This window comes from Rhamphochromis longiceps, linkage group LG11 (assembly GCF_057381845.1).
Source record: "Rhamphochromis longiceps isolate RC_006_pf linkage group LG11, R_longiceps_female_GT1.1, whole genome shotgun sequence".
NCBI lineage: Eukaryota > Metazoa > Chordata > Actinopteri > Cichliformes > Cichlidae > Rhamphochromis > Rhamphochromis longiceps.
Window position 1 is genome coordinate 21,363,182 of NC_140567.1, and position 60,948 is coordinate 21,424,129.

The following is a 60,948-nucleotide window of genomic DNA, read 5'->3' on the forward strand; positions in this document are numbered from 1 at the left end:
GATATGAACCATTAAATCATAGAGCATTAGATGGATTAATGGTTGTAAAAATGTAGGTGGAAAATTGAATGTAGTTTTGTGACTGTCTATGTGACATAGAGGAAATTCTTTTAAAGCACTGATATTCTGCCTTTCCTCGGGTTTTGTCCTAATTTGATCCTAATGTGAGCTGTGCAGTTTTACAGTGAATAAATCAACATGACTTCACGAGCACACTCGTGCAGGAGTCCAAGTATTCCTCCTATCCTGCCTTCAAGGGCTACAATCATAAAGATAATATAAAGCAGAATTTACTCACATTTAGATGAATGTGTAGAGATGAGCTCCACAAGGAGAGCCAAGAGCTGACTCAGTCTTCATAAACATGGATGATAACACATAAAGGGGAACTGAATTATGTTCAGAGGTCAAAAAGTCCAGGGAACCCTTGCTTTATACTACAGTGTTATAAATGGTTTGTCAGTATAGTCATAAAGGACACTGGACACAAGACTGCAGTTCAAAATGATTGTTTTTAATGAACTATGAAGAAGAACATTAGAGAAATAAAATGACACATGATCACACATCGTAATGCTTCGCTGCACCAAGACAATCTGGCAGAAAACACAGGGAAGAGTATTTATACTGAGGAAACTATTTATTATTATTGATGACAGGAGCTGGTGTAAAAGAGAAACCCCAAACTATTATACACATACAAAGCAATTAATTAACATGTTTTTCTTTAAATTGATTATTCTGATTAAGCATGAGATTGTTTTTTTCATAGAAATGAAACTGATTAATGACATTACCCTACCCAAAGACCAGCTGCAGATGTTTTCAAGCTTCTTCTGAATGACTTGATTTATTTATAGTGTAACTTTATTCACAAGTCAGCTTATTTTCTACTAGCACTCTGCCTGTGGCCTCGAACTCTAGCGCCCTCCAGTTTATCACATTCCCAGGAGTGAAGTTCAGATCTTCTAAGCTGGATCTCACAAGGGGAAAGGTCATAGTTCCACATGCGGACATCAGACATCATCCCAACAAAACACTGATTGATGTCAAATCCCCCGCCATGGGAATCCTGCTCCTGTATAAATTGCAGAGAGTTAGGATGAGTTCTCACAGAAATATATTCATACAATAAATAAATTCTCCAGAATACCCAGAAAGTATGAATTTACCTATCCTATGATAACAACTGGATCAGTGATGACCAATCCCCCAATGAATTTCTTTATTGAGGGCTTTCCGTTAAGCCACAGCTGCACCAGTTCAGATTCGGAATCCCAAGTGGTGCAAATAGTTCGTCTTGTAATCGGAAGGTTGCCGATTTGAGCCCCGACTCGGACAGTCTCGGTTGTTGTGTCCTTGCGCAAGACACTTCACCTACTGCCTACTGGTGTTGGCCAGAGGGGCCGATGGTGCGATATGGCACCCTCGCTTCTGTCAGTCTGCCCCAGGGCAGCTGTGGCTACAACTGTAGCTTGCCTCCACCAGTGTGTGAATGTGAGAGTGAATGAATTGTGGAATTGTAAAGCGCTTTGAGGGTCCCGAAAAGCGCTATATAAATGCAATCCATTATTATTATTTTCATGGCCCCATTAGCCATTCAGTATATAAATATAAATTGAACTATTATTTAATACAAGATTTAATGATGTACAGCATGTGCAAAACTCTTGATCCACCCTTTTATTTTTTGCTAGGAAAACATGTCCAGCAATTTGCTGAAGCATGCGAGGGCAAAAACACAGTTTATACAACCAGATGATCATACCAAACTACACTTAATATGACCACACAGCCTGAACTCCCTGAGACAAGCTTTCTTTTCCAAGTAGCTTTAGTAGTAGTTGCTCTTCTTATTTCCTTCGTACTTATTCTGGGTGGGTCTTTTTAAAAGTCAACCATGTTATTAAATAACCTAATTATTAAAGTGTGTCTGTGAAGGTTCTCAGTCATCCAGGTCATCGTAGTCTTAGGACCTTGGAAAGAAAAGCGTCTGGACTTCTTTGAGTTGCTTGAAGACATTTCAACTTTTTTTCGGGAAGCTTCTTCAGTTCTAAGGTCAAATGGTGGAGAGTCCCAGATTTAAACCCAGTGGGAGTTTCCCCCCAAAGAGGGACAAAGGACCCCCTGATGATCCTCTACCTAATCACATGAGCCAAAGTGTGAAAGTGGGTGTGGGTCACAATCAGCCAGGGTTTTGGGTGAGCTCATTGTGAAACCTGGCCCCACCCTATCATGTGATTTCCTGAGGTCAGATGGCCCAGGATGTGAGTGGGTGTTAAGGTGTCTGGGAAGGGATCTCAAAACTGGATTATAGATGGCAGAGAGTTGGTGTCTTAAGCCACCGACTCTGTTCAAAGATGGTCGTTCACAGGGGACATAGATAGCTTCTTTCACTCCTCTTTCAAACCATCTGTCCTCTCTGTCCAAAATGTGAACATTGGCATCCTTGAAAGAGTGACCTTTGTCCTTTAGATGCAGATGGACAGCTGAGGCTTGTTCCGTGGAGGTGGCTCTTCTATGTTGTGCCATGCGCTTGTGAAGTGGCTGTTTGGTCTCTCCGATGTGGAGGTCTGGGCATTCCTCGCTGCACTGTACAGCATATACCATGTTGTTAAGTTTGTGTTTAGGGTTTTTTTGTCTTTCGGGTGAACCAGTTTCTGTCTGAGTGTGTTGCTGGGTCTGAAGTACACTGGGATGTCATGCTTGGAGAGAACCCTCCTGAGTTTTTCTGATACACCAGCTACATAGGGGATGACAATGTTGTTGCGTCTGACTTTCTTATCCTCCCTCGCTGGTGTCTGATCTTCTTTTCTGTGCATCTTTGCTGACTTTATAAACGCCCAATTAGGATAACCGCATGTTTTAAGTGCTTCCTTTACATGTGTGTTCCTTCTTTTTCCCTTCAGGCTTAGAGGGAACATGTTATACATATATATTTATATATGTATAAGGGGTATAAGGGGTATAAGGGGTGCAACAATGCACAAAATTCACGGTTCGGTTCGATACTTTGGTGTCACGGTTCAATATTTTTTCGATACAAAAAATGTTCATGCCTTTTTAATTTGTCATTTATTAAAATTATAATATCAGTATCTGTATCACTAGCTTGTAAATAAATCTAAAGATGGACTAGAAAGGACCCTGAGTTGTTGCTACATTTTAAACTAAACTAAATAGTTTATATGTTCATGTGAGAGCGTCCTGTTTTGTTGAAAATGTAATAGAGAAGAAAAAGAGAAAAAAGAAAAGAAAAAAAAATTATAAATATATATTTTAACTCAAAAGTACAGTTTTTAAATTTAATGTTGCTGAAACAACAAAATAATAAAACATAAATAAATCTATCTGATTGAGGAATCACTCATCTTTGGAAAAGAGAGTTTATTACAGAGAAATGGCTCTTTCCAAAATAAAAGCTATACTATACGCTTCTTCTGGGCTATATTCTCAGCAGCATATTGAACATATCAGGTCCCCATAAGGAGAATCATGTGCTAACGGCTGTCTAAATGACTCGGGTAAAATTTGTAGCATCCGTGCTTGTTGTTTTTGTCTGCTTCCACTTGTCTTTGCACTAGGATGATGTCGGCATAAATGTGCAGTCATATTCGTTATGTTCCCACTAGTGCTGTCAGCGTTAATCTCGTTAAAATGACATTAATGCCATAACGCGGCAAATCTCCATTAACGAGTTACCGCGGATCGCCCCGTGTGTGGGGCTGGACACGGCGTCAACACGTTAACGAGCTAACTGCGCTAACGCACTAGTTCCCACCAATGTAATTGAGATTGCGTAGCACATCCAACATACTGTTTTACTTTTGTCCATGACGTGCTTACCATCAGGGTCATGCTTCACATGAAAACCAAGATAGCTCCAAACGCCAGATCTGAATGAGGGTGGTGGAGGTTCAATTTCGGGTAGCGTTGAGGCAGTTGCCATGTTGCAACGAGCTTAGCATCTGTCTTGCTAGCTTGCGCTGCGCTCAGTGGATCTGCACTCGACAGTGCAGCCTAGGCAGAGTAGTCGAACACAGATTCACTGAGTGCTCAACACAGACAGCATCGTCAGAAGAAAAGTTGATAAAAATAAATAAGAAAATGTGTATTGTTCGATACATATGCGTACCGAACCGAAAGCACTGTATCGAACGGTTCAATATCGATACGAGTATCGTTGCACCCCTAATATATAAAAAAACACCCAGCACGCCCCTGCGGGCGGTTTATCCTTCAAGCTTGGGTCCTCTACCAGAGGCCTGGGAGCTTGAGGGTCCTGCGCAGTATCTTAGCTGTTCCCAGGACTGCGCTCTTCTGGACAGAGATCTCTGATGTCGTTCCCGGGATCTGCTGGAGCCACTCGCCTAGCTTGGGAGTCACCGCACCTAGTGCTCCGATTACCACGGGGACCACCATTACCTTCACCCTCCACATCCTCTCGAGCTCTTCTCTGAGCCCTTGGTATTTCTCCAGCTTCTCGTGTTCCTTCTTCCTGATATTGCTGTCATTCGGAACCGCTACATCGATCACTACGGCCGTCTGCTTCTGTTTGTCTACCACCACTATGTCCGGTTGGTTAGCCACCACCATTTTGTCCGTCTGTATCTGGAAGTCCCACAGGATCTTAGCTCGGTCATTCTCCACCACCCTTGGGGGCATCTCCCATTTTGACCTCGGGACTTCCAGGTTATACTCGACACAGATGTTCCTGTACACTATGCCGGCCACTTGGTTATGGCGTTCCATGTATGCCTTGCCTGCTAGCATCTTGCACCCTGCTGTTATGTGCTGGATTGTCTCTGGGGCATCTTTACACAGCCTGCACCTGGGGTCTTGCCTGGTGTGATAGACCCCAGCCTCTATGGATCTTGTGCTCAGAGCTTGTTCTTGTGCTGCCATGATTAGTGCCTCTGTGCTGTCTTTCAGTCTAGCTTTGTCCAGCCACTGGTAGGATTTCTGGATATCAGCCACCTCCTCTATCTGCCGGTGGTACATACCGTGCAGGGGCCTGTCCTTCCATGATGGTTCCTCGTCTCCCTCCTCTTTCTTGGGTTTCTGCTGCCTGAGGTATTCACTGAGCACTCGGTCAGTTGGGGCCATCTTCCCAATGTATTCTTGGATGTTCGTTGTCTCATCCTGGACTGTGGTGCTGACACTCACCAGTCCCCGGCCCCCTTCCTTCCGCTTAGCGTACAGCCTCAGGGTGCTGGACTTGGGGTGAAACCCTCCATGCATGGTGAGGAGCTTTCTTGTCTTTATGTCAGTGGCTTCTATCTCCTCCTTTGGCCAGCCTATTACCCCAGCAGGGTACCTGATCACGGGCAGGGCGTACGTGTTGATGGCCCAGATCTTGTTCTTACCATTCAGCTGACTCCTCAGGACTTGCCTGACCCTCTGCAGGTACTTGGTGGTTGCAGTTTTTCTAGCGGCCTCTTCATGGTTCCCATTCGCCTGCGGGATCCCCAGGTACTTGTAACTGTCCTCTATGTCTGCAATGTTGCCTTCTGGTAGTTCAATCCCCTCAGTTCTGACGACCTTCCCCTCTCTTTGTTACCATCCGACTACACTTCTCCAGTCCGAACGACATTCCAATGTCATTGCTGTATAGCCTGGTAGTGTGGATCAGTGAATCGATGTCTCGTTCACTCTTGGCATACAGCTTGATGTCATCCATGTACAGGAGGTGGCTGACAACTGCTCCGTTCCGTAGTCGGTATCCGTAGCCAGTCTTGTTAATGATCTCACTGAGGGGGTTCAGGCCTATGCAGAACAGCAGTGGGGACAGAGCATCTCCTTGGTAGATCCCGCACTTGATGGTGACTTGTGCTATGGGCTTGGAGATGGCCTCTAGTGTTGTGCGCCACATCCCCATTGAGTTCCTGATGAAGGCTCTTAGGGTCCCATTGATCTTGTACAATTCTAGGCATTCCAGTATCCAGCTGTGGGGCATTGAGTCATAGGCCTTCTTGTAATCAATCCAGGCAGTGCACAGGTTGGTCAGTCTGGTCTTGCAGTCTCGGCTGACTGTTCTGTCTACCAGTAGCTGGTGTTTTGCGCCTCTGGTATTCTTGCCAATTCCTTTCTGTGTCCCGCTCATGTATTGACCCATGTGCCTGTTCATCTTAGCCGATATGATGCCTGACAGGAGCTTCCATGTAGTACTGAGGCAGGTTATTGGTCGGTAGTTGGAGGGGACCGGTCCCTTCTTGGGGTCCTTGGGGATCAGGACCGTCCAACCATTAGCCATTCCGGGTGTCTCTCGTTAACTAGCAGCTGGTTCATTTGTGCTGCCAGACGCTCGTGGAGTGCAGTCAGCTTCTTTAGCCAGTAGGCGTGAACCATGTCGGGCCCTGGTGCTGTCCAACTCTTCATACTGGAGACCCTTTCTTGGATATCTGCCACTGTGATGGTTACTGGACCCTGTTCAGGGAGGTCGCTGTGGTCTGCCCTCAGATCCACTAGCCACTGAGCATTGCCGTTATGGGTTGCGTCCTTCTCCCATATGCTCTTCCAGTATTGCTCCGTCTCCAGCCTTGGTGGTGCTGTTCTCTTATTGTTCCCTTGCCACTACGAGTACACCTTTGCTGGTTCTGTGGAGAACAGCTGGTTTATTCTCCTGCCTTCTATCTCTCTGGTGTACCTCCTCAAGCGGCTGGCCAAGGCTATGAGTCTTTGCTTGGCAGTTTCCAAGGCCTCAGGTATGGACAGCTTGCTGTATTTCTTAGGCACCTTCTTTGCCACACCTTTCTGCAACTCCGTTAGTTGGCTAACCTCCCTCCGTGCCACTTTGATCTTGCCCTCTAGCCTCCTTCTCCATGGAGGGTACTGCCCCTTGTCGCTGTTCAACTTGTAGCCAAGCATCTCACTGATCACTGCTGCCGTATTGTAGATCAGCTTGTTAGTGTCGGTAATCGTGGTTGTAGGTATTGCCCGTAGTGCTGCATTAACATCATCTAGCAGACCTTCTGAGGGTACTTCACGTAATCTTGGTAACCGGCTACGGGGGATCCAGGTTTCAAGCTTGGCCATGATCCTATTTTTCAGGTCAGTTTCTCTCGCACTCAACGATCCTTCTCCTATCGCACTTGGGGCTATGTACCCAATCTTGGGTGGGGGCGATGATATCTCCCCCCTGACCTGGCGTCCTGACTCCTCCTTGCCGTAGCATTTGTGTTGTACCTCGTCAATCTCTAGGTGTGAGAGCAGTCCCTTCTTTCGAATGTTGGAACACTGAGCTACTAGTTGTTTTGCCGTCATTGTGGATGTTGGGTATCGAAGAATCCATAGGTCCCTCATCCTATTCATGTAGCCCCTTCCACCGGGGTTACTTGCGTAGTAGCATTCCAACAACACCCTGTTTTCGTCTCTTGCCCACCGATGCCTTCTTGTTCCAGTAGCCCACTTTTCGTCAGGGTGCCCTGGTTCCTCAACACCTGACGCGGATCCGGGCGACGTCCGAGCCGGCATGCCTTCATATTTATCTGTCTCGCTCATGTCTGCGGTAGGCTTGCTTAGCATAGGGGGTCTAGCCTTAGGACCCTTACTAGATACAGACGCCCCAGGCAGGAATCGACGAACTTGCGATCCTCTATATATATATATATATATATATATATATATATATATATATATATAAAAAAAACACCCAGCACGCCCCTGCGGGCGGTTTATCCTTCAAGCTCGGGTCCTCTACCAGAGGCCTGGGAGCTTGAGGGTCCTGCGCAGTATCTTAGCTGTTCCCAGGACTGCGCTCTTCTGGACAGAGATCTCCAATGTTATTCCCGGGATCTGCTGGAGCCACTCGCCTAGCTTGGGAGTCACCGCACCTAGTGCTCCGATTACCACGGGGACCACCATTACCTTCACCCTCCACATCCTCTCGAGCTCTTCTCTGAGCCCTTGGTATTTCTCCAGCTTCTCGTGTTCCTTCTTCCTGATATTGCTGTCATTCGGAACCGCTACATCGATCACTAACTATATATATATATATATATATATATATATATATATATATATATATATATATATATATATATATATATGTGTGTATGTGTGTGTGTATATATACACACACACACACACCGCGGATATACACTCAACAAAAATATAAACGCAACACCTTTGTTACTGCTCCCATTCCCCATGGGATGGACGTAGAGACCTAAAATTCATTCCAGATACACAATATAACCATCCCTCCCAAACAGTGGTCACAAATCAGTCCAAATGTGTGGTAGTGGGCACATCTGCTATATTGAGATAATCCATCCCACCTCACAGGTGTGCCACATCAGGATGCTGATCTGACAGCATGAGTAGTGCACAGGTGTACCTCAGACTGCCCACAACAAAAGGCCACCCTGGAATGTGCAGTTTTTTGCGCTATTGGGGGTCTGGGGACCCAGAACCGGTCAGTATCTGGTGTGACCACCATTTGCCTCATGCAGTGCAACACATCGTCGCATGGAGTCTATCAGATTGTCAATTGTGGCCTGTGGAATGTTGGTCCACTCCACTTCAATGGCTGTGCGAGGTTGTTGGATATTCGTGGGAACTGGTACACGCTGTCGTATACGCCGGTCAAGCACATCCCGAACATGCTCAATGGGTGACATGTCCGGTGAGTATGCTGGCCATGCAAGAACTGGGACATTCTCAGCTGCCATCTGCCCTGAACAATGTGAACCATGATTCATCCGTGAAGCGCACACCTCTCCAACGTGCCAGACGCCATCGAATGTGAGCATTTGCCCACACAAGTCTGTTACGGCGACGAGCTGGAGTCAGGTCAAGACCCCGATGAGGACGATGAGCATGCAGTTGAGCGTCCCTGAGACGGTTTCTGACAGTTTGTGCAGAAATTGTTTGGTTGTGCAAACCAATTGTTCCAGCAGCTGTCTGGGTGGCTGGTCTCAGACGATCTTGGAGGTGAACCTGCTGGATGTGGAGGTCCTGGGCTGGTGTGGTTACACGAGGTCTGCGGTTGTGAGGCCGGTTGGATGTGCTGCCATGTTCTCTGAAACGCCTGTGGAGACGGCTTATGGTTGAGAAATGAACATTCAATGCACGGGCGACAGATCTGGTTGACATTCCTGCTGTCAGCATGCCAATTGCACGCTCCCTCATTGCTTGTGACATCTGTGGCATTTTGCTGTAGACAAAACTGCACATTCCAGGGTGGCCTTTTGTTGTGGGCAGTCTGAGGTACACCTGTGCACTACTCATGATGTCAGATCAGCATCCTGATGTGGCACACCTGTGAGGTGGGATGGATTATCTCAATATAGCAGATGTGCCCACTACCACACATTTGGACTGATTTGTGACCACTGTTTGGGAGGGATGGTTATATTGTGTATCTGGAATGAATTTTAGGTCTCTACGTCCATCCCATGGGGAATGGGAGCAGTAACAAAGGTGTTGCGTTTATATTTTTGCTGAGTGTATATATATTAGGGGTGCAACGATACTCGTATCGATATTGAACCGTTCGATACAGTGCTTTCGGTTCGGTACGCATATGTATCGAACAATACAAAATTTTTAATTTATTTTATCAACTTTCCTTCTGACGATGCTGTCTGTGTTTAGCGCTCAGTGGATCTGCACTCGACAGTGCAGCCTAGGCGGAGTAGTCGAGTGCAGATTCACTGAGCGCAGGGCAAGCTAGCGAGACAGAAGTTAAGCTCTCCTTGCAACATGGCAAATTGAACCTCCCCCACCCTCATTCATATCTGGCGTTTGGAACTATTTTGGTTTTCATGTGACGTATGACCCTGAAGGTAAGCGCGTCATGGACTAGCTAGTGTGTTAGCGCAGTTAGCTCGTTAACGTGTTGACGCCGTGTCCAGCCCCACGCACGGGGCGATCCGTGGTAGCTCGTTAACGGGGATTTGCCGTGTTGTGGCGTTAACGTCATTTCAACGAGATTTACGCTGACAGCACTAGTGGGAACACAACGAATATGACTGCACATTTACTCCGACATCATCCTGGTGCACAGACAAGTGGAAGCCGACCAAAACAACAAGCACGCATGCTACAAACTTTACCCGAGTCATTTAGACAGCCGTTAGCACATGATTCTCCTTATGGGGACCTGATATGTTCAATATGCTGCTGAGAATATAGCCCAGAAGAAGCGTATAGTATAGCTTTTATTTTGGAAAGAGCCATTTCTCTGTAATAAACTCTCTTTTCCAAAGATGAGGGATTCCTCAATCAGATACAGGGCTCGCAAAATTTTTCCAGTCGGGCTACCAAAATCTCTCTCTGCCCTGCCCGTCGGGCTATCGCAGGAAGGAAAATTATATGTCAATGCTTTTGCATTCTTTCAGAAATGTAGCTGGGTAATTATGTCATTGGCATCGGTGAGCCACTGTCAATATGTGACTAAAACCAGCTGAATTTGCGCTTGTTTTTTGCTTTCACTTTCCAATCGCGCGAACTGTGTATAGAGAGCGACAGTACTGATTGATGAGTGACGATCATTTGCGCACCAATTCCTCTGACATCGTCTTATCAATCGTTAGCTTACTATGCAAACATGACAAGTGAAATCTCCGGCAGCTTAAACATGTGAGAGGTTGATCGCACAGAGGATCGCTGAGCATTATGTGAGTGCGTGTGTAAAAGCAGCAGGATATATATTTTAGTTCTGCTGAGCCAAATAAGACAGGTCAGGGTGAAGAAGTGACAGCCAAAGAAAAGCTTACCACAAAAAGGAAAAGTTATGACAAATCAGACTATAAGGCAAAAAGAAAGTGCAGCTTTATGGTTTCATGGACAAAAGAATTTCTGTGGCTGCAATATGACGAGCTAAATAACCAGGGCTGCACATAAGTGGTCCACAGGTGCGCATTCGCTGTCAAAATAAAAAATGTGCACAAGATAAGAAGTTGCAACGCGTGTTTGCGTACATAAGATTTTCAGGAGGAGGACAGACATTTGTTTAGAACTCTTAAAGATGTCGAAGAAGCTCCTTTAAGCAATTACTTTGGTGTTCCTCCACCTCCAAAGAAATGTCAGAAGGAGTCCGAACCACAAAAGAAGCACGTATTCTCAGAAAAGTAGTTGCAGGATGTGAGCTGGCTTCAAACAAATGATGAACGCACAGAGATGTGGTGCGGAATGTGCCGTGAAAATTTAATAAATGACAAATTAAAAAGGCATGAACATTTTTTTTTGTATCGAAAAAATATCGAACCGTGACACCAAAGTATCGAACCGAACCGTGAATTTTGTGTATCGTTGCACCAACTAATATATATATATATATATATATATATATATATATATATATATACACAATTCAGAAGGAAAACAAAGTACAGCCACCTTAACACTCTGGCTCTTTTCCATTAGACAAAAAGCCTTTGTCAAGATCAACAATGAACTGTAATTTTGAGTTCATGCCTTCACAGCTTCCCCATTCTAGCTGGAATCGATGTGCAATTCAGTTGGAGCATTCATGATTACACCATGTCCTGGTAAATAACAGTGTGCAACATGTTTTTCACTGGTTTACTGTAAATGTGACCATTTTAAGAAGAATGAACTTTAAAGGTCAGGACTGTGCTGGTGTTAAAAATATTGTCTCTTTATTTTAGAAAATGTTTAAATGGAGTTGCTGAGAGTGGATGAGAGGAATTAGGTTGATCAGTAATTCTAAATTGCCCATAGGTGTAAATAGTTGCCTGTTTCTCTGTGTTAGCCCTGCAACAGACTGGCGATCTGATCAGGGTGTACCCTGCCTCTCACCCAGTGGTAGCTGGGATTGGCTCCAGCCCCTCCTGGTGACCCTGATGAGGATAAGGAGAAGAAAATGGATGAATGGACAGTGTGAGAGAAAGTTAAAATAAAAATTCAAATGATAAAAATTCAATAATGTGGGTGATAAAACTCATAATAATAAAACAAGGAAATAAATCAGCGTATATGCAATTTAAAAAAGATAAACACACCCTTGCATCATTAAATTGAGGCAATAAGGACTACAAGCAGACCCACTAAAAGGTAATTTGGCTGAAGTCCTAGTCATATGGGACGTCAAAATAAAACAGACTACAGCAGCTTACAAAGTGTTTCTTTTTAAAATCCATGTGCAAACCAAGACACTGGGAAAGCTACATGTAACTGTCAGTGGTGTTAGATGCCTCAATCTGCTAAAGGATGCAATATATTAGAGATGGAAGAGATAGAGAAGAAATAGGGGAGGCATGATTAGATAACTATCACCAGCTGCGCCGGCCAGCCTCCCCTGGCATTACTCATGAACCCACTGCACCTCTCCCGCAGCTGATCCACAGACCACACCCCACCATCATAATATGGTACTTTAATTTAATGCCACCTTTTCAACAAATGCAACCAAAGTTTAGGATCGTGCTCCAGTCCTCTGGTTTTTCATGCTGCAGTTATCTGATCTTTTCGTTAGTCAGAAGTCCAGAATTTCTTTATTTAACTAGCATTGATGAGAGTGAGAAGCTCTTTTGTGAGCATCCTTTTTTGTAAACGTGTGCATTTTGATATGCGAGACAGTATTTCCTGATTTCTTTCTTTTTTCCTTTACGGTCTTTTTACTTACCCTTTTCCCGTTAGACTTAAATTAAATAAGGGTTGATTACTTGTGATAAGCAGCTGTCGGTGGTCTGATAAAATCATTGCTCTTGATTAGCTGAAATGGCTTGTCTAAGCACAACATCAAGGGCCTATTTGTACTGTCACATCCAAATATTACACCATGTCTTCAGAGGACATCTGTGATGTGTCTGTCATGGAGAACAGAATCATGAACTGGAGGGATGAACCCTGGAGAGGGATCAGACTGAAATGACAAGGCAGAGCACACTGAACTCAGCAGGGAAAGACTCCCCAAGTTTCACCTCCAGACAGGATGAGACGTAGTTGGCAGGCAAGAAATGGAGCAAAACTTTTGAATCAGTTTGAGGAACATTTTGACGTTTTTTACGCTCAGGTATGAAGCTGGTTTTAGATATAATCGTGAATATAAAATGCTGTACTATTTTAATATTGTGTTACTACTGAAAGGAAATGAGTACTATTGTTCTTTGTTTCCCTTCTTAACAAGAGAGTGCAGAACAACAGGTGTAACTGGTCCTCAGGTATTCATACATTGAAGCATCTTTGTATATATCTGTGCCCAAGACATTGCTACTGTTTAGAATATGCAATATATCAAACTACTACAATACTACTCTTTCATAATTTATAACTTCATAAAAAAGTTCCATATTTTTCTAAAGCAATTGTAGTCTACAACAAATTTTAATGGCTTCATCTATTGCTCATGCTCTACCTCCATCAAGTTTCAGGAAATTTAGCTAAGCATTTTTCCCCCAATCTTATCTTGCTGAAAGACAAAGAGAAAGATCAACATACAAAAACAGAAGAAAATGACTTTTCTGTGACGGTTCTGGGAATCGACTCTGTATTTGTAAAACATTTGTTATTAACAAGATTTAAATGCAAAATGGGTGTTCTTATCAGTTTCTCAACACAAGAGGGAATGTTTCATTCTCATAAATGTTATCACAAAGTAAAAAAAGACTCTAATACTACAGAGGTAGCAGTAGGAGGTGTGGTATTTTATCAACAAGAACCATACTATCATAATGAAAATAACAGATAAATAATAATAACTAGCTAAGCCAAAGGCTGCATTTTGAATTAGGCCTCAGTGAGGCCTGGCATCTGTGAGAGAGGATGACAAATAAAGAATGAGGAAGGGAAGAGCAAGAACGAACATATATGCCAGCATTTACATGCCTATGATGGGAAGAGGAGTGTTTCAAGTGTGAACCTGCTTTTCAACTTCATATGAAACAATGTGAATAAACAACTGTCAACAATATAGTGTGACATAACAGACATAAAGAGGAAATGGCACGAGATGTAAGTTATTCTCTGAGAAGTTTGTTAAAACAGCATTTGTATGGTGCAGCAGAGGACAACACTAAGCAGTGACCTGCATAAAGAGCCTTAGGCAACTGTCAGAGTGTCAGACTTTACCTTGTAACCACTGAGCTGCTGTGCAGAAATTTGGCAATGAAAAACATAAAATGTAACAGCCTGTCAGTAAAACCACAAGCCATGATGGTGATGAAACGGTGAACAAAATATTAATTATACCTATTATCTTGATGGTAATATTCCTTCATATAAGGGAATCATGATTTCACTACACACAATAGTTTTATTTTCCCTCTGTGCGTGCAGAAGTCTGGTGAATTACATTTATGTCTAGGAAACATTTTTAAGTAAAACTGGGGAATGACAAAAATCCTAAAAACCTTTTTGTGCCATGTAAAATAAATCCGTTTGCATGACTGGTTCATCTTGTATGTGGGATGTTTTACAGGGTGAAAAAAGTTAAAACTACTACTACTGAAATGAAGACCACAAGCGCACATACACATGCACAGGGCTACATCAGGGTTTTTAAAAACAGTAATGTCCTTGACACAGAGCTGAATACAGCCACTATTAAGTAAAAAAAAAAATTAAATGATTAGAATAGTAATAATTAAAGGTAAGAAAAAATAATGAGTCTGTAGTATAAAAATGTTGCCATTTCCAAAAACATAAGGATATGTGTATGCTGAGCAAGTGAGGGATGAAATCACCATCTGACCAGTCAGTTCTTTGGATATAGTGCCACAATTCCTGCATTATCCCTCAGACCTCTTAACGTCCCTCTTAGACCTCTATATGCAGAAATCTATTTACCAGATTAGTGCAAATGCAAATGCTAGGGATGCAAGTGGTGCACTGGTACTTACACCCTCACTCAACATGAAATAAGCACACTAAAGTGAATTAAGGGTGCCCTGGTTGTATTAAGTGCACTGTTAGCCTTTGCAGTAATTTCCAGAGCTTAGTACTGCAAAATCAACAGTAAAAAACTCTAAAGGATGTTAGCAGTTTAGTACTGTAATTTGCATGTAATTGTGGGAAAATTCCATGAGATTACATTATTTTTACGGTAACTCATCGTACTCATGGAAACAGCTGTAAAATACAGCAAATGTAACAATTGGTGATGTTACTGAGATTATACTATTACACCATCCGGATTTCTGTTGTTTTCTACTGTAGATCTAAGAGTAATTACTTAAATTCTTATTCAGAGTGTATTACTATAAAATGTGATTCACTGTGAAAGTAGTATAACATATAAACTACAATATACAGCATAATTTTTAACTTAAGGAGTAAGTTGCAGCCACACTAAAATTTAATTCCTTGAACTGAATGGAACCTCATATATTAATAAATGTATTTGTTTATTCAAACAATGTGAAACATTATTAATACTATTAATTAATAGTATACTTGTAAGGTTAGCATTGTCATAGAGTCATAGAGACATTATGACATTATGCTAGTACAATTATGGTGAACAAAAAGTACATCTAAAAGTTAATTTCAAGAATACTGTTATGTACTAAAACGGGGGCCAATATAGTCCCAAGAAGCATTATTAGTATACGTACTAGGTAAGGTATACTTGGGAAATATAACTGAAGTATACTTATTTTTTGTATGGCCAGCAACAAAAACTAATGGCTACATTTAGAGTAATGTTTAAAAATGACTTCATTTAGCAGGGTGTTCCTTTTTTTCTCTTCTTATTCTTTCTTATACTGGACCTTCATTTGTTTTGTATAAGGTGGTACTTTTTAAGACACCTCTGCCTAACTACAGTGAACTAACCTAATAATATGCTCTGGTCGTCATTTTACACAAGTTAAGGTGTCACATCCATGAAACCTACACCACTAACCAGCATCAGTACTACAACTTCACTCTCAAAATTAATAAATTCTGGGACAAGCAGAAACTGTATTTTTAGCGGTGCATTTTGTTGCAGGCCAGACTGCTATTAGATGCACTGTCCTAAAGAAATAATTCCTTTGTAGCACCACTTCGTCTTGGTTCAGAAGAGATGTCCTGGATATACATGATAATGTAACACATTACCACAGTTTAGCGCGTTGGGTTGTGTTTTTAAAGCGATTGTTACGTTTTTAAAGCTTTTTAATGTGACAGGTGCGATAGCCGACACCACATCTTCACCTGACGTACAACGTGACGTATGACGCACACGTCAACAATGGGGATAGAAAATAGAAAATATTGCTCGAGGTGGTTAATGCTCCTTTCGCTGGTTGCCAACCACCATTAAATAACAACAAGAAGAAAATATTGATCTGCTTCTCTTAGTTTTGCACGTTTAAGCCGCAATTCTCAAATAAAGCTGCAAAGCAGGAGAACAACATGGCCATCAACTATTCTGTGCCACAGATCCAGTTCGCTGCAGCACAGAGTGATGATGAAACCGTTAACATGTGCAACTTAGAAGTAGTCAGAGGCAGAGATGGGCACTGTAATCTGATTACTTTTTTCAAGTAACGAGTACAGTAAGGGATTACTATTGCAAAAACGGTAATTGGATTACCGTTACTTTCCCGTAGGAACGCTGCGTTACTGTGTTACTGCGTTACTAAAACGAGAATGTCTCACGACAGTGACATAAGCGAGTGCGCCGTTAGTGACAACAGCTGTGTGCAGATCAACATATCGATTGTGGGAGAGAGTATGAGCGTGCAGCGTTTAAAGCGTGGAAGTACTGACCTTACTTTGAGTTTGATTCCATAAAAAGTGACAAAAACATTAGCGTCCGTTGTGCGTGGGAAGAAAACTTCTTTTTACAGCGAAAAAAACCCCTAAACTTCCAAGCAAGCACCGAGTGCACAACGAGGTAATGGGAAACTCACAGAGAAACTCGCGGATTCTTCAACTGACCGCGGCACACCTGCACCAGGGTAAACCTCCGCCTACCCTAGTCCTGCTTTACAGGTGAAAATAGAGCAACAGCACCGCAGAGTCTTTGACTTTATTTATTTTCTGCTGTGTTTTACTTGCATCTATTTGAAAGAGTGAGTGTAAACACAAAAAATATTTTATTTTATGTGCTGGAATGTGCAGAAAATAGGTTTCAATGTTAAACTAATTTATTCAAGTCAGAATGTTGCATATAATTAAATTTTTGCTTGATGCATAAAGTTAAAAGATTAAAACTGATAAAACAAGTTAAAAAAAGAGACTTTTCCATTTGATTACATTTTGTATGATGGAGTATGTAGAAAAAGTAGAATTAGGCTGAAAGATCTATCACTCTATCACCTATTCAGGTTGTAAATCGGGTTTTTAAAAAGTAACTAAGTAACTAAGTAATTAATTACTTTTGAAAATAAGTAATCAGTAAAGTAATGGGATTACTTTTTTGGGGAAGTAATCAGTAATTAGTTACTGATTACTTTTTTCAAGTAACTTGACCAACACTGGTCAGAGGTAACTGGATGTTCAATCGGGTTAAATGCAAGGTTGATTGGATTATATCTGAAGATCATATGCTATTCGTGATAACTCTGCTAGACTCCAAATTGCTCATCCATGCGGGAGTATCTCAAAATTAAATGAAACCACTTCACACTTTTTCCCTAAAACGGACTGATTAAAGTTTGATCGGAACCAAGTGTTTTTTTCACTTATTCGAGAGAAGTCCGAAATGCGTTCCTAATACTGTTTGTTTTGACTTTTAAGCTACCCTACCCGGATATTTTCATTCAAATGCTAAGACAAAATGTCAATAGCTATGAATGTGGAGAGTCAAAAGACTAGTTTGGTAATAGTTGCCGATGGATTTATGAGAATTGATAGAAACTTGGACGTTTCCAACAGGTGAACTACCGAGGTTGCGCCCAAATGCTTAAAGCTGTTAGCTGGTCAGTGTTTTCAGGTGTGCTTGTACTACCTGTACGGTGCGGAGTGCTGACTAAGTCATGTTAAACCCATTAAAGCATCGAGCTCAAATATCTTTTCATTTTTCTGCACTGTTCTCTTGTCGGCACACATTTTCTGTTTACTGAAGCCTTTTGTGAATAATTTTGATCATGTAAAAACTGGGAATTGGTCCCTATTGACAATACTCTTATTTTTTGCCATTTAGGAAAGGTAATTGGTCACTGAACTTTTACAACTATGTGTATTTCTAAATTTTGTGGCTTCAGTGCACGCAAATTTATATTGTTCAGTTTGCATGTTAAAAGCCTGCCAAGCACCCCAAGGCTGATTATGCTTGGTAAGAAGTCATTCATGAAATAGAGCTGATTAGACCATATTAAAATTTCTGTTTGGCACAGGAGCTTTTCGTGGACACAGGTATCCAGTCTCTGTTTTGTTAGCTCAAATTTCTGTAATTTCCTTTATAAACCAAGGTTGTTGGACATGTGTCTCAGTGAATCCAGCAAAGTAACAATATCAAATTTCACATTTCATATTACTGATCAACATAGTAGTCTAGCTAGACCAACAGCAGAAATACTGAACTCAATACTGTAAAGTTTAACAGCAGCACAAACTATAAACTCCTAAATAACCATACAGTTGATTCATCTCCGGTAATCTAACTGGGCTGACTCTTTGTTAGGTGTGTTTAATGTGCAGAATAATTCCCAATTATGTACAATTATAATATGTTAAAACGGACTTATGTACATAAGGCCATTAATAATTAACTGCACATAGCTATTTGCTTTATGACTATCAAGACAGTGTGAAGAAGTGAAGTACTGAAATTATTTTATGTTGCATAATGACAACATGTTGCCCCTATACATTTAAGGACAAAGTTCAATGACCGCCACCTGCTGGATGGTGAGTGCAGAGGGGCGTGTAATTGTTGAGCTGGACAAAGAGAACATCTTTGCTGATGCAATGTCAGTCTTCTTTGGTTCATTTTATGTATTGAACCTGGAATACCAGGAGTCAGCATGTGCAAGGTTTTTTGTAAGGATAAACCCTGATGAAGCGCCTTGAGGCGACTTTTGTTGTGATTTGGCGCTATATAAATAAAATAGAATTGAATTGAATTGAATTGAAGAGGGAACAAAATGTACCTCCAAGGTTGGGACAAGCAGAAGGACTGAAGCGAAAGGTTGTTCACATTAACCCTCATGTCACAACTTTCCTCCAGCGGCTTACTGAATTTGAGTGGAGAACTTCAAATTAGGTAAGTGTTTTGGCCATTTTTAGTGAATTTCTTGTATAATTTAAGTATCCAATGTGTTGTTACCTGTGTCTCCACAGATGATCCATGGCCCATGCTTTCTGGACATTTACACAAGACGAACAACAATGAAGACAAGCTCTCTTGCCATCTTGCAAGACGCTGTCTCTGTCCAATAGGTTTTTTGAGTGCAACAGTTTTGATTTTTTTCCCTTCTTTTACCCGTTTGTTAAAAATTATTTCAGCTACTTACACTTTAATTGTCACATGTATTGGCTCACCCTACAAATCAATGAACTCATTCCACAAAGCAAGATCAGGGTTCAGTGCAGGTCAGTCAAGTTCCTTCACACCACACACGCTCATCCATGTCCTTGTGGACCCTGTTTTGTGCATTGATTTGGTAGTGTGAGCCAGTATTTTGGACAAAGTGTATATAAAGGCAGAAGTGTGGGGCTTGATATTATATTCATTACAATTCAGTTTATTTGTATGGTGCCAACAAAATGAATGCCAAGGCACTTTACATTGTAGGTTTAAGACCCTACAAAATATAACTAAGAAAACCCAACACTTGAGCATATGTTGTCTGCCATGATATGGATATGACATAATATCGTTATTGTTTGTACAACCATCTGAGAAAATAATGGATTACATGGTTTAGTAAAAACAAATGCTTCCTCAATGAAAATATGTTTTCAGTTCTTTTCAGTTTTTGATTTTGGAAATGTGTATTTCAGCAGGGAAAAATCAGAATTGAAATAAAGTGGTGTAAAGCACATGAATTATATTTTGTTTGTGAGTGTCTATGTATCTATCCATCCATCCATCCATCCAATTTTTTTGGAACCCTCCAGTCTCTTACAGTATGTTACTGTTAACTGAAATTACGGTAAATTGCGACCTGTTAAACAGCAAACGACCGCCTGTTGGGACACGGTATCCTCTAGCAGAGATGAATATTTTTGGTACTGATGATGCGTGATAACGGTAAGTTACTGGTTAATATATTGCAGTTTATTACCTTGCAGCGGGCTTACAGTGACATACCGTGAATAAACGGTAGTATACCAATTTCTTAATCACAGTATGATGTTACTTTGTTGACGTAATTTACGACATAACGACATAACGGTATCTCACTGGCGTCACTGTCGCCAGTGAGATACCGTAAAAAAAGGCTACAGGTGCGTTACCATAATTTGTCCAAGAGTATTATACCACACCAGCAAAAAACGGTATCATCCTGCAGAACGGTAAGCTACCGTAACACGGCGTCATGGTATGACGCTGGCAACAGTGACGCCAGTATGTTACCGTAAAGTGGCGATGAAAAGCCTAACAGTGTGTCATATTTTAGTTCTATATCAAATTAAAAAAATAAAGAAAAACATATAGATGTGGATATTTAGTGCAAATGCACATAAAGTATGTGTGCAAAATGATCAAAAAAGTTTGTAATTCAATCCATAAAATGCACAATACCTTTTTTAAATTTGGCTGATTTCTGTTTCAAGTTAATCTCTCTGTGGACCTCTACAGCACTACCACCACACCTGCTTTATTCGGATCCCTGGAAACATTTTCTTTCTTTTTTTTATGACTAGTTTCACAAACACTTTTGCAATTTCAGCCATCATGTTAAGGATCATCACTGATGTCGAGAGCTTGGTCACCATGTGTGGGCCAGAGGGCAAATAACAGTCTTCTGTGGAAGAGCCCAAAGGCAACATCAGGTAAGCAGGATTCATGTTATTTTCTGTAACATTCACAGGGCTATACAACATGTGTGTGTGTGAGAGGAAACTTAGCGCAAACAACCTGAATTGTGACATGAGACCTCATGTCTTTGTAGCTCACCACGCACTGAAAAGACAGGAGGTTTTTTGCTATTTTTTTCTGTAAAACACAAGGAGAACCTCATATGCACAAAGACCAAAATCTGCATGCAAATGATTGAGTGCAGAGAAGATGAGAGAGAGAGGAGTCTGGTGTTACACGACAATACATGCAGCACCTTTTTTGCCCAAAGCTCAACATTTAGCCACTGAGATCGCATTATCTAGCATCTAACAATGTTACCTGCACACACAATTTACAATCCCTTTGCACCAACTTGGATTGAATTATTCTTCTATTATTCATTTCAGCCTATTTCCTGGGTGCACTATTGTGTTTGTGGCTGTTTTCAGGCAAACATAAAAACAAACATCTTAGAAAATCGAAGTTTTTTCTTTTCAAAGTTCTTAAAAATGAGGCAGACCTGAGTTTTTATTTCCCTATTGTTGTTAGGATGCCTGGGTTGTTGACCCAGGGTTTTTGAGTTTATTATATTATTTATAATTTCTAGTCTTTGGGTTTTTGTTAGAGTCATGTCTTATGGTTTGTTTTAATGTGTAATCCTTAGTTGCTGTCTCCCCTGTCCACTATATCCCCGTTTCCAGTCAGTGTCTGTGTCTGCCCTGGTCCCACGTCTCTGTTCCCTCTGTTGTAGTGCCTGCATGTGAGTCTGTGTCTTTGTTCAGTCTGTGTTATGTGTTTCCTGTTTTACTTTGAAGGTCTCTGTCTTATCTCAGTGTGTTCAGTTTACGCTTCCTTGTCTCGTCAGTTCTGATATGCCCCAGCTGTGTTTCCCTCCTGTTGTCCATTCCCTGATTGCTCCCTCTATGTATTTAAGCCCTGTGTTTCAGTTTGTCATTGTCGCGATCTACCCTTATTTTGCTGTGTGTTCTGTCTGTGTAAAGTTTACCTTGGAGTCTCAGTTTTGTTACTTTTTGGAGTTCAGCATTAAAGCTGTATTTAAGTTCACCTTTGATTTCTGTGAGTCTGCATTTTGGGTCCTTCATATCACCACCCCTGCGTGCACACAGCCTTCACATAACAATTGTAGATATATAAATTTATATTACATTATGACCTCAGCCTTTATGGCCCTAAACTTCAATAAGTAGTAAAGGCAGAATGATTTGCAGCATTTTAGCTTTCACTTCTAGTTGCAGGATCTCTAACATTAGAATCATAAACTGTGCCTCATATAGGTTTTATTTTGGTACTTTACACGTCACACAGTTTCAAACATTGCTTATATGGCAAAGTTCCTCTTTTCTGTGTCTTATCTATTAATATGCCTGTGCACTAAAACTTCCTGTTTTTCAGTCTGGCTGAGCACTTTGTGAGTCAAAAGTGGCCTTGCTCTACAAGCCTTCATTATTAAAGTACATAAAACAATATAATAGGAAAATAAGGATACTAAGGATATTGATTTCATGACACTCTTCAACAATGAGACCTCTGGCCACGGTCCACTAATATGGTATTTATAACACCACCCAGTTCTCCTGCTTTTTTTGCGATTGTCCAGTAAAAGTGTTGAATTATCATACTATTACAAAAGACATACATATGAAATTAATGCATATTGAATAGAATTTAAATGTTATTATAAAAAGCAAAACTTCTTGCTTTGATCATGCCTCCAGTACACAATTAGTAAAAAAAACATACATAGATAATTGAAATGGAAAACAGTAACACAATTTGTTATATGTATAAAAAGATAACATATTTGTCAAAAATTATTTCAACACTGAGCATTTTCAAAAATATGCTGTAAAATTTTACGTCAGTAATGCAGCACTCACTATACAACAAAAAGATCAAAGAAACAGTGCAGTTACGCCAAAAAATTATCAGACAAATATAAAAAACAAAGAAATAGTGTCGAAAAGTAAAAATTCTTAAAAAAAAGACTTGATTTTAGATATATACATTTACATTGCAACACATAGACAGTAAAGTTTTTGTACTTTTTCAGAAAATTAAAATTTAAACCTTTGACTTAAACATAAAATCCAACTTCAGATATTGATTTTTAAAATCTTATAAGAATTCAGAATTCTTGCCTATTGACACAACTCTTGTTTGTTTTCTATCAGCACTCTTCCAACTGTCTGAAACTCAAACGCATACCAGTTCAGCACATTGCCTGCTGTGAAGCTCAGATTATTCGAGTAGTTCTGGATCTCACAGGAGGAAAGGGTGTGGTCCCACATGTGGACATCGGATATCATGCCAACAAAGGACTGATTGATGTCAAATCCCCCACCATGGGTATCCTGTTCCTGAGAAATGGCAAAGACTTTAATTAGAAGATGTATTGTTATATTTTGATATACCTAACTGTATGGTCTCAAGCAAAATCATCTACAGTTAGACATCAGTCAAGCTGTAATCACTGGCTAAAAACAGTTTGGTGATATCACTGACACATCTTTAAATTGTATGATCTAATAAACTTTGAGTATTTCATTTATGTGTTTTAGTATTCAAATGTATAATTTCTTCTAGCCCCAGAGTATATTATACATATATTGGATGTAACATGTAGCCCACAAAACATACTCTAAATATAAACGCTCTTATGCCGCAATGAACCACATGTCCATGAACATGAACAAATGGATCAAATTTTGAATTTGTATTATATTTGTCAGTGTCTGTTTGTTTGAAGATAAAGTAAAAGCTTTCTATGTGTGGTGCTTTGTAAAGGTACCTGTCCTAAGACAATGATAATGGGTCCATTGATGTTGGATCCAGAGCTGGTGAATTTTCTACTTGAGGGGACTCCATCGACCCACAGCTGCACGAGTCCAGAGGTAGCGTTCCAAGTGGAACAAATAGAATGCCATGTGTTCAACTTGTAGGCAATCCCTTCAACTGTATTCAACTTGCCCCTGGCCCACAGTTCAAATAAGCCATTTGCAGCTTTCTTGAATATCAGGAAGTTATTGTCAGCAGAGGGTGTAGCCAGAGAGAACAAGGAATGGTCTCTATTGAGGTCAGTAAAGGACCTAAAAGCAGTGAAAAATGGATTTAATAGTCTGATATGCGGTAGTTACATGTTTCTTTATTTAATTCAGTTTGTTTAATTAAAAATACCTGAAACACACGGTTACAGCCTTCAGATCTTGTCTTGATGTAGTCACCCTCACATGAGCTGTATTGGTTTGTTGTGGGAAGGTGAATATTTTATTTGCCAGATCTTTAAAAAAATAGAGAAACATATGAATAATGCAAATAGAAAAGGAAGTAATAAGCAGCATACTATAATAAAAATGAATTAATAAAAGAATATTTGAGAAAATCTAAAATCAAAACAGAAGAATGATTTTTGTTGAAGCTGTTTGTCTTTACGGCAAAGTTTGCCCTCCACAGAGCAACAGCACTAGTGCAGCTAATGCTTCACAATACAACAACACTTCACATTCACATTAAATATTAACTATAGGAATTCTGTTCCTGAGAAATGGCCGAGAGATGAATTAGCAGGTGTATTTCACTCTTATGTTTTTATGACAGATGACAAAAAGTCTAATAGAAGAATAATGAGCTTTTTTTGGAAAACATATTGCAGACATTCAATGATTTATGCAATATGATTTTTCATTTATGCAATATTTTATCATTACCAATGTGCATTCAAATGAAACTATACAAATTTAATTGGTAGTGAAAATGTTAAATGCAACCTTTAAAAGCTCGAATTTTCCCTCCATAATACCTGCCCATATCTGTGTGCCCTGAAACATTCTAGCTGGAAACTCAGATCACTGCATATTAATATTTGCCATTGTTTGATTATTTCTGACATATTTGGAATTAATCCCTGCCTCTAACACTAAGTATCAAATGAATTTTAAATTTTTTTTTACAATAATAGGTATAGAATTTGAAAGGAAAGAAAATTGGTTTAGCCATAAGTTTTGCCAAGTGAACGTAAGGTGTGGTGTTTAAACATATTCTGTCTCTTGTCATCGTAAGCTGTGTAGCAGGCAGTCTATGGACCCAAATGCAGGACTGAGATGCAGTATTAAACCCGAAGGCGGCAGTTTTTATTCACTGGCAGAAAAGGAACTGAGAAACACAATACTTGAGCACTAGAAAATAAAACCAAAACTCAAACTAGGAAGGATGATCTAAACTGGGAGTTCATGACGAGACCAAGGGAAGCGAAACTAGAAACTCTAACATGAAATAGGACTTTCAAAGTAAAACAGGAAGCACACGACAGGCACAGACTTGACACTGAGCTAAACCTACACTGAACACGAGGACACAGGAACAAAAATTTACAGAACATAGAAGAACTTGAGTGCTAGAAATACAAAACTAGAAGTCATAAGCCACCATGATGAAATCCAAGACCAAAAATAATAATACAAAAAACTGAAACACCAGGTCACCGACCCAGCACCGTGACATCTATTCCTGCTTTCCTTTTGAATAAGGATGAAGGAGTATATATCTAAAATGGTAAACATGGACACCTCTAATGTTAGTATTTATCAACACAGTAGGCTACACACTCTAAGTCTAATACACCTTCATTGTTATTAATTTTGGTTGCATATGTTAAATACTTAATAATTAAGATAAAAAAAAAAAATAGAAGGTACTTTGAGGGATTGCAGTGCACGATGTCAGCATCACCAGTAGAAGCACCAGCAGCATCTACAAAGACATGCAAACATACCAATTCACATTGTTTATTGGTACTGGTGATACAAACAAATCTGATGTCACTTTCATCATCCGCACCACAATACACGTAAAAGGGTTTCTGCACATGCAATACATTTTGTTTCAATATGAAAATCATATCTTACCTTGGATACAGTGTCAGGATAGAGCCTTCTATACTCTGGGTCCTTTTGTGAATGGTTTGTTTTTTAACAGTGCAGAATGGTTCCTTTTATACCATGGCTGCTGCTGTAAATGGTTAATTTTTTATGGCAGTCATTGTTTCTGTAAATTTCCATGTTCCTACTTCCCGCACGTGTGTTTACAACTTATGGGATTAGATCCGAGGAATCTGAAAACTTCCCCTTCACGCCTATAGCGAAGTTTGAATCAACAGTCACTAACATTCATGTCTTTGGGTTATAGAAATAAGTTAGAGTATGCGGAGTAGAGTCTGTTTTGACAATCTTGTCAATTATAAGTGACACAAAAGTGTGCATTTCATTCTTACAAATGAAACAGAGAAGAAAAAGGGGTACGTATCAATACATTACACACAAAGCCCAGCTTTGAAAACTCCAAACTATGTAATAAAAAATGCAATATACGCTTTAAAACCATTTTTATTGTGTAACATATTAATAGTATAGATTGGAAAAATTCTTTACATTGGGCATAAAATTGGTATTAACAGTATTAACAGTAACGGTATTGCTTGTCTTCTATCAACACTCTTCCTGTTATCTGAAAATCCAGAGCATTCCAGTTCAGCACATTCCCCAGAGTGAAGCTCAGCTCATCTGAGTAGTTTTGGATCTCACAGGAAGACATGGTGTAGTCCCACATGTGGACATCAGATATCATGCCAATAAAAGACTGATTAATATCAAATTCTCCACCATAGGAATCCTGTTCCTGAGAAATGGCAAAGAGTTGAATTAACAGTTATATTGCACTGTTTCTGACTGACACAATGTCACAAATAAGGAGAATGAGAATATTTGGAAAACATAAATAAATAAATGCTGTGAAATTTCGAAACATTTTAATTATATAACATAATAATAGTATTGTTTGTCCAACGTACAGTGGTTTGGCTTGTAAACTTTTCCACATTTTGTCACATTGTCACTCTATTTAGTCATTAGCACTCATCAGGCAATGTCTATGGGCAACTGACTGCACTCAGACCAAAGGGGGCTGAATAATTACGTGACAAACACGTGTGAGCTGTGTTTGTCGTTTGGAATCATGTATGATTTTCGTTCCACTTCTCACATGTACACCATTTTGTGTTGGTCTTTCACGTGGAATTCCAATAAAATTGATTCATGTTTGTGGCTGTAATGTGACAACATGTGGGAAAGTTCAAGGGGGCCGAATACTTTTGCAAGCCACTGTAAGTAGTCTGAGTCACCTTAGCATAGTACCTACATAAAATGGAAATGGGGAAATCTAAAGCAATGCTGATCCCAAAAATACTAAAACCAAACCAGGAAAAATGCTTCACTGGAAGTTTGGAGCTGCACTCCTTATGGATATCAGCACAGGTTCCAGACAAGTATTGTCAGGTCTTATACTCTTTTTGTTAAATATAAAATTGTGGTTTTCACTTTAATTCTTGTCTTTAATATAAAGTGAACTTGAAGCACTAGTATGTTGGTTACAGATCCAGAGCTTCAGCCTGTTCTGTTTCCCCATCGCTCTGTGCTAAGCTAACATAATTAACCTCTCAGACCAAATCACTGTACTTTATCTAATATAGCAACTGTACACCAGTCACAGTGAGTTTGAACTGTACCTGTCCTAAAACAATAGACATGGGTTCACTGATGTTGAATCCAGAGCTGACGAATTTCCTGCTGGAAGGCTTTCCATTTACCCACAGCTGAATTATTCCAGAGGTAGCATCCCAAGTGGAACAAATCGCATTCCACGTGTTCAACTTGTAGTCTTGCAATGCAAATTCAGCATTTTTGTCCCTGACCCACAGATCAAACAAATCACTTGCATCTAGTTTGAATATCAGAAAGTCATTGGAAGCAAGCGATGTTGCCAAAGAGAAAATAGGGTGGCCTCTTCTGAGGTCTGTAAAGGATCTGTAAGCAATGACAAGACACTGACATACATGATGATGCTTATGATTATGATGATGATTATTATTATTATTATTACTATTTGATTTTGCATATTCAACATTACCTGAGACAGACAGTTACAGCACTTAAATCTTGTTTTGTTGTTAACAGCTTCGTGTGAGCTGTGTTTGTCGCTTCTGGGAAGGTCAACATTTTACTTTCCAGGTCTTAAAGGAATTAGAGAAATAAATTAATAAAATGATCAGTAACTTTCCGTGATGCTGATAACCAGACCAGATTTCTCACACCTACAGGGAGTGCAGAATTATTAGGCAAGTTGTATTTTTGAGGAATAATTTTATTATTGAACAACAACCATGTTCTCAATGAACCCAAAAAACTCATTAATATCAAAGCTGAATGTTCTTGGAAGTAGTTTTTAGTTTGTTTTTAGTTTTAGCTATTTTAGGGGGATATCTGTGTGTGCAGGTGACTATTACTGTGCATAATTATTAGGCAACTTAACAAAAAACAAATATATACCCATTTCAATTATTTTTACCAGTGAAACCAATATAACATCTCCACATTCACAAATATACATTTCTGACATTCAAAAACAAAACAAAAACAAATCAGCGACCAATATAGCCACCTTTCTTTGCAAGGACACTCAAAAGCCCGCCATCCATGGATTCTGTCAGTGTTTTGATCTGTTCACCATCAACATTGCGTGCAGCAGCAACCACAGCCTCCCAGACACTGTTCAGAGAGGTGTACTGTTTTCCCTCCTTGTAAATCTCACATTTGATGATGGACCACAGGTTCTCAATGGGGTTCAGATCAGGTGAACAAGGAGGCCATGTCATTAGTTTTTCTTCTTTTATACCCTTTCTTGCCAGCCACGCTGTGGAGTACTTGGACGCGTGTGATGGAGCATTGTCCTGCATGAAAATCATGTTTTTCTTGAAGGATGCAGACTTCTTCCTGTACCACTGCTTGAAGAAGGTGTCTTCCAGAAACTGTCAGTAGGACTGGGAGTTGAGCTTGACTCCATCCTCAACCTGAAAAGGCCCCACAAGCTCATCTTTGATGATACCAGCCCAAACCAGTACTCCACCTCCACCTTGCTGGCGTCTGAGTCGGACTGGAGCTCTCTGCCCTTTACCAATCCAGCCACGGGCCCATCCATCTGGCCCATCAAGACTCACTCTCGTTTCATCAGTCCATAAACCTTAGAAAAACCAGTCTTGAGATATTTCTTGGCCCAGTCTTGACGTTTCAGCTTGTGTGTCTTGTTCAGTGGTGGTCGTCTTTCAGCCTTTCTTACCTTGGCCATGTCTCTGAGTATTGCACACCTTGTGCTTTTGGGCACTCCAGTGATGTTGCAGCTCTGAAATATGGCCAAACTGGTGGCAAGTGGCATGTTGGCAGCTGCACGCTTGACTTTTCTCAGTTCATGGGCAGTTATTTTGCGCCTTGGTTTTTCCACACACTTCTTGCGACCCTGTTGACTATTTTGAATGAAACGCTTGATTGTTCGATGATCACGCTTCAGAAGCTTTGCAATATTGAGACTGCTGCATCCCTCTGCAAGATATCTCACTATTTTGGACTTTTCTGTGCCTGTCAAGTCCTTCTGTTGACCCATTTTGCCAAAGGAAAGGACATTGCCTAATATTTATGCACACCTGATATAGGGTGTTGATGTCATTAGACCACACCCCTTCTCATTACAGAGATGCACATCACCTAATATGCTTAATTGGTAGTAGGCTTTCGAGCCTATACAGCTTGGAGTAAGACAACATGCATGAAGAGGATGATGTGGACAAAATACTCATTTGCCTAATAATTCTGCACTCCCTGTAGTGTTTAATGACTTAATACATAAATTTACTTTGAGGAGTGGCAGCACATGTTGTCAGCGTCACCAGTAAAAGCAGCAGTGCCATCTGATACAAAGAAAATACAATAATTCAAAACAAACATTGCTCAAATGTTCACCTTTCAACTTTAGTATGGAAATAAGGTGTCTGTCACTTAAGGCAACCTGCTATAATATATAATGCAGGCAGAAAAATTTTAAAACTTTTGTGTGGAAAGCATTAATTTAATTTGCCCTGTGTATCATGTCTTACCTTGAATTCAGTCTCAGGAGGTTGTGTTGCATGAGGCCAGCGAGGGAGTGAGTTTTATAGTGGCAGTGTTTGTTGGTGAAAATAGGTCTCCTTCATTGAGGTCATTGACTCTGGGTTTGTCCTACCCTTAGATCAAGAACACAGCACATTTTGTAATATTACCTCTGTAAACAACCTCTGGATTTTAAATCAAACAATCAACATGACTGGAGTACAGATTTTGATACAAGGGTTTTTTCCAAAGTGTTGCATTAACTTTGTAGGAATTTTAACCATTCTGATTAATTGACCCCCAATTTCACCTACTTTATAATTGCTTCCTTTAAGGCCTCAAACTCTTACAGTGAATTACAAAAAGAGAACGCGTCTCAGAAAGAGCTTTAGCACACTTAAGCAAACGTATAATTAATTCTAGTCAATTCTCTAAAATCCTATCAAACACTGGTTAAAAAAAGAATTAAGTATTGTACTTGTACTTGTTTTGTTACTACTGGGGAGGCCTGGGCAGGAGATCCCCGGACCAGCAGCCAAAACCAGTAATTTAATGTTCTCATTAGGCTGAAAGTCTCAAAATTTCTCAACCAATTTTAAATGGAAGAACAACTTGCTACCACAGAACAGTAGACCCGTAACACTTAATAGACATTTTGATATACCATGTCATTTACTCATTGAATACTATATAGTTGCATTTTTGTGAAGGAAAAAAAAGGTGTTAAATGTAAAATCCATCAGTTTACTGCACTCGGTGACCTATTGCGCTCGACTGCACTAGGATTTATGAAAGCAATAGTAAAAATAATGTATTACGATGTCATTCTAACATCTGAAACATGTGGGTCACATTTTCAAGTCTCTGAAAGGATGCTTCACATGACATTGTGTATTTACTGCTCTAATTATAATGGCTGAGAAGAGGTCTCTTCTCCAATGAAAAGTGAATTCCATAGTCCTCTTTCTATGCTACCATAAAGCTTGGGAGTCTGAGTTAGTCAGATTAAATTGATATTTTCGAAAGTTCTTTTCCCTCCTTTGTATGACCATAGACAGTGAGTCCAGTAACACAGAGGCATTTTGTACAAAAGTGCACCATTGAAAGATCCTGTTATTTTGTCTAACTGAGATCTCTTTATGGCCACTATGGGCAAGAGGAAGCAGTTGTAGTAGCAATATTACTTTAAAACAATATTACTTTAAAACAATATTACTTTAGAGCATTGAAATGAGCATTATCTACCCTGTGAAACAAAAGTAGTTCAGTGTACTTTTGCTTTAGTGAGGACTTGGCCGTCATTTTTTTCCCTCCTTTCTAGACACACAAATGAGTTGTGTTGTTGTCATATCTCAGTCTAAAACAGTCTATAGAAGTATATGATAGAATATAATAGTTAGATGCACGTCTTCTCTGAAACATTAAACATTTTAAAAGCTGCTCTACCAAAAATATGAACTTCGTCCTTGTGAGCTGCCAAAATTCCCGCTAATCCACTCTGAAATTTATGTTTTCCAAAGCTTCATTATCTCTGACATGCCTTTGGACATTGGACTTGTTTACTTAGCCTGGTGAACTCCTTGTTAGTGCACAACAAGTCAGTGAATTTATGGAGCAGCCAAAAGTCAAAATACAGTCTATAAGACAATAGATATACAATTATGGACAACCTGTATAATTTATCTATTGCTGTTGCTGTAGGAGGCATGGGTTTAAGATCTAGTAATGTTAGTTTCATCCTTAAATCAAACCACTAAGCGATAACAAGCATTAAAACTTAACACATCTAAATCCTGCACACAATTTTCATCAGCATGAATTTTCTTTGAGTTTCATTTTAATATTTATCTTCTGTACTTTTAGGACTGGCAGCAATGATGCCAGCATCAACAATAGAAGCCACAGTGCCATCTAATACAAAGACACTACTCATATTACAAATCAAACATTGCTTAGATTTTTAATATTTGACTTAGAAATAAGTTTTCTGTAGCTCAGGGCATCCTGCGACAATGTATAATACAATATTATATATTATATAAAATTGTATTATCTATATGAGTAGTTTCATGGCCAAATCAGATCTGTTTATTCAATATTTCATGTCAGATTTAACAGATAAAAGATCTGGAGATAATTCAAAGTGTTAAACTTGTAATTTGGTAGCTTTTTCTTGCATCTTATGACCATCATCAGGGTGAAAAATAAAATAAACCTGCTGCACACTAAATGCCTAAAGGCCTGGAAGACCATTGTTAAGAAACTACAATCTCAATGAAGCAGATATATTATTTTTAAAGTCTGCAATCAAGCTAAACCTTCCTGAGCGTAAATGTAGAGAGTTTACAAAGTGCTAACAACTGGTTACACTTGGAACAAAAATGGCTGAGTAGACTTTGCCAGAAAATATGTAAAAGAGCATGCACAGGAAACAAATCTTTGGACAGATTAAACCAAATTTAACTTGACTTAATTAGTTTTTCAGTTTCCAAAGACAAAACTGACGGCTGAAAAACCCACAAACAAGCAGCAAGTGAATGTGGCTGCTATAAAGGCCTTGGAGAGCATCTAAAGCCAGGAAACACACATGTTCATGGGTTCTGGATTCCAGACAGTAAAGAATTTTCATCCTATTGTCATATTAAAACAATCCTTATATTAGTTTGATAAACTTCCTTTGAGCCTCTGAAAGTGGGAGAGTGTAAATAAAGCTGTAAGTCCTACTTTGGTCACCAGTTGCATTACAGTTTGGTCCAAACTAAAATATCTTACGCACTTTATAGCATTATTGTGTCCTATTTAATTCCAGCCAGTGCTAAGTTACATGTAAGAAATGCAAATTTACTGTTGAATTTATTTATTTATTTATTTTTTAGTGGAAATGCAGAAGGTCACTAACACTAAGAATCGGGCCTTCAAGAGGTTCTCTTTAGTTCCCAACAAAAATATCAAAAATAGAGGTGATTGGTGAGTTGTTTTTCTACCAGAGCTGATATTCTGCAGTCATTTACAGATCAAGTCTCTGTACTTTCACTTTGATTTTGGACGCATGAAAGGCAGAAGTAGTTTTATTGACTTTTATTGACAGTTAGTATTTGTTTGGCTGAAGAACGACCTGCACGGCAATCAAAAGTCCACGTGAGTGCACGTTTCCCCCCATTTTATTAGCAAAGCACTTGTTTGCTCCTGCATGTGCTCCTTGGACTTGTTTACTTACACTCATTGATCGTTTGAACATTTGAACTGAACATAGCAACACAATTTTCATGGCAATGCCATTTCTGTATTGTAAATACATGAAGATTTAATAGATGTGTGCGTTAAACAGCTCTATGGTAATCTAAAAACACTTTTATGTGTTTTGTCATGTTTGATCTAAACAAATAAAACAAACACAGCTTTCAGTGTTCTTACACAGTGTGTGTTCATCTGTGCGTTTCACAGATTGCACCACTGTGGGGCATCTGTCAAAAAGGAACTACTCACATAAACAATAAAAATCCCAGAGTCTTCTGTGTATATGGTATAGGTCCATTTAATCATAAAATTACACAAATAGTACTCGAACGATCTGATTATTTTTTAAAAAGCCAAAACAAGGAAAAAAACTGCATTTATCAGTTTGGGCCAGTAGAGGGCGACATCTAAAACACCACCTTTTAGATTAAGTTGAAATACTTAAGTAGAGATGCAGAGTTTTCAGATTTAATGGAGAAGTTTGGACTTCTCTGTCGATTGCACTTTGTGACACAGTGCTGATGGTGATATTTTGGCAAAAAAAAGCTTCTTCTTCTTTTCTTTTTTTTTTTTTATACATTTTATTGTCATGCACTGACTAGAAAAACATTTATAGCACAAGTTGATGAATTGTTCACTTTACAATAAATTTACAATTAGAAATTCGTAAAATTATTTTTTATTTTTTATATTTATGCTCACCAGTTTTTGTTCTCAATGTTGTTCATGAATTAACCAACATGTAACGTAATCACAGCGACCAGTGTAACGCTTTCATATGATTATCGTAAAAGGGTTTAAAAAAAATCATCAAATATTCTTTATGATGGACATAAAAACAAAGTAGTTTTTTTGACCAGATTTTTGACTTTGTAATTTTCTGATTAGTGACACGTCATGAGTTTATTTTCTATCAGTACTCTATCTATGATCTCAAATTCCAGTGCGCTCCAGTTCAACACATTCCCTGGCGTGAAGTTTAGTTCATCCACATAGTTTTGAATTTCACAGGAGGAAAGGATGTGATCCCACAAGTGGACGTCAGACATCATGCCAACGAAAGACTGCTTAATGTCAAATCCGCCACCGTGGGAATCTTGCTCCTGTAAAGAATGCAGTGTTTGAGATACAATAGATTAAAACTACATTGTATATTATAGTACATATAGTACATTATTAGTATATACAGCGTCTGACTGAATCTAAATAAGTATTTATAATTTATCAATAAAACATGTACCTGTCCTAAAATTATTATAACAGGTCCTATGATGTTTGTTCCAGTGTTGACAAATTTCCTAATCGAAGGTAGCCCATTAAACCAAATCTGCACCAGTCCAGACTCAGAGTCCCACGTGGTGCAGATAGAGTGCCACATGTTTGGCTTGTAGTCTCGTCCTCCAAATTCAGCTTTCCTGTCCTTGATATGGGGCTCAATCTCTTTATTTGTACCATCCCAGAAGATCAGGAAGTTATTGGAATGAACAGGTGTAGCCAGAGAGAACAAAACGTGGTCTCTTTTAAGGTCTGTAAATGATCTGTAGGCATGGCAAAGGATGACTTATTTCACAATCAGAGATACAGTTGCTTCTTATAGGAAATGCATACATATTCATTGCTACCTGTGACAGAGTGTTAAAGAACTGAAATCCAATCTCGACGCATTCAGCCTCACATGAGCTCTGTTGGATTCCAGTGGGAAAGTGAACATTTTACCAGACAAATCTGAGAAGAGAGAAAGAGGAAGACACTTTTCAAGTGGTTTTGCTTTTTTTACGAAAAAGGAAAATGCAGGAAATTATGAACACAGAGAAGCATGTGCGCGGGGTCCCGCCAACACTCAGATTTAATAAGAAATTAATAAGATTAATAAGAAAACTTAAAAGAAGGAAATACAATTTTTTTTCAATGAGTCAAATTCACATGAAGCCAGAAAGAAACAACATTAAAAATACAAATTTTAAATGTATGTAAATCCTTTTTGTTTCTCAGTCTTGTTACAAAGATTGGCTAGAAATTTTAATAACGTCATTAAAAAACAAAGTATCATTAAAAGTGAATAACAAAATACATGAACATCATAGAAATCTGCTGTTGTATTCACTTTGTTCAGAAAAAACCAAAATACCTTGAGGTCTTGCAGCACATGCTGTCAGCATCACCAGTACAGGGAACAGCTTCATCTAATACAAGCACAAATTATACTTAATTATATAAATGGAGTTTTTTCGAATTATTCTCAAGACTAGTGACACCAGTTTACTGCTTGCTTTGGATTCCTACAATAAACAATAGAGGCGTAAATTATATACTTCACCTGTATTGCTCGTTGTAAAAACAAAATGAAGTTTTGTATATAACAGAATGAAGGTTACGTTCTTACACATGCCAGTTTTGAATGTCTCAACTTACCTTGAAATCTGTGTCTGGTACTGTCTGTGCAGCAGTTGTGAATGCTGTGAAAGTTTGAGTTTTATATACTTCTTCCCCATTTCTGGCGGTTTGTCTGTGTCAGTGTGTTCACTTCCTTCATCCACTTCTTCTTTTTTCCTACTTTTTTCTTTTTTGCTGTAATCTGCAGTATGATGATAATTCTACAGTGGTGAAGGTCAGTTCAGTTGAAACTTCCTTGGTTTGTACTACTACTCAACTAAACCATGAACTGATAAACGGGAGACTAATGAGCTCAAAACGTTTGACTAAGGGAAATAAAACAGTGAGATATGAAATTATTATGGAAAATTCTCAAAGTGATGCCTAAGAGTTGTAGCTGATGCTACATTGTATAGCTAACAACACAATAAAGGCCAAATTTTGGTGGCATATATATTAAAAAATCGAATGGTATCCAGGACCACAGCTATTACTTGCTTATATAAGCTACTTGTTCTTTCATCTTCCTCACTGTTTGATGGCGTGATCGTGGACAGAAGAGGGACGCCTGCTGTCGATCTCTGTCTTGCTGTTTTATAACATGTCCTTTGTTCGCATAGAGCTGTCATCGGTAAATTCAAAGTTAACGTTGTACATGATAATTAATGGTTATTCTGTATTACACTAAGGCATTCATAATGATAATAATAATGTAATGAACAATGGTACTGATAATAGTTCAGTTTTGAACATTCCAAAATATTAGACTAATGATCACGTAATTATTTCTGCTGTCATACAAAGAGTGAAAGTGACTTCTCTTGTGCATTTTAAAGTACCTTGCATTTGATAAGCTAATTTTGCGGTATAATTGCTAATGTTTAACTGCCTAAATTGATGTGTTTTAGAGGTTTTTAATTACATAGCAATAACAAATGTGGATGAGGCCAGTGCAGACACTAATGTTACCTGTCTGTAATCAGTAAAAGCAGGTCTGAGATGTGACGCTGCTCCTCAGAGCTCTTCAATGGCACGAGCAACTGATTGTGACAACAAGGAAAGGCGATGCAGGGGCCAGGGGGTGTACGGCATTGCAGAATTATAAAAACACAATTGTTGGGCATTACATGCTTTCAATTAGGAATTGATGCCATGGGACTACTTTGAAATTAAAATGTAAAATTATAAAATAGACACATGTGGGAGAAAAAACTTTCCTGCCCAAAGGGTCAGGTGCTTGAGCACCACCTGGGGTCTATCTGTGCATGTGCCTGTTCAGCACTCTTTCTAAAGTCTGTAACTCCAGTGCCCTCCAGCTGATGGTATTCCCAGGTGTGTAGCTATTTTCTTGTGGATGTCACAATAAAACAAACAAAAACACACAATCCCTCACATGGACATCACACATCAGTGCCAACAAGCACTTGCTTTATTTCTAGCATCTTGCAAAACAGAAGGTAATTGGTGTTTTGAGTATTTGCTTGGAAAGCATCATGGTCATGGTCCTGAATTTTTGACCCAGCATTTTGATTTTTATTGTGCATTTTTACCTTAAGAAGATGATTTACGTTTGAGCTTTGTGCGGTTTACTCTTGAGTCTCTAGTCTTGTTTGACATTGTTAGGTTGCTTTTGATGTTTTTTGTTTTGTCCTCATTGACTTCTGTGAAAGTCGGCCTCGTCTCCATGTTTACCTATGTTTCCCCATGTGTCCCTCTCTCCTTCTCTGTTCCTCAGCCCGGTCATATCCCACTGTCTAGTTCACATGTCTTAGTCTGGGTCTTACTGTGTGTTACTTCCTGTCTTATTTTGATAGTCTCTTGTCCTGCGTGTGTTATGTTTTGTTTTGCCTCCCCCGTGTATTTAAGTCCTCAGTTTCCTTCTGTTTCTTGTCATGTCGTCAGTCTTCATGTCAGTCTTGCCGCTGAGTTTTCTCTGCGCTGTGTGCCCTGTTTCATTTCTTGTGTCTAGCTTGAAGTTCTGTGTATGTGGTTCATGTCTTGCCACGTCAAGACGTTGTATTTTGTATTTTCATTTGTAACTCCCAGCAATAAAACTGCCTCTTAGTTTATATTTTGTCTCTGGAGTCCTTTTATTGCTTTATTAAGTGTTATCATTACCAGGAGATAGCATTCCTTGGACTGTCCTTATTAGATGGCGTTATAAGGGCACTCCTTCATATCCTAACTGGCTCAAGTTAGTTGTTATCACTTCACCCGTTTATGGATAGGGCAAAAAGTTCAACTTTGACTGACACCACCAGCAGTGGTATAGATCTTTAACTGATAAGGCCCATTTAAAAGGCAACTTTATGAGACCGGAAGGTTTTTATCTCAGTGTGATGGCTGCACTTACAGCCACACAGTGGTAATACCCACCATGTTAGTGTAGAGGCTTATAAGTAACATTGCATTCACATTTGTCTTTCTTTACATATGGGAATTAATTTACAGGACAATAAATAACTGGTTTTGGTTTAGAATTAATTCACATATCCACATAACACTGCATTCTAAAATAAGTGCGCACATTTTAGTTTACACTGTTATGTATGATTAATCTTTTGTTTTCTGAGTTACCTTAGTTGCAGCTGTTCCAGTCCCTTGATTAAGGAGCCAAGAGGTGGAAAAGGGGCGGAGCGAGCTTTAAAGGAAGACTACAAATTGGTTCATGCCATAACTCGGGACCATGGGGGGGAATTGGAGTTCATTATGCTAGGTTTAGTTAGGTTTTGTGTGTTTTATCCCTTCTCGTGTTTTTTGTGGGCTGGTCAGCCACTATTTAAGTTTCCCCTTTGTCTCGTTAAGTTAGGTCAGTTTGTTTGAGTTATCAGTAGTGCTGTCAACTTTGAGAAGAGTTCTGTTATTTTGACCTCTTTTATGGGCCCAAGATTTTGATTCTTTTTGCACGAGTTAACCAATTATGTTTTTTGGGTTAAATAAAAAATCTTTTTTTTGGACTTTAACCTGTGCCTAAGTTTCCTTCACTGCGCGTCCATCACACTCAGCAGGAGTCACAGGAATGATGTATCCTTTACTTTGAATACATTCTTTCACATCTACGCCTGTACTTGTCATGATTAGATTTCATTTACAGCTACTAATAAAATGACGTTTACGTGTTTACGTGTTACTCACTTCAGGAAATGACTTGATGCAGCGCAACATCACGGGGCTATCTGAACTGTGACAACTGTTATGGTTCGTTCGATTTAGGGAAGAGAAGAAAGCAAGCCCAGGCCGAAGTAGGTGTCAAAAAATAGTGACCTTTATTACACACTTTGCGCAGTCAGTGTGGGAAAGACAATTTGCAATCCAATCCTTCGTCAACTGGACCATCCCGTCTCCTTATATTGCCATTATGACATCACAGTTGGATCTTTACTGGAAATGATCACAAATGATAACAATTCCCCGCCTATCAAAGAGTTTTCCCTTATATAGACATCAACTGCTACTCTTAAGAGAAAAACAAGTGTGTATTACATTGTGCATTTTGTGAAAGTGTATCTATCAGAGAAACTGTCCTCAGACGACCCTCCTATTATTACTAAGTGTGTAGGTGAACGTGCGTGTGTTACATAAGTGCGTGGATGTGGTTACAGGCCGGTGTACGTGCAGAACTAAACGCAGGCGGACCTGGGCCCAACAGGACTGGTGGGTCTGAACGGTGTGACTGCACTAAAGTGCAACAACTTAAGCAGATAACAAGAATGATACAGAACCTCCATAAACAGTCAGTGTACATTAATATTTGCTCAGAGTAACACAGATGTAATTAAGAGATTAATCTGTCGACAGATTCAACAATGGTAAATGATTAATCAATGATAACTGATTATGAGAATACAAAATAAAATATCTCCTGATCACACAACCCAACAATAGATTCTTTCAACAGACGACGGGGATGGAGGAGTCTTAAATTCCTCTTTCCTAGTGATGAGATCCAGCGGTGACTGGGGAGAAGGCTGGTTTTCAGGCCAAATGTTTCTGAGAGAACGCTATCTGATCAGCCAGAGGGATGAACCCTGGAGAGGGATCAGATCGAGACGACTAAACGAGACACAGCCAACTCAGCAGGGAAATCTCCCAAAGTTTGAGCTTCTGGATAGAAAGAGATATAGAAAGAGAGACAAGACAAGACAATCTTGGTCTGTTACACTGCTGTTTATTTTAAAGAGTATTTACAGTGGTTACAATTAACATAATGGGTGTTTAACAATAAAGAACAAAGGAAAAGCAGTGAGAACCAAATACGTAACTATAAATGCAATAAACATAACCCACTACACACTGCAAGTTCAGATTGATAGTTTTTTTCTTTTTTCTTTATTTTTTATAAGGATGTCATAGAGGACACAACACAGAATCTCAGATTACATTGTGTAACACTTCTGGATGTGGAAATTATTGAGCTTCAATGGAGGCGAACACAAAGGCAAAGGAAAGCTGCTTTTACATGTACCACGTTTACAACACTGAACAGTTTTCTTGTAAACATATAATCCTGGCTCTATGACATCTATGCCTTTGCGTCTGTGTTTATAATTCATTTGTACCTGCAGTGCCATTGCCTTATGTTAGGAGTAATTTTTTGCGTTCTTGCTCGGGATCAGTTCTCTCCCAGCCCTGTCGAATCCGGGTGAGAGTGCTGTCCACGCAAGGCAGGAGGAGAAGCAGCTTGAGCACTAACACCACGGAAGGCACCACCAGACTAAGCATGTAGCCAGGGAGCATAAACCATTTGTAGGATGAAGGCTGAAGAAACTCATCCCAGCCGTACAGGTAGGTGTGAAATGTACAGAAGAACAGTGTCAGGTAGCCCAGCTTAGACTGAAAGACAGTAAAACAATGAAACAGGTTCATCATGTTACATTTCATTCACCCATTTATTTTCAGAAAGCACTGATGTTATGATGTGCAGTCAGTTTTCTTTCTGGCAGACTTGTTTGCATCTATGCATAAGGAACATGTCGTCTGTGTGTGAATGCCTCAGCTACTCAGAGGAGAGAGGTGCTGAAGGATAAATGTGAATAAAATAAAAAAAAAGAATAAAGATAAAAGACAATTTCTTTTCTTTTATATGAAGTCAAAAACTGCAGTGACAAGCTGACCTTAATAGAGACATAGCTCCATATGTGCAACGCATGCACTCTTTGACTTTGTGTACTCATATACATAAAGGTACACATACATACTTATGCACATTTAAATACATTATATACACATGAACAAAGCCTTAGGACTGAGGCCCAGGATAATATATGCCCCCAAATTACATCTGATGCATAACTTAACATTTAAATCTCTGCTCTAATTTGGGCTGGAGTAAAGGGAGGGGTGGAATAAGAATATGAGCTTGACATGACCCAGATACATTTATGAATGAGTTTGTTCCCTGTAGTGTGTCCCATTTCATTTTTGATTGGTCAGAGTGGGAACAAAGGTAAACATTATTTGTGTCTGTTTAAGTAAAGACAGAGTTAGAAAGAGAAGGAGGGAAATATAACTAACAGATTTCTGACAGTTTGTTTCCAGTGGGAACTTTAACACAGCTGCCTGGCCCATGTGTGTGTTTTCCTATCCACATTTGTACTTGCCAGTCACAGTTTGTACCTTTGCAAATTAGACACAATGTGAACAATTTACCAAACAATTTTTCTGCCAGAATCGTTCCTTGAAGGCGCAGTAGCCTCTCTGTCAATTTTCACACTAACTGCTCCTCAGCAGCCTCGAGTATAAATAGGGGCAATAGTGGAGTAGCAGTACGTGGAAAATTTCAGGGTGCACTTGAAAGCATCTCCAGCAGACATATTAGAAGTGAGTGCCAACGAGGGATATTTCATAAAAAGCATCCGTGTGTTAACTGAATCATCAATCTGGTTGTCATTTGCAGCTTTTCCTGGCCAAGTGAAGAGATGATCAGTTGAAACAAATTAAATTTACCAATGAGCTTTATTGTATTCATTTTATGAGAAATTGACAGATTAAATATCACAGAAATGCTCTTTCCTACCACTGTGTTTATTTGTTCTTTGTTTAAAAAAAAAAGTGTTTTGAAACTTCTGTTATTTTTGTTTTTATTTTTAAGCGTGATTGAGTAAACCAGAGACTAGCAAAAATACTCATTTACTGTAGATCCGGGATGTCAAACACATTTTATCTTTGTGACATCTTTAAATTATAGAAATCTATAACTTAATTAGTTTGGCTTTGTATGGATAGCCACGGGGAATCTCTTTATCATCAGGAAAATCTGTAAAACTTTTGAAAATACAGATGTAAATGTCCAAATGTTCTGTTTTCCAAAATCATCCAGTTGGTTGGTTTGGAGTCTTCACCGGGTTGATTCTGGCCCCCAGGCTTTATGTTTGACACCCCTGCTCTAGATGGAGAGCATGTTTTCCATTTTCTATCTGATATTAATTGATTCCAGTAATAAGCAAAGATGCCAACTTCTGTACAAGCACAAATCTGTTGGATGGATTGCTCGGAACATCAGTGGGCCAGCTCCAGGGAAAAATCCCACACTCTCATTCCTCCACTTGTGACTTGAAGTTTTTCTTCTTATAAACAGGATTCACTCATCAGGCCAAGAGTTTTGTTTCGCTGATGTGCCAATATGAGTTTGCACGAATCACATACTATAAATCAAAGATGGAAAACCTACATTTGTTTTAGTGACCATCGGAGGACAGTTCCTCTGATTGTAAAAAGTGGTGTGATTATATACAGGGAGTGCAGAATTATTAGGCAAATGAGTATTTTGTCCACATCATCCTCTTCATGCATGTTGTCTTACTCCAAGCTGTATAGGCTCGAAAGCCTACTACCAATTAAGCATATTAGGTGATGTGCATCTCTGTAATGAGAAGGGGTGTGGTCTAATGACATCAACACCCTATATCAGGTGTGCATAAATATTAGGCAACGTCCTTTCCTTTGGCAAAATGGGTCAAAAGAAGGACTTGACAGGCACAGAAAAGTCAAAAATAGTGAGATATCTTGCAGAGGGATGCAGCAGTCTCAAAATTGCAAAGCTTCTGAAGCGTGATCATCGAACAATCAAGCGTTTCATTCAAAATAGTCAACAGGGTCGCAAGAAGCGTGTGGAAAAACCAAGGCGCAAAATAACTGCCCATGAACTGAGAAAAGTCAAGCGTGCAGCTGCCAACATGCCACTTGCCACCAGTTTGGCCATATTTCAGAGCTGCAACATCACTGGAGTGCCCAAAAGCACAAGGTGTGCAATACTCAGAGACATGGCCAAGGTAAGAAAGGCTGAAAGACGACCACCACTGAACAAGACACACAAGCTGAAACGTCAAGACTGGGCCAAGAAATATCTTGAGACTGATTTTCTAAGGTTTTATGGACTGATGAAATGAGAGTGAGTCTTGATGGGCCAGATGGATGGGCCCATGGCTGGATTGGTAAAGGGCAGAGAGCTCCAGTCCGACTCAGACGCCAGCAAGGTGGAGGTGGAGTACTGGTTTGGGCTGGTATCATACAAAGATGAGCTTGTGGGGCCTTTTCGGGTTGAGGATGGAGTCAAGCTCAACTCCCAGTCCTACTGCCAGTTTCTGGAAGACACCTTCTTCAAGCAGTGGTACAGGAAGAAGTCTGCATCCTTCAAGAAAAACATGATTTTCATGCAGGACAATGCTCCATCACACGCGTCCAAGTACTCCACAGTGTGGCTGGCAAGAAAGGGTATAAAAGAAGAAAAACTAATGACATGGCCTCCTTGTTCACCTGATCTGAACCCCATTGAGAACCTGTGGTCCATCATCAAATGTGAGATTTACAAGGAGGGAAAACAGTACACCTCTCTGAACAGTGTCTGGGAGGCTGTGGTTGCTGCTGCACGCAATGTTGATGGTGAACAGATCAAAACACTGACAGAATCCATGGATGGCAGGCTTTTGAGTGTCCTTGCAAAGAAAGGTGGCTATATTGGTCGCTGATTTGTTTTTGTTTTGTTTTTGAATGTCAGAAATGTATATTTGTGAATGTGGAGATGTTATATTGGTGTCACTGGTAAAAATAAATAATTGAAATGGGTATATATTTGTTTTTTGTTAAGTTGCCTAATAATTATGCACAGTAATAGTCACCTGCACACACAGATATCCCCCTAAAATAGCTAAAACTAAAAACAAACTAAAAACTACTTCCAAAAACATTCAGCTTTGATATTAATGAGTTTTTTTGGTTCATTGAGAACATGGTTGTTGTTCAATAATAAAATTATTCCTCAAAAATACAACTTGCCTAATAATTCTGCACTCCCTGTAGATGTCTTTGAATCACAACTTAAGTTAGCAGGGTACAGTATATAATTCTGGCCTCTTTTATTCAATAAGAACATTTTAAGTCAGCTATATTTTCTAAATAAGTGGATGAGCAGGTCAATTCTATTAACTTGTTAGGACAGGTTTACAAGGCAACGTTGGGTCTAAGCTTTCTCCAGTTAACGTTTTTATTACTTTCTTTTCTTTACTGTCTAGCAGGTCTTGCTAAAGTGCTCCATGCTTTCATCTCATGATGTTTGGGCTGCTATAAATCCCTCCTCTTCTGCTTCCAGCTCATTGAAAACTTGGCTGCCAGACTTCTAACAAATTCAAAGATCAATCCCCTTCTGCTAGAGATACATCACTTTAGATACTACATTTTATATCCGTCTTACCTGTATAAAGCTGAACTCTCTCCAGCTGAGCACATTGCTGACAGAAGGGAGGGAAGTTATTCCCAAAAGGAGATACAGGCCAAATCCCAGAATCCCAATAACGTAGTACGAGTCAGTACGCCAGGCCATGGTGGTGTCAAACGGTGACGTTTTGTTCTCCTTGATCTTAAAATCACAGTAAACATTTTTACCAGCTGTTTACGGAGTGGTGGAACTAGGTATGATTAATAATGTTTCCAAGTCTTACCTGTGAGATAGTATGTGCTGCCAGTCTGTATCTCACATAATATCTGAGGGCAAAAATGATTATTTAGAGAAAAATCATGTGGACAATTCAGATGGGCATAACTCTTTAAGATCTGAAATAAAACCTAGATGAAGACTTCACAAGAATTGCTGAATTAACATTATTCACAAGTTTATTAAAGCATGATTTAGCCTTATCATTATAGCTGTATATATGTGAAAGGGTTACCTAGGCAACCAGACCCTGACATGTCATCTATGGGTAGTCTAAAACTAGTGCTTAAAGTTGAATCCACACATGAAGCATTTGTCAACGATGTGGCGACCAGAGACCAAAAGAAAGTCAATGACATTTGGGACCATGTACATCCTCCCAAACAATGTTATTCTAGTGAGCAGTTATAAACAGTCCCAGATATGTTTAATGAAGAGGCATGAAGATGCGCAGCTCTTACACACCTGATAGGGATGATAAGAGTGTAGAGCACATGCAGAGAAGCCAAAGCAAGAGCTACGAGTCCCAGCTGTTTCCTGCACAACATCCAACGATCCAACCAGTCGGGGAAACGCCTGAAACATGGGTTTGAGTAGTATGGCACAAAAATGATTAGAAAATTGCACACCTCTCTGCTGGGATTAAATATAATTGCATCCTATTTTGATTACTGACTTGTATTTAGTTCCTCTGTAGAGCTGAAGGAAGGCAGCTATGACTCCAGGCAAGTAACACAAAGACAGCATAATGAGCGACACGATGGGGAACACCTGAAAGAAGGAGACAGGAAGTTGTTTTGAGGATAAAAACCATGAGTTTTAAGTGAAAACTTTTTATTTGTTCAGTCATTTTTTATGGGATACATTTGGCGGTGACTTTTCAAAGTGTACCATGTGCTAATTTGTAAGGTAATAAACAGGATTTACCTTGTTGGCCAAGGATGCCATGATTCTAAAGGAGATGTCTTTATCATTCACCACATACGAATAGATGACATCTCTGATGAGTAGATAGAAGAAGAAGAAGGCAGTGAGGCCAGTGGCCAATTGCAAGGGCAGCCTCCACTCTGGGAAGAGCTGCAGAGGGAAATCCTCCAGCTCTCTGGCGGCAGTCAGAGACCCCCTGTCCAGAACAGTGAAGCCTAATTTGGTAGCCACCTCTATTACTGCCTGCTTTGCCTCAAGACTGTTCCCACACACGTACACCTGGAGAGGTAAGAAAAACAATCTATATTTTTTAACGCTCAAGAAGCGCCCCATGTGAGAAGTGCAGGTTTTCATCATTCTACATTTACACATTTATGTTTATGAATCTCACACACATGATGATCAACCAACAGAGACACACTGACAGTCAATGTGGTCATAGGAATGCTCAACACCTATGCAATGTTGCTGATGGTGCTCAAAATTAAACATAGTCCAGTGCATAAACATGTACTCCCCACAACACACGCGTTCTCCTGTGGTTTTTATTTTTTATTTATTGTCCACTGGGACTCCGAAACTGGATCAAAATGAGCAGAAAAATACACACATGCTGCAGTGAGAGAGCAAAACACATGACGGGATGCTTAGATCTAAGAGAGAGTGTGGAGTTAATTGATTCAAGGATACCACAGAGACAGCATTCTCAGGAAAGACATGAGGCTGACTCCTCTCCTCTTTCGCTTGGCTTTGGTTTGATCAAAACTTCAAAATGAGTTAATAATATAATTTGGTTGGAAATATTTTCCTTTAGGAAAGAGATTATTATTTTTAACTTCTTGGTCAGCAGTTGCTGTGTGAACATATCAGAGACTGTCAAATGCATGTGGTTCTGCATGCAAATACGTAATAGTTTTTACTATAAGGCCTTTTACATGACCCCTAGTATTCATGCAAGCAAGGAGATTGTAACACAACAAGCAGATGTAGCTTTTACCTGTCTGTTGGCATCTGAAGGTCCATTCTGAAGGGCCCATGCAGACAAGGTGTTAAATCCCTTCACCACCTGAGCTCCAGGGATTAGCCTGGTTATTAAACAACAATCATTTGCCTCATGTTCTTACATTTTTTTTAGGTGATTCAACCCACATGGTCCATGAGATATCCCAATATTTCATATTATTACATTACTGCCCTAGTTTCCTCTTACCTCTGCAGATATTCAGCATTGGCCTCGGGGTACATATTCTTCTTGAGGTTGTTGCTGACATCCACCAGAACCTTCCAATCAATTAAATAAATACAGTGGATGAAAAGTTAGAAATGATCCAAGTGCTTTGTCACACAAAGTCATCTCACTGTGCCACAAGGTACCTTCCCCTTGAGCTGAGGTGCAAGCGTCTCCAGGAAGTTGTAGTTTTCTCTGTGAATACAAACAAAAACCAGCCTGGCTGATTGGGCTGCAGCCACATGACTCATCGCCTGCACAAGACATAAACACAGGAGAACTGTCACGCGCGGCCATGACACATAGTAACACGACCGCTGACAAATGGTTTCATTTACTTTGACATTCTAGTTCAGTCGGGACAAGAAACAAACCAATGCACAATGTAGAGCACAAACAAAAACAGCAACATCTGGAGAGATGCTTGCATGTCCACAAATTATCAGCAAACATGTTTAGCTAAACAAGGTCAAGTCTGATTAGAAGAGCTGCTTTTCTCACAGCATTAACTATGCACTTTGAATACGGGGTATTTGTTTTGGTTAAGGACTATCCTTCAGTTCACATGTTGTGATATCAGCTGTCAAATAAGAACAAGAACAACAAAAACAACAGACATCATGCTCTGTACCTGAGTTCCCGGAGGCAATGGGCCACAGCTGTGGGGTCTGCGGCTGCCGTACACCACCTTGTAGCCAGTCTGGAACAAACGTTGGCCCAGAGAGCGCCCTAAGTCCCCCGTCCCAAAGATACATAGCATCTCCTGCTCAGTGGCTGCTGGTGTGCTCAAAGGACACAGCGATACGCTCTCTGAATTCACCTCCTTTGACATGCTGCTCAGTCTGTCACACAATACGGCCACAGTCTGACACAAAAAGGGAGAATACCTCCTGTGGTTCTGAAAGAACAAAACGCTCTACCAGGTCTTCTGCAAGCCCAGTGACAGCTGGGTAATGTGTCCAAGTTCAAGACAGTTGTAACTAAATTACTGTTACTTCAAATAAGGAAATCTTCTGGAAAAAGTGCCAGTGGACCATCTGACTGCCTCTCAAGTTCATGTGTCTGTTCTCTCATTTTCTAGACTGACAGATTTTTCAGTCCTGAGTCAGTTTTTGTATTGGTCTATCCCCTCCCATTTTAGGATTGGCTCAGACTGAAGTCTGTTTAATCTGGGAAACTCCATGGCAAAAGGTTGGAGGCAGGTTTCAGAGAGCCCTAGTTTTCTATCTGAGCCTCTCTGTCTCTCTGTGCTTTGCTTTGCCAGGAAAACTGTGGCAAAGTAAAGAATTATGGCAGGCTTCTGGGAAACCACACATATTATGCAACACTGGAAAACAAGACTTCAATGTACTATAGCTGGAAAGAAATATTTTCCCCAATTTATCACATAAAGTCACAGCACAAGAAACCCAGATTATGCAATAGATGAAAGTTGTTGATATGAGGACATGAAGGAAATGCGCAGTTAAGAATCAACGTGTGGAATGTTTCTGCTCAGACAAGCTCACCATAACAGGTTCATACATGTAGATGGAAACCGTGCCTCAAATTAAACACACACAAAAAACTTCATAGACAAAATCACAGTCACCTCATATTACATGTAAAATTCCCACGTCCTGTACCTACATAATTGCTTGGTCTTGAGTGCAAAACAAATAACACTTATTTTAATATCATAAGGATAATTGTGGTTCACTGGGAGTCAAAGAATACAATCCTCATAATCAGTCAGGGATACAGTGGTCAGAAGAGGTGCACCCTGATTCATGGAGTTTGTAGGCAAACCCACCAATTACAGTCTAAGCTGCACTCATGTGTTGTCCCAGTGAGTAATTAATGTTCTTAGCCTCATAACTTAAGCTGGCCTCTGAGTGCAGCCCTTCCTATTTTCCCAGAGGTCCAAAATAGCTCCACCGTTCAGGGCTGAGGTGAACCTCAGGCCTAGTGACCTGTCCTAATCTGTAATTACTCCCTCTGCTGTGCTGCATCACTAAGTGGTTGGCGTGTGGATGTATTGTGCACAAATATAACTATACTTTACTAATGCAAACAGACACACACACACACACACACACACACACACACACACACACACACACACACACACGAGTATATATGCATATATGCACAAAGAAACAAAAAAAGTAATGAAATTTGTTGCTGATCTGGGTTCTTGGCCCATAATTAGCCAGAGACCTTAACTGCAATTAATCTCCTACTTGGTAAACAATTACTCACTTGCTCTTCCTCCCACAAGATACCAAGGTCAGAGGAAAAGCAGTGTTCAAGAGAAAGCATCTGGCTTGATCAGATCAGTAAATACAGTAAGAAGAAAAGTAAACAAATGAATGTCTGCTGGGTGAAAAAAATAGTTAAAGTTTATGTAAATCTAGCAGGTCAGTGTTATTTATATGATACAGTGTTTGTTTTTTCCCATATCAAGCGGTCAGTTATAACTAACCAGGAGTCCCTTAGCCTCTTAGACAAAAGTTCAGAGTTCAATCAGTAAAAGCCCAGGCACAAAAGCGCAGAGCTAGACCTCAGTGAGCACAAGAGCTGCATTTAAGTACTTCTGAGCTCTATGCACCAAACAATCTAGCTTAAAACAGTGTGGGTGGATTTCTGATGATCAAAACAAAACTGAATGGAAGCGGCAATCACATATCAAATGTCAAGTCTGAAAAAAGGCACTCTCAGGCTGATGATTGGGCCTTCCAGTATTCCCAGGCTAAAGCCATTACCATGATTGGCTTTACACTCTGCAATATATGAGTGTCTAAGCAAAAGCCAGACTGCATTACAGCCCCATAGTATGTCAATAGATTTTTCTGCGTGAAATGAGGCTTATAGAGAGAGTAACATCCAGCTTTCTTTGGTGTTATAGTGAAAAAGAGAGACTTTTAGTCACGCTGTTCAAGGTTTCGGTGCATACATACATGAAGAACGTTGATCGCAGAAGAACTTAGACCGTGATCATGTGTTACTGGATGAGATGGACACCAGGTTATAGATTATCTGAGTGTGATGGTCGGTTGTAGTGATAGTGACACACAGCAGAAAAATTTCCTGTAGATTGTGATTGGATGTCTAAAATCAAGGTCGATAATACAAAGAGGTGGTTGGTTTGTTAGAAGTCATTCTAGATAATGGTTCCACAATATTGTAGAGGTTTGACGGGTAGAGGTCATTGGATCTGAGGTGTGACCAAGCAAACAAGCTCCTGTGCCACTGGGCAAAAGAGAAGGGCAAAAAAACATCCTGGTCTGAGGCTAGAGTTTAGTACAGTGACTTTTCCCTCTTCTCGCTTCACCTCCTCTACATGACACATCTGCTGTTTGTGTTTACCTTAAGGCGCTGAATGTCCTCATGTGAACCTCCTTAGCTATCTTTTTGAAGTAATGTTTTGGGTTGCAGGCTATGACCCAACACAGCCAGAGACCACATCTAAAAACACCCTAGGACCTGGCGTCCACATATGTGGACATCACATTTTGGGTTATTTAGACCAAAATACTCAATTTTGCTCTACACAAGGGCCTGATATCCACTTGAGGACATTATACTGCCACTGTTCTAATGAAATTTTAAACAAATATCCTCATATGTGGCTCTCGTTTTTCTTAGAAACAAAAATATGGCTAAAAAAAAAAATCGGGTAATTCTTTGTTTTTATAATTCATCGGGTGCCAATATGCCCAAATATCAAAGAGGAATTAAAAAAGCATGCTTTGGAAGAGTTCGGGTCTTAGGAGGTTAAGGCAGAAATATGAGAGACCCAGAAGGAAAAATAACCCAGGGCTAGTTGCAAGAAAATGTTTTTGAACATTCACCAGGATTTGTGCATTGATTGTACATAAAATCTGATTCAAAATTACAGACAAACAGAGTTTGAAAAAACTAATAAGACAAAGTTTGTGTTTGTGTGACAAACTTTGAAAAAATAATCACTGTGCTCTGTACTAATGACTTCATCAAAACTTTAAAAATAAGATTTGATTTGTGGGCTCCAGATCAGTACCGGCTTAAAACAATATGGTGTATTTAAGCTGATTAGGAACAAAATCAGCTCTCGTAAAAGGTTGGATCACAGTGATAGTAATAGTATAGTAATAAGCTACAAAACCTTTATGAAATTTTGGGGGTTCACCAGTCCTCAATAAGGGAAACTTTCAATACATGGAGAAAATTCAGAACTGCTGCTGCAGCGGGCTCCCTACAAAAATTCCATCTGCAGCACAATGTGGAGTGCCGAAAATAGGTGAAAATAACCTGTGTGCAGCAGAAAAACACCAGCAGCCAACACCTATCAAAGACCATCCAGAAACCATTTGTGGACAGATGGGACAAAAGTTGAAGTTTTTGGCAAAAAAAAGCAAAAAAAAAAAAAAAGCACAATATGTGTGAAGGAAAAGCGCAACTCTGAAATATGATGAGGAATATGTCACTGGCTGAGGGATGTTTTTCTGCCTGACCCAGTATTTGTTTGTGAGAAAACCCAACTCAGAACCCAACCTTAACCCACCCATGATGATTTAATATGAACTGCAGAGAACTGTTGATCAAGATGTCCTGGAAATGTTGAGAACCAGACACAGTTACATAAGTGTCCAAAATCCCTCCTCCTCTTCCTCCTCAACGTCCAAATCTCACAAACAAAAACATGTGAGGAATGTCGCTGCCGCAATAAGCTGTTTTTTTAGACACAACCCAACACAGTTTGCAGTTACTTGATTAAATGTGCTCAATAAACAGACGAGAAGTACAAGTGTTTGTGCATTGCTAGTTTAGTCTGATTAGGTTTGCCTAATCCTCATAATTCAGGAGGGTTTATGAACTCTTTTATTTTTTTTGCCAAAGGTACTTTTTCACCATTTACACTGAAAATAGCAAAGCTGTCAAAACCTCCCTTTTGCAAATTGTTTACACGAGTAACAGAGGAAAATAAAGTCCAGCTGGCTGTTTTGGACGCAGATGACATCCATAGTGAAACTTATCTTGGCTTTGGACAGAGTCAGAAACATTGCTGCAAGCTGTGCTTGCTCGTTGCTCTGCTACTCTCCCTCTCTTTCTCCCTCCCTCCCTCTCGCTGTCCCTCAGCTCTCTGGTCTATCATTTTGATCGTTTTAGAGATTTACAGTGAAATCTCCCTCCTGACCCCTAGTGCTCTGGAGCTCAATGAGTGATCTGTAAAGTTAATGGGTCAGATCCAATCTTTCCTTGTAACACACTTCACTCCACACGCACATCCGCACACACACATGCGCTCCCTCGCCTCCGCTCATATATCTGTCTCTCTATCTCTTACAATGCAGAACAACATCAGGCTATGGTCTCAGCTTTATGAGCCCTAATCACAGTGGTTATAAAACCTGACTAAAAGATTGAACGGTTGTCTTGGTAACACTGATGTATGCAATACTGGAGGGGACCTGAGACTCTGGATATTGGGTCTACTTAGTGTGTGCTGTTGACTCGGCCCATTCTGCCCCCTCAAAATAACACTAAAATTATGTGGAGACGTTGGGCCCCTAAAGCTTCTACAAACACTCACAGGTATCTGCTTGCCTGGTTAGACCTTTACTCGGGACTGCTTGTCCAAACTGGTTTGGGTTGGAGGCAGTGCAGTTCCTTCTGTTATCATTCATCATGTAGTATCCTGCATAAAACCACCAAAGTGAAGCTTACTATACCAAAAATCCAGAGTAATTGAAAACATGTTGGTGGGGAACATTTCCTCGTGGCCTGCCGTGAACAGTCAGCTTGATCAGTGATAACATAGCAAGCAAGAACGTGATGGACTGTCCCAGCGCAGTGTCTGCAAAACAAGGGTACATGTGCTTCAAACGTCTGCTGCTCTTTTACGGGTATTATGTAGATTAGTCATCCTATAATAAGGGAAAAGTGAAAGGTTTAAAAGTAAATACAACTATAGAACCGCAGATGGAGCCACCACAGATGTAGCTACAACCTACTTTGGTGTAACCTCTGTTTTATTTCAATTAATGTGTGTGCAAAGTTATTTAATAACTTTAATATCCTTGAATGCAAAGGTTAGAGAGCCAAAGTTAGAGAGACACAAATATGGGGAGCAGCAGAGAGCTCACACAATCAATGAAGTATTTATGCCCCAAATTCTGACATTAAGCAATTTGACAACTTGTAAAACCTTTACATATGATCTATTTACATATAAAATGATAACCTTAATGGAATCTGGTCATTCTGGAACATTCTGTTTAAACCAAGCTCATTTTCCTTCATGATTAATTATCTGAATAAATAAACCTTTGATTTTGTATGTTTCAGTTGCATTTTACTCAAAATTATTACTCCATGTTTACTGGAGTAAACTATTTTTTGAGTGCACACTACCAAGTACACTTTAGTGCACACCATTTGACCTAACTAAATCTATTTCTTTCTGTTTAGGACTAATTGTATGTCTGTTGTGGTACTACACCTGTACGTTTGTATGTGCGGGGATTAGTGTATTACGTTTTTGCACTTTTGTAACTCAGTTTTCAGTCTTTTCCATTAGTTCCTTTTTGTGTGTTTTGTAATACGGACTTTCCCGGCAGAAGAACACAGTGACCAAATTAATTTGTAATCTGGTACTTTCTATATCAACACATAGCCTACAGTATTATCTCTCTGGTGCTTTGCACAAATAGGTGGACTTGCATGGAATCGGATTTTGGGATTGATTTATTATTTTGGTCCAGGCATGACAACACTAACCACATACTTAACTCACAAGTGAAAATGAAATATGAAATGTTTTAGCTTCTGTCTTTGCTCTTGTAAAGTAAATGACTTCTAAGAGGATTTGTTTGTTTGTTTTTTGCCAATTCTCTTAGCTGGCTCCTTCATCGCTCTGCTCAAAGATATTTTAGGCATTGAATTTCTATTTTTTTTTTTATGAGCAATGGAGCCCAGTTAAATGATCTGATGTTTCAAATGTTTATGTACAGAATCTGACAACAGCCACTGGGTTTTAGTCAGCTGGATTAAATCACATTTTGGAGTTAAGATCTTAATAAATAATGCCTGCATTTGAAAGCCTCATATGTGATAATAAATATTACAATAGCAAGGTTTTTAGGCATGCAGTTTGAATGATGCGGTGTATAAATCCGGGAGCAACATCAGAGGCAGACACGTCTGTCATATGTGCTGTATTATGCGGGACTTTTTCCGTCATCTTTGACTATTTTACGACCTTGAGCAACCATCTCCCAAGATAAACTTCTATCTTATGAGCCCTGTGTGTGGGTCAGGTACCAGCTGTTGATGAAATTTAGCAGCAGCAGAAGCAGCGGTAACCGTGGCAGCACGAGTTGCAAAGTGAGCCATAAAAGCAGCTACACTGGCAGAGCAGGAGTGTAACCGGGGCTTTTGACAGCTTAAATACACCACCTTATTACAAAGACTCAGTTGGATGTTGCAGCAAATACTGTGTCACATGAGAGTCTGGAAGTGCTGTGCAAATTGTCTGCCTGAACTAGCTTTGTAGGCTTTGCTCCATTTATGCCATTTAGGATTTATTCTTTGTGTATTCTGACAAACATGCTATAGGGAGTGAAAAGCAACCTATTCTAAAATTTTACTGCTATTGCAATAAGTTTTATGATTTGCCAAAAACACCTCTTTCCCAACACACTAAAAACAAGAAGTGAAACAGTATAAAGTGGAAGCAGAATGAACCGCTCATCACTTTTGTAAATATGTATGTATTATGCTTCAGTGAATTATCTCTAACTACAAATGACCAGAAGGACGTTTACTCAGTGTTTAAACTGCAAGTTTGTGAACAGCATATGTTAGAGTGAAAACAACAATAAAAAAAAAAACTGTGTAAGGCTCTAAGTTGCTTGTGCCTGGCATACATGTTTCATGCACCTAGAGTATTGCAGAGATCTGCGAGCTGTTGAGTAAAACTTCACTTCCTCCACATCTGACCTAATGTGGCCACCCTTCATGTCTTTTAATCACATCGCTCACTCCGTTTCTGTGTTTTTCCCCTCCATTTGACTCCAGAAGCCGTTCCTTCTCAGCACCTACAACATCAAATCCCACTCTGGAACAGAAGTCCTCACAGTAGTGAATATATAATTCATCCCCATGACCACACGCTGCTGAATATTTCACTCTGACAGTCATGTATAATTATGACTCTGTGTCAAGCTGTCACTCTACTGCCCCCTCTCTGGTAGTTTCTCCACACAGCCCTTCAGGCCTCAAAAAAAACCCCCAAAAAACTGTTTCCTTGGCCGTGTGGGCTGCCTTCTCGTCTTTGGGAGGAAGTGGATTGCTCAATTACTGTCAATCGCAGGCTTACAAACCACCATTCATACCTGGTCCTACCGCCAATGAAACACATAAGGAGTCGCAGTTACTTGCAAAAATTATGTGGCACTGAGCAGAAATCCACAGAATGCATACTGTGGTGTTTAGGTAATGAGATAAAGGAAGCTGTAACGACCCTCACGAGGGAAGTAATGAGACTTAATGGGAGTTAATGGGGTTACACTGATCAGGAGAGCAGAGAGACCCCAGGTTAATACCGCTACTAACAGGACAGAGACTGCGTGAGGGGGGTATACACACACACACACACACACACACACACACACACACACACACACACACACACACACACACACACACACACACCCACCCAATATAAAGGCCTATCTCAGCATTCGCACCTCAGCCTGAAATCATTAGATTGTTATAACACTTCTCAGTTTAAGAATTATACATGAGCCCTCTGGAAGGTTCCAGCTTTGATTTTCTTGTCCTATGCAACTGTTAGGGTTATACAAGCTGTGTGTGTGTGTGTGTCTGTGCACATGTATGTGTGTTTGTGTGCACGTGTGTGTGTTTGAAACAGTGTGCTCTTTCAAGTCTTGCGCGCTTAGCAGCAGTTAATGAGATCAGGGTGAGTGTTACCTGTGTGCAGGGCCTTTGATAAAATATGTTCAGAAAGAGAGAGAGAGGGGGGGTCTCAGAGAATGAGATGGGAAGAGAGAGCTACGAGGAGCAAGGAGGGAAGAAAGTGTCACTGTGTGTGTGCACGCATGTGTGCGCGGAGTGATATATAGAGATAGCTTGAAGAAAATAGAGAGGATATAGAGGGGATAATAGTGAAAAAGAGAGGGAGTGGGTGCAGAAGCAGGGAAAAGTGACAGAGAGCAGAAGGGGAGGCATTCATTTTTAATCGAGAAGAAAAGTCACCGCAAAAAAGAAGAAGAAAGGCAGACGGATGAGACCCATTCACTTATAGCCACTCACAAAGAGACACACTTTATCCACACACCTACAAACACTCAAACATTTTCATGCACACCCAGAGAAAACATGCACAAACCCGCTGACAGCTTTACTTAAAAGCAAATCATGTTTGGTCTGTTTAGCTCTGTTCACTTGAAAGGTGGTATTGCACTGAATTTTTTTTTTCTTTTCAATAAGGGAGAGTTTGGATTATTTTTTCCTTCATCATAATCAGACTGAAATCCTCCTTTTTAACTCTAATACTTTAATTCTAATTACTAAACACACGCACAACGAGCTCTAGGCTGGGAGGGTCTTTATCCCTTGGGACAGAAAGAAGGAGAGACTGTAGGAAACAAAGCCAGACGGAGCCAGAAAATGAGAGCGAAAAAAGAAACAGACAGTTGAAAGTGAAAAAATGGGGAGAACTAAACAAGTGGGGATAAGAGTACTACTTTGCGCTCCACTATTTCATTGAAGGCTGGCTTAAAACCACTTCGATTTATAAATGGCAGGGCCAGCCCACAGCACTCCAACAACGACTTAAAGGTATATTTTATTTGATAAGGTAAATGGCAGCAAAAATACAAATGTGCCATTTAAGAACGAGTAGGTGAGCCCAAAGAAAGGTTCTGTAATATTGAAGAAGTTTTTAATCCGAACCTACCTGGAGACAGTATATATTCAAATGCATTAAAAAAATGATTTCTTGCTGATTTGCAAAGGAGCGCCTAAAGCCAGGTTTTGCCACTGCTTCTGCAGAATTTTTTCTCCTGCTTCACTGATAGTGTTTTTGGTGCGTATGTTCCCGAGAGGGCGTCGTTATATCTGCCAAAGAGCACTTATTTAATAACACAAAAGTCAGTCATGGTCCAAAATGTGGCAGAAAGATGAGAAAAAGCTTCATTTTGGTCAATTGCCTGATTAAAAATGTATTCACCAGCAACTTTATTTAGACTCCCTTTTGCCTTCAGAATTGCCTCAATTCTTCACGTCATAAACATTATCGTTCATGATAACATGAAACATTGTTGCGGATTTCTCGGCAGTGCATCATTGATGTGATTTACCTGTTCCACCACATCCCAAAGGTCTTCTATCAGATTGCAATCTGGTGACCATGGAGGCCATTTGATTACTGTCAATTCATTGTCATGGTCAAGAAACTAGTTTAAGATGATTTGACCTTTTTGACATGGCGTATTATCCTACTGGAAACAGCAATCAGAAGATGGATACGCTGTACAGTGTGGTCATAAAGGTAGGCTGAGTGTCTTACTCTCCTTACCCCCAGCTGGTCACAGCAGATGGCTGCCTCTCCCTAAGCCTGGTTCTCCCAGAGGTTTCTTCCTGTTAAAACTCAGTTTTTCTGTCCCACTTTCGCCAACAGATTGCTCATTCTGTCTGGTTATTGAAGTTTCCTCTGTATTATTGCAGGGTCTTTACCTTACAGTATAAAGTGGCTTGAGGCAAATGTTGGCATCTGTTTATTGCCATAATAAAGAAATTTGAATGGAATTGAATTGATGTGTAAATGCCTAAATGCATTGTATTTCTGCCATTTGATTGGCTGATTAGATATTTGTGTTAATGAGACGTTTAGACATTATATCTACCAAATTAGTCAGTGATTGGTGAATTTAAATGCTGTGCATAATTAAGTCACTGTTCTTTTGGCACTGTTAAAAAACGAGCAGCAGAAGGTTAAAGTGTTCTTATCTGCCAGGCTAACCATTAGGATTGTTTTCTCGCTCTTTTATAAATACAAATGCCTTTCGATTGACCCAAACCTGTCCCAGAATGCACTAAATACCTACCACATTTACAACTATGTCCTTTGTACCTTAAAGCAACAACATTTAAAGGATTATCTGCTGTATTGCCAATCCAAAAGACAGATTCTCTGTGGGATCTAATAACACTTTACTGACCACTGGCCCGATGGGATTTCCGTTCAAACCAGATCTGAACATAAAAACGAAACAGTAAGGCTGTTTCATCTTCCCCCAGGGGGCTATCTCCCTCTTTTAGCTCATTCCCTACTGTTATCTCTCCTCACATTGGCTGCTTTCATCCTGTTTCCAGAACTGAGATGATACACAACATAGGGAGACACACAAAATTAAAATAAATAAATAAATAAATAAAAAACCATACACACAGCAAGAGGAGGAAGCATATAGAAAAGAGAGATGCTCACACACAAACATACACAGACACACACGGTCACTTATATACAGACACAGCGGGCCCTATTTCAGGATGCTGTCAGCAGGGGGACAGAGGCTAGAGGAAACACAGGATGAATTCTCCTTTGCCTCATTCCATCACACTGCCATGACACCCCTATTTACCTCTTCCATCTATCTCCACACTGGCTGTCTACTACCTTGGCTTGTTTGTGTGTGTGTGTGTGTGTGTGTGTGTGTGTGGGTGCTTGTTGTGTGGGTATAGCTGTACATGTGCCACCCTAAGCACATTCACAGTGATAGAGTGAGTGAGTTGAGTTGAGCTGGATACTGTATATTGTGCACTGCGGTGTTAAAACATGCTGTACGGCCCATCAGCGTTTGTTTCTCAGGCTGAAACACTGACGCTCGCTCTCGCAGGAAGTTTCCTTATCAGCGTTTGCATTGGTACAATTCTGGATGTTTCCCAAGCAATTTCTCCAAATGATGAGCTCTTAATTCTGCTGCAGTACTTTTTTTTCTTATCAAGTCTTCGAGATGCTTGGGAACCCGGTCGTGATCCAATGCCTTTGCTTCACACCTCATACGTCCTCCTGCGATATGAGAAAGCCCCTTTCATTGGAGGGGTGGAGGAGCGTTCTATCCAATTCCCCAATCTCATTTTTGCTCTGAGAGAAATGTTCCTTTTCTTGATGCCTCTCGCACATGCACGTATACAGACACATTCTCACAAATGGTCTCTACCCTGCTGTCCTTCTATTCCCCAAGGCTACGGTCATGCATTTTCACTTCATATTAATTTTTTTTATTTGTACTTCCTGGCCTTCTGTGATTCATGACCACAAGAAGAGAGAATGAGCAGTGAGGGCAAACAAAATGAATATTAGCAGTACAGACATGCAGGATTGAGCTGTCCAGTGGCCTTATCGCTCACTGAAATATTTGCTTGCACTTCTCAAGGCAAACAAAAATGCTTTCTGAACTTTTGAGTTTTCTCCGTATCGACAGTAACTTACATTTATACTCACATATTTGCACTATAAGATTAGCCGATTTTGAGCGGTAGAAGTAGATTCTTGCACTTGTCACAAGAATTTCTGACTTCAGCATCCTTAGGCTAAATTAGTTTCCGAAGATGCATGTAGTTGAAGTTGACTATTTATTGGTAAATCCCACAGATACAGATACCTGAGAAGAGGTATGCAAATAAATTAGAATTACACTAGTGAAAGCTGGACAGTGCGTGCAAAAGCTCCTGTTACAGGCTTCTTCTTCTTCTTTCAGCTGCTCCTTTCAGGGCACAGCCTCAGGTATCTCCATCTCACTCCATCTCTTGCATCCTTTGCTGTCACGCCAACTGTCTGCATGTCCTCCTTACATCCATGAATCTTTTCTGTGGCCTTCCTCTTTTCCTCCAGCTTTGGCAGCGCCATCTTCAACATCCGATTCGTAGTAAATCCACCATCTCAACCTTGCCTCTTTTATTTAGTCTCCAACTCGCTCAACCTGAGCGGTCACTGATGGGTTTGTCTGGCACAGACCCACCGCTGGAACGAGACAATTCTACTACAATGGCAAAAGCAAGACGCAAGTCACCAAAGTTCTTTGGTAATCACGTGCACGAGGGACAGAACTGTGACGAGTGCTGTTCCTGATGCTCGAACCCCAGTCACTCTCAGTCAGCCCCCCCGTAGCACTGTTGTTTATTGAGGTTACATGAATATGCATAGTCTCATTAAGATATGACATCTTACATAGGTGTACATGTGAACAAAGAGTACCATCTGTGTGTATGTGTAAGTATGCGTGTGTGTGTATGTGGGGGGGGTGACCCCATGAACGAGTCACCTGCTAAACAAAAGGCACTTATACCTAAACGGACATAGATGTGATTCCAGAGCACTCTGGAATGCATACAGTCTTTGCAGACCACTAAGGATCACACATCCTATCACTACACAATCGATTATACACCTCTAAGAATATATGGTTATATATTTCTAAGCATAAATGACAATCCACAATATAAACCTAACAGTCACTCTGATGTACTCTTTTCTAATCACAAAGCAAGCCATACTATTTGTCAGATAATTGTTCAGGTTTAGTGAGTGGAATTAGCAGAGGTGAAGACCAGCATACAGCTACTGGCCACATGTGTTACAAGTGTCAGTCCAGGCTGTCAGACTCTTAATTATACAGCCTTTAAGTAATATAATTTAAACATCTTATAAAAGCTGGGAAACTTGGACACATCATCTCTACCACATTATAACCATGTTTATTTCTGCTGTAAAGTTGCACATTTTAATATGGGAGTCTAATCAAATTCTCATTTGGAGCCAGCTTCAAGTGGCCACTCATGTTAGTGCGGTTTTTGCCACTTTGAGGCTGTTTTAATTTTCCAGACATGGAGGCTGTTGCTTGTACGCACTGCATCTCTATCGAACATGACCTTCGTAAAAGTTAATGAAATTAGACTGCAATGGGCTGGATGCATTAATTCCAATCATGACTTACAGCCATGTGTGACAGTCAGGAAGACTATGCTTATATTTGTATTTGAGAGGGGCACAATGGTGCCAAATATCTTATTCTATGTGTAGTAATGCAACAATGCTCATTCACATTCGACTCTTCAGTGCAGTGAGGAGGCAATCAGTTCACAGCACTGGAGGAGCAGCAGATTGAAGCACAGATACAGTTCTGCATGTACTGATTAATATCATAATTTCCTATCTGCTAACACACTGAGAAAGTTCCTTAAATCTGCTCTAAAGCATGTTTGAAAATCTAGTCCGCTCAGGAGTTACTATTTTTATCATGAAATATTCATTAACATGTGATAGTCAAATACCCCAAGGACGTATGTATGAATATTTGAAGAGTGCTTACTTGCTGTAATGTGGTTTAAGATGTAATTCCTGCTGGGTTTGCAGCAGTTGGTTTGATTAAAT

General features: G+C 39.9%; 4 protein-coding genes across 5 annotated transcripts; all 4 read right to left on the bottom strand.

Moving 5' to 3' along the window:
- Nucleotides 1-23,004: 23,004 nt before the first annotated feature.
- Nucleotides 23,005-24,174, bottom strand: LOC146659019 (serum amyloid P-component-like). Its single transcript, XM_085421814.1, has 3 exons — nucleotides 24,041-24,174; nucleotides 23,655-23,952; nucleotides 23,005-23,223 (listed from the first exon to the last, which is right to left on the bottom strand). The coding sequence occupies exons 1-3, from the start codon at nucleotides 24,163-24,165 to the stop codon at nucleotides 23,005-23,007; spliced, it is 642 nt and encodes a 213-aa protein (XP_085277940.1). The 5' UTR covers nucleotides 24,166-24,174.
- Nucleotides 24,175-26,232: 2,058 nt separating this feature from the next.
- LOC146659020 (jeltraxin-like) lies at nucleotides 26,233-29,882 on the bottom strand. Its single transcript, XM_085421815.1, has 5 exons — nucleotides 29,841-29,882; nucleotides 29,600-29,654; nucleotides 27,824-27,926; nucleotides 27,423-27,720; nucleotides 26,233-26,536 (listed from the first exon to the last, which is right to left on the bottom strand). Exons 2-5 carry the CDS (start codon nucleotides 29,652-29,654, stop codon nucleotides 26,318-26,320), a joined length of 675 nt encoding a protein of 224 aa, XP_085277941.1. The 5' UTR covers nucleotides 29,841-29,882; the 3' UTR covers nucleotides 26,233-26,317.
- Nucleotides 29,883-33,314: 3,432 nt separating this feature from the next.
- LOC146659021 (mucosal pentraxin-like) lies at nucleotides 33,315-35,531 on the bottom strand. The gene is made up of 5 exons (XM_085421816.1): nucleotides 35,482-35,531; nucleotides 35,198-35,252; nucleotides 34,692-34,794; nucleotides 34,310-34,607; nucleotides 33,315-34,172 (listed from the first exon to the last, which is right to left on the bottom strand). Exons 2-5 carry the CDS (start codon nucleotides 35,250-35,252, stop codon nucleotides 33,954-33,956), a joined length of 675 nt encoding a protein of 224 aa, XP_085277942.1. The 5' UTR covers nucleotides 35,482-35,531; the 3' UTR covers nucleotides 33,315-33,953.
- A 3,161-nt stretch (nucleotides 35,532-38,692) lies between these two features.
- Nucleotides 38,693-47,627, bottom strand: LOC146659022 (metalloreductase STEAP4-like). Of its 2 annotated transcripts, XM_085422833.1 has the most exons (11): nucleotides 47,158-47,627; nucleotides 46,673-46,780; nucleotides 46,509-46,579; nucleotides 46,296-46,383; nucleotides 45,299-45,577; nucleotides 45,048-45,142; nucleotides 44,837-44,947; nucleotides 44,379-44,421; nucleotides 44,132-44,296; nucleotides 40,002-40,275; nucleotides 38,693-39,546 (listed from the first exon to the last, which is right to left on the bottom strand). In XM_085422833.1, exons 1-10 carry the CDS (start codon nucleotides 47,356-47,358, stop codon nucleotides 40,018-40,020), a joined length of 1,419 nt encoding a protein of 472 aa, XP_085278959.1. In that variant the 5' UTR covers nucleotides 47,359-47,627; the 3' UTR covers nucleotides 38,693-39,546; nucleotides 40,002-40,017. The 2 variants fall into 2 exon arrangements, with proteins under 2 accessions (XP_085278959.1, XP_085278958.1); XM_085422832.1 differs by lacking the exon at nucleotides 38,693-39,546 and having other exon boundaries at nucleotides 39,602-40,275.
- Nucleotides 47,628-60,948: the final 13,321 nt, after the last annotated feature.

Bases quoted from the DNA above. Each gene is read 5' to 3' on its own strand.
- LOC146659020 (XM_085421815.1), bottom strand. From the start codon at position 29,654: ATGGCACTGCTGCTTTTACTGGTGACGCTGACAACATGTGCTGCCACT. The intron at 27,927-29,599 runs GTAAATTTATGT...AATTCCTTTAAG, and splicing joins ATGTGCTGCCACTCCTCAAA to ACCTGGAAAGTAAAATGTTG. The intron at 26,537-27,422 runs GTACAGTTCAAA...GCCATTTCTCAG, and splicing joins TGTCTATTGTTTTAGGACAG to GAACAGGATTCCTATGGTGG.
- LOC146659021 (XM_085421816.1), bottom strand. From the start codon at position 35,252: ATGAAGCTGTTCCCTGTACTGGTGATGCTGACAGCATGTGCTGCAAGA. The intron at 34,795-35,197 runs GTATTTTGGTTT...CTCTCTTCTCAG, and splicing joins ATGTGCTGCAAGACCTCAAG to ATTTGTCTGGTAAAATGTTC. The intron at 34,173-34,309 runs GTACATGTTTTA...CATTCTTTACAG, and splicing joins TTATAATAATTTTAGGACAG to GAGCAAGATTCCCACGGTGG.
- LOC146659019 (XM_085421814.1), bottom strand. From the start codon at position 24,165: ATGTTTCTCTATTTTTTTAAAGATCTGGCAAATAAAATATTCACCTTC. The intron at 23,953-24,040 runs GTATTTTTAATT...CACTGCTTTTAG, and splicing joins GCTGTAACCGTGTGTTTCAG to GTCCTTTACTGACCTCAATA. The intron at 23,224-23,654 runs GTACCTTTACAA...GCCATTTCTCAG, and splicing joins TTATCATTGTCTTAGGACAG to GAACAGGATACCCATGGTGG.
- LOC146659022 (XM_085422833.1), bottom strand. From the start codon at position 47,358: ATGTCAAAGGAGGTGAATTCAGAGAGCGTATCGCTGTGTCCTTTGAGC. The intron at 44,422-44,836 runs GTGTGTAAGAGC...TTTTGCCCTCAG, and splicing joins ACTCTTATCATCCCTATCAG to ATATTATGTGAGATACAGAC. The intron at 44,297-44,378 runs GTAAGACTTGGA...TGTGATTTTAAG, and splicing joins CAGCACATACTATCTCACAG to ATCAAGGAGAACAAAACGTC.